Below are 72,089 nucleotides of genomic sequence, written 5' to 3' on the forward strand. Positions count from 1 at the left end.
TTTGTGTGTAAGTGGTGTGTTTTGTGATTTTATTTTATCATTCTGAGCGACCGACATATCACGTAGATGTTACAATTTTGCTTTGGCCAATGTACACTGCTGTATGAAGTGAACTGTATCAAGAATGTATGAGGTGAACTGTATATTAACCAGGCTGTCGGGTTGGGCGTATGGGGTCTTAAAGCTGCGTTGTTTGCAGCTTCTTCCCATGCGTCCTTTCTCTATTGTACCGCAGCAAGAGAGAACTAAAGTTTCATTTCATTTTTCAAATATTGAACTGTATTGAACTACCTTACAAAATCACTTACGATTATATTCTCTTTTTTTTTTTTTGCACCCACAGGCAACCTTTGAGCTTGCTAATGAGCAATGCCACGGACAAGTGGAACGTTCCTACCCAGTGCATGAGGGCATACTCGTCGAAGCGCGGCTCGCCTAGCCACTGGCGCCAGATTTCCCTCTAGTATACATTAGTATGAAACTCTATGCACCCAATAGCCTCGCTGGCCATCCAGTCGTGTAAGGCAGGGCGGGTGCCCATTTTAACAGCGAAGCTGCTCGAAATACCAAGAAATCGCCGAAATCCTGCACATGAGGCGTGGGACTCGCGACGATCGCCCAGTGTCCCCTGCGATAGTTCCTCAAGCCAAACATACCCACGTAGAGAAATTAGCTAAGCGGCGACCGCCCGGCAGTTAACAAAACCAAGAAAATGCCGAGCGCTCGTATGTGCGTGCCTCGCGGCGACCGCCCAATGTCCCCTGCGCGCGTTTGTCAAGACAACGGTACCCATTCAGAGAGATTGGCCAAAAATGGTAAAAAAAAGGAACTCCAAGTACGCCGTTTTTAGCAGCACTTGCTCGGATGAGAAAGACGCCAACGTTCGCCGTAGTCATGGTAACTCTTGTTCGGAACGAGAAAGACACGTCATAGCGAACGCCCCTCGAAGGTGATGTCAAATGGTTATCACTTCCAAAAAAAAAAATGAAAGCTCTCACTACAGCAACACTGATGGAGTAAAGGTCGTTGCGGCAGCGAAAAAGAAGCAAATCCGCCGCAATCGTGGAATTAAATCGTCGGGATGGTCGTGAAGGTTGCGTACAGCTTTGCTACGTTCAAGTCTCACGCGTTAGTGTGAGCTCCCTTCATTTTCTGTTTCCTTGCTCTCCGCGGGCACGCGAGCGGCGGCGTCGCGTTCGCACTCTTAGCGTCCACCTCCTTTCTCCACACGGAGCCCAACGAGAAACCCGCACCAAGGAGAGGCCCACAGCATCGCAGTGAAAAGTGGTGCCCTGTGCACGCTGTGAACGTGGTTGACAGGGAAGCTGCCAAGTGAGGAGAGTGTAGAAAGGCCGGGGTGCAGTCCAAACGGTGTCAAGAAATCAAACATGATTGCTGGTAATTTGCGGTTTGGTATGCTTTGGAGTTTATTAGTTTAATAAATCTTGGAAGAACAACACTTTTATCAAATGCAGGGTGACTTTGCGATGCTGCTGGCTCGGCGTTAGTTGTACGTATCTGCGACTGATAGGTATACACGATGCCGGCTCATAAAACTCCCGACGCTGGTGTAGTCGTCTGAGCAGTCAGACGCCGTTCAATTTGTCTCCAGATGATTTAAGACAAGCACCAGTTACAGCAGTTTTCTTTGCAAAAGAAAACTAGAAAATTAGGATAAGTTTACCGGTGATGTTCCGTACTGGTGAGAAAAATTCCCCTGTCTAGGTTCCGAAATTCCCTATTTTAAATCATTTTCTCAGCATATTTTTAAAGAATTCCCTGCAAAAATCCCTGAATTTTTGTTTTGCAGCTCGTGGATGTTAATGAGGATTCCTGTACGGTTTTGGGCGTTAGCCAGCACCACCTATACCTATTTTACGTAGACTTCTGGACGCAGACGCCGTTCCGAGATTCAAAGTTTCAGCCTGAACTAAATTCCACTGACCTGCCGGTCAGCAGCATTTGACTATGTATTGCACGTTTTGTGCAAAACAGCAAGATTACTTTGCATGCTGAAGCTCTAAGTTAAAACTACCCGAAGGGAAAAGAACAAGACATTGTTGGGCGCCGGGACTGCTGGCGCCATCGTGACAGTAGCGAGGGAGTAGAGCGGGAAGGGGGTTCGGTTTCGGAACACTCCCCGAAATTTATGCATGCAGAAAAACGGCCTGTATTGTTTGGACGTGGCGCAGCCTGCATTTCTTTTTCTTTTGCCCACGCCATCAGCATAGCGAATAATCAAGGACTGGAGCTAGCTTCAGCTTCTAAGGACATCGACACCGCCGACGAAGCAGCTATTGCCCTTGCAGCTACCACTGGCACAGAACATGTCACCATCATATCAGACTCCCAGACAGCGTGGTGTAACTTCCAAATTGGCGCATTTCCTCAACAGCAGCAAAACTTCTGTCGGCCCTACCTGATTTACCCGAAATTTTCATCGTATGGACACCGGCTCATTCATCACTGGAAGGGAATGAGGCGGCTCGTGCCGCAGCCCGAGCTCATACACACCGGGCGCCTCCTTCTTGGATGTCAGCCAGTCCTTCCATAAGCCCAACACGAGAAATAATCCCCGGAATGTACAGTGACATCCTGGCCCACTACCGCTTGGGACGAAGAACCTTTCCGCCTCCACATCCCAACATGTCTCGCGAAGACACGGTCATCTACAGACAGCTACAAACACATTTCCACATGGTACATTACTACACTCAATGCATCCCACATTGTACACATACACTTGTAAATTCTGCATGGAGCCATGCACTCCACCACATAGTATAGGAGTGCCGCCACACACCAGCCCTTACCCCAAACCCAAATCCCTCATTTGACCATTGGGAGGTTCGGTTCACCAGCTCCAACCCGGATCACCAACAACATCTGGTAAACCGGGCGAGACAATCCGCCAAGACCCAGGGCTTCCTGGAATAAGAAGGTCCCCAGCGTGGCGGTCAACCCAACAACACAGACTGCTTAATCAAATGTTTATTCCTCCTCCTTTGTGGCGTGTAACACCGTCGGAAATATATTTCAGGGTACGCAACGGGGCGCCATCTTTTGTTGACAGCACGCGGACTAAAGCGCATTTTAAGTACTTGATTTGTATATTACGCCGGAATACATGCGAACGAGCTTCAGGCCTTCAGCCGCCGCCATTTCGCCCTTTAGTAGCTCTTTCTCGCGAATTTTCTCTCCTCTATGCTCTCTCCTGTCTTATAAACTGGATTGGAATCGGCCTTGGATACTTCTGGCTTACGCGAACATGCCTCCGGATATTTGAACATTGATTGATTCATTGATTGTAGGCTTTAACGCGCCGACGCGACGCAGGCGATGAGGCGCGCCGTAATAGAGGGCTCCGGATTAATTTTGACCACCTGGGGATCTTTAACGTGCGCCGTAATCTCGTACACACGGGCGTTTTTGCTTTTCGCCTCCATCAGAAAAGCGGCCGCCGCGGCCGGGCATCGAACCCGCGACCTCGTGCTCAGCAGCGCAATGCCTTAGCCACTGAGCCACGATATTTGAACATAAATATGACGAAGTGTTAAGAGAACTTATTAAAAGGAAACGAAGTGATAAACGAGGCGAGGTCCGGTTTACTCACATTGTGTTTTCTTTTTACTCCATGAAGCCCAAAATTTTCCGCATCCATTAAAGATTCCCTTTTTCATTTCTGGCCGAAATTGATGCCTTAAGATGAAAAATTACCTGCATGGAACATCACTGAAGTTTACTCCTCTACGGTGATATAACTGATCATGCCAAGTCAAATAAACTCGTAAAAACGATGGAAATCCCTTAGCCGTCAATTGCGCTATGTCCATATTAGATCGATAAGCACAGATCATTCGCGAGAGAGTTGGGTTTTCCGCAATGCGTAATCTTCTGGTAGACACAAAAAAATCCCGGGTACCGAGTTATATGCAGCCTGCCTGTAAAACAAATGCTCCGCATTTTATCCTTTTCTTGCGGAGCGCCTAGGGCCTAATTCTTTACACGGGCCTCTAGTGCCCTCTTTGAATCTGAAGTAAAACACTAAAAGCATCCACCACGCCCATTCAGCTCGCTGGTGACTTAATCGCGCGGCCGGACAGTGTATCCAGTAGGATGGGCATAGCGGAAATTAATGGTGTGCAATAGTAACCACCCCAAAAGCAAGTTAAGTCGCCACAAATGTAGGCCAGGATATCATTAATCAGTTCTTGAACATTGCACAAACATGTTCCTGTGTTACTGTGTCCGCTGACGGTATTCCAGGAATAATTATCGGCCCCATCCAATATAAAATGTGCACTTTCTGTACGTTACACTTTCAGCGGAGTAAATAAATGAAGGAAACTGGTCGGACGTCTTCACATCAAGCGCCTTGACCCCGGAGATTAATTATCTGGGTGACGGGTGAGTAATTGAAAAGGCGAGGTGCGAAAGGGAGCGTATAAATAAGCGCGAGCAAGCAGAAACACCTGCCCGTGCGGCCAACACGTCAGTAGCGTATAATGTTCAAGTTCTGTTTAATTAATATAAATTAAACAAGAACGTAAAGAGCAAGCGATTTTTAAAATAGACGTAAAGTCGATCCCCATTGATGTGATTGGTGCACGAAAGAAACGAATGAAAAGAAGAGAGTTCGAACTTCTGCGCAAGTGCGTTGGAGTGTCAACGGCCATAGTGTGGTAAAAAAGGGGCTGTGCACATCGACCAAAAGATTTAAAAAGAGACTCCCTCGTCCCGGCAACAATGACACCAATTTTACTGCAAACGTTAAAGAGACCCTGCAACACTTTTGATAAATGCTTTCCCTCTTTCCTTCGCTTCTGGAAGCACTGCATTTATCGCCAGCACGGAGCCCCACTGCGTGATTTGCTCGTCGTGCCAGATACGCCTTCCGTTTCTGGTTGGTTTCGTGGCTTCATTTTTAAGAGTTGCTATCGAAAAGAGTTCATTACTGCAACTGAAGGAAAACCGGCCAACAGCCGCTACATGGCCTCAGTGACGTAATTCGGGCCATCGAAGAACGTCAAGAGCGGGAAAGAGAGAAAAATCTTTTGAGCGAGTTTCCAAGTTATTTGATGGGCACCGAGCAGTAGTTTTTGGCTGAGGTACATTGCAACGTAGCCCCTAATGCAAGTACTGGGTTTTTTGGGTGAATATGTTCTGCAAGCATTTAAGATTTCAAAATAAGTTGAAAAAAAGTGTTGCAGGATCCCTTTAAAAAATTAATATTTAAAGAAACCGGTGAAACAGCGGCGACTCCTGTGGATTTTCAATACACAGCCACTTTCGATAACTCTGGCCACTTTCTAGCGATTTTCCTATGAACTCGCAGAATCTTATTTGTGGGATTGGCAGCCGCGGACACTGAGACACACGAACATTGTGGGCCTCTAGTTGAGTCGATCGCATCACTTGAATGCTAAGGTGTAGTTAGCACAAACTGATAACAGTGTTTTTAGAGCTGTCATCTACTGCGTCACTCCCGCGAATATTTCGGCACTGTCACGCGAAATTTGAACGTTTCTCAATATTTCTTGTGTTTGTCTGGTTATAATTAATTCGCCTATCAAATCTGGAATGAAGCTATGTGAGTTGCTAAAGGCTAGTTCTTTCAGAATTAACAAAGCTTCTTTTTTGGGGGGTGGGGGCCTACAAGCCCCAGTTTAAGCCTACACTATTAAAAAAAAGGTCGGGGCATTCACTAATGGAATACTAACAAGTTACTTGTCCCAGTATACACTAGGTACTTAGTAACTGGAGGTAGTAAATTTAGCACTGGTCAGGGTTACTGACTGCAGCAGGAAGTAAGCACCACTACCTCCACTAGTAAAGTCCTAGCGATAGCACTCTTCTGAGCGACATGCGTTTACTAACTGGCCATACACAACCTAGTCATAAGCACGACCTTAATCTAGTGCATACTACTTCCTACACTCAGTTGATTTCCTAACCATGCAGTTGTTAGTGGCAGAGCCTACGTACAAAACCGCGGGGTAGTAAGGTTCGTAAGGAGTTAGTAAACACGGCCGTTACTACTTTTTTACGACCTTTTTTAATAAGAGTGTAACAGCGCCATGCGACAGCAGGGTAAGAATAAGTCCAAGGCCGAATAAACTCGCCCAACATTACAGGGCACCTGCAAACTCCATTAACTGCTTGTACGTGCGGATCAAGATACAGAAGCGCCCTGGGAAATTTCCCAGTGCGAAACCATTGTAAGGCTTCTGAGATTTGGTGACTTGGCCCTTATGATCATCACGACAGCGCACAGCACTGTGGAGGAAACTACAGAACGAGCGCTGAACTTCAACTGAGGTCGTTTATTAGAGCGAAATCGATTTTTGTATACATATATTAGGAAAATAAAACATAAAATAAACTCCAATAGATGGCCGCATAGATATGTACAGGAATATAATAATCTGTATACGTAATGTCTACGTAAAATAAACGGAAAACGGAAAACGTTAAATAAAATCGCCAACTAGCACCATTCTACGTCCGTTTGAAAGAAAGAGTATTGGTCCTGACGCTGTGGTACACCGTACAAAGCTTTTGGGCAGTGGGAACCTACATTGTTTAGTGTAACACACTGATTACGATTTGTCATATCAGCTGCTACACGCACAAATACACTGCTGCGAATAACGGATTCAAGCTCGGCTATTCGTTTAGAATGAGGCACATGATCAAGCGTTTCCGAAAAGTATCTGAATACTGCACCACAGTGACCAATTGTGCGAATAAAGCCATCGCTAAGGCGTGAATAAACACATCTCTATTAAAATATAGAGTTTGTCGTCCGGGCCAAATTCGCATTTCAACCACGTGTCGTCGCAGCACTGAAAATGCGAAAAAAACAGCACGCCACTCAACCGGTGTGCCCTCTCCGCGTTTGCCACCAAAGAATGCTTGAGAGTAGCACAGTAACTTTATATTGAATATTTATGACTGCACTTACTTTTTCTTTCCTGAATAATTTTTCAAAGGAATTTGAAAGTGAGAAATTAGCGTCGTCTCCTTGCACGCGGCGTTTAGCTGTTGTCCGCACGCTGCGGTGAGTAGACAATCAAAGACATGCACAATACTGTGTGCCGTTTTAAAGTTCATAAAAAAACTTACTTACGAAAGGTGATGCAAAAAGATAAGAGTGTCGGGAAAGCTATCAAAGCAACATTTTAGTTTTCAGAAAAATGTCACAGTAACAAGAAGAAAAGGGGAGGGGGGTTCAGTACACTGAGAGGGCGCTGCAGTCGAGCGGTGTGCTTCTATTCCAAAATGACCCTGCTGAGGGCCTCGAACGGCAGATTACCCAAATTTCCAACTGTCAGAAAAGCATTACAGACGCTTTCATTACTGAAATATTGCAACGGAATTACTGACCTGCAATACGAAGGCGGGGGTCCGCTCGTTCCTCCTTGCGTTTTTCAACGTCACACGCGCACAGACGAGGCCAGAGCACGCCAAAGCCGGCTTTCGGAATCCAACCCCGCCACCGTCCGCACGCAACATTTTGCTTCGGCGCTGACAGTGACGGACGGAAAAAGGAGCGAAGCCCGGCTCGTGGAAAGGGTCGACCGAATCGGGCCGGAATTTTCGGCCGCCTATCGCGCGATGTCGTGAAAGCGGCGATTCTTGTCCGCGGCTGGGAAACAGATGCAGGGCGGTGGTTCGACGGAAGTGTACAGGTTGCGTCAGTTGTCCGGCAACTTGCGAGAGTCGCAAAAACAGAGTGTCCGAGTAAAAATCCCCGTCGTGGTTTCTGTTTGCCTTTCCCACAGGGTAACGAACAAGCGCGAGCCTTCGCTTATCTGCCGTGATTCGCGGGTAACACCGCAATCGGCCGCGATAAGCGAGGAGCCGTTCACTCTCGTACATCACTGAGCGGGGCTCGGCATTTATCTTCCGGAGCCGCATATCCCAGGGGGAAGAAGCTCCTCCCGAGCAGGCGGCGTGTGACTTACGTTCATTCACTCCTACTGGCCCCGCCACCCAAACGTCGTCTCCGCCGGGGCTTATGCGATATTGAATGGCAGGCCATGAAACGAGCTGTTATCAGCGGGCCGCATAAAATTCCTGCCGGGTGCGCCGTAAAAGCAGGCGGCTGGAGTCGCGTGCTGGGGTGTCGTATCGAATTCCTCGCTCATGTTCCGGCGCCTGCTCTCGCCGAGGACTTCCCAAGAGCGCCCTGCTCGCCCCTCCTGTTCCCCTCCCCCTCCCTCACCGAGTCCGGCCGCGTGGCTCTTCAAATAAGGCGTAAACGTCGTTATTTATTGACCCGCCAATCTCGATCTGTCGCTCGGAGCCCTGGATCGTAAATCTGCGGCCATTAATCCGGCCAGAGTTTCGCAAAACTTTCCCCTCCGCGGAAGCCGCCTTTTTTCCCACCGGGATCTCCTGAAAGGTTCAGTCCAGTGGCTGCTGCAGCAATCGGGCCGAACAGGGCGGGCGCCCAACCACACCCAGTAAAAACACCGTAGGGTGTCCTACCTAGACCATGCGCCCGGATAGCTCAGGGAAAAAAAATGCGTATTGAAAGACGGGTCCTTTTTTTACTACAAACAATTTACGTCGAGAAGTGCTCAGAAATGTCAGCGATGACAGCATCCAGGTCAGGTTTCAGGTCAGATAAAAAGTTCTGCAAAAAAAAAAAAAAGTTGGGTCAAGTAGCCATCACGAATAAGGTTCGATGTTGGACTATTTCGTCGAGCATATCTGACGGGTGAATAGCACAACCAAAGACGGTGCTCTGTCCTTGTGCGTTCTACCTGCTTTTCCTATTTGACTGCGTTACTCACCCCCTTAACGGCCATGCACAAGAAATCTATGACTACGTGAGTATTAGAAATATCGGTGTACAAGAAAAGAAACAGGGTGCAAAAAAAGTCATATCATAACAAGATGCCGGATATGTTTTTGGGTTCGTCACATCTTTCTTCTATGCCACTCCTTAAGTATGCCATCAAAAAATCATAATCCCGAACAGAAGGGTTGTTTAATACTCCAGTTTAATCGCCCCCTTTCACCGAAGTTGTCCGCTCACTTCAGCTCGGCACAATATACTTCTCACGCACACATGTTTGCGCCGTTGTCATCGAGACTTCACCGCTTCGTCATATCTTCTGCGGTAACCACTTCAGTCTTCACAGTTTACCACACAAATTGGACCGGCCGGGGCACAGCCGGCGTATACGCGACTGACTCCGCGGAGAGTCTAGCAATTCGACAGATGTACGCCGCTGGCCCAGCCCGCACTTGGAGGAAGACATACCTTTTGAGCGAACGGTACTGCTGAAGAGTCCGTGCAAATTTTGCCAATTATAAAGATGTTTATCCTCCCCCTCCTCCTGTGACAGCACAGTCATTGATTACAAAAAAGGATTTCGTAGGAAGCGCTCTTCACTCGACGCAGTGCTTAATGTATTGTGACATTGGTCGATGTTGGTGATGTTGCCGAGGCGCAGCCTCACCAACATCACAATTGCAGTTTGCGTGGATATAAAGAGGGCGTTCGACAATGTCAGTCCCCTTCATAACTTGCAAAAGCTGTTGGAAATGACAATACACGGACGAATGTCGAGATGGATACAGGAATTTCTTTCTAAGCGAAAGGTTTTCACTGACATGTCTGATGCTCGTAGCACTGAGCATGTTTCCTAACAGGGCGTACCACAGGGTGGTATACTCAGTTCTTTCCTTTTTATTTGCGTCGTGGTGAACTTACCGCGCCGTTTGCCACCAGGCTTGCAGTGTTGTATTTACGTCGATGATGTGTGCATACGGGCGTTGGGCCCTAATGCTCTTCTCCAATCCGCGTTACAAGAAGGTTTAAAGAGACAGATAACGGATTTTTATTGAGTATAGTTCCTTTACCTAAAGTGAAAGGGCATCACTTAAAACGCCTTAATCGGAAACGGTTTTGCTAATAGAACCCTAGACCTTTTCAAATCGCCGTTTTTAGCTCTACGAGCTATACACGTGTGCGGCCAAAATAAATGCTGGCAACCATGACCACCAGCCGCGCGGCAACTTGCTTTTAAGAGCAGGGGAGGTTAAAAACTGTTCTACAGCCAAAAGCAACAATAATTTGCAACCTTTCATTTTCCTTCATGCGGTTTCTCAATCACGCGTTTAAATCGACTGAATTGTATCGACACCTAACGTGATGTCACGCTCACACGCCACACGGAGATACCTCCCAGACTACCTTACAGCAATTTTAGTGCAAAATTAAAATTATTTGCGCCTTTTTTTTAATTCCTTGCGGTTACGCAGTAAATAAATCGCTGGTTTTCAAATAAGCTAGACGAGGTGCATTCCACAAGAATCGGTTCTCTGCCTCTTTAAATGTTTAAATAGCGTACAGAACTTTTTAAAAGAGTGTGGGATGACGTTATCTTATGCAAAAACCCATCTGCTGCTTATCACGGGAAAGCACCTGAAAACTTTGGGCATCTTCCTGTTAGTCGACCACCTAGAACTGCAAAACAGCATTGCTTCTTGTGTGTTACGCTGGATCGACAACTTTCGTGGGCTTCACACATCAAGGTTCTTGAAGAACAAGTGGTACAAACTATTAATGTTTTTGGTAGGCTTAGAATTACATCGTTTGGCGCATCTACATCATCACTACCGAAGGATTGCACTGCACTAATCAAATAAAAATTGCTTATTCAGCGCCATTTTTACATGGTGTCTCCGAGACAGCCCAGGAAAGACTTTAAAGACTGTTGGCCATGGGAATCTTCGTGTCTGTTCTATAGAGCCTGAAGGAGTTCTCTCGTAATTGCTAAATTTGGCCAACAACAAGCAACCAGCTTTTTGCCAAATATACCTGATTACACCGGCTTCACTCACGTCTAAAGAGATGGGTCTTGCCAGGTAAATTCTTCTACTTTTGCGTTTCTTATTGCGTCATTGAATTACGAACACAAACGTGTGCTGTCCTAATGCTACTTGGTGCCCGGTGCCCTCTTAGGCACTGTCTGAGAAAAATAAATGAAAAAAAAAATTACACCATCTTCCCGCAGGGGAATCCTGAGTAGTATGCGAAGCAGCCATGTGGTCGACTGAAGTTCCGTTGACGTTCAGCTTCGCGTGCCTTCGTTGTATCAGTAGCTTCTTGACGTAGTTTGAATGAGTAAAGGATATAAGGCGCGTTCGTAGCAGATGCTCCCGTCTCGGTTTGTAGCGCAGTGGGAAGAGCGCCACGTACTTCCCGTTGCGGCCAGAGGGTCGTGGGATCGAAACCGGGCGCCGCCTAAAATATTTCTTTTTATAGTGAACTCTGCTGACATCAGCCCAAATGCTGACGGGGCTGAAGAGACGCGCATGCGCAGTAGAGTGCAGACGGCGGAGAACGACAACGAGGGAGGGAAGGACACAGCCCCGAGCATGAGATGCTTCGCATCTCAAAAACTTCGTCAAATACTTTGGAAGTTTTTGCCGCTTTGTTGGCACTGCGTTTCATTTGCTGCTTGACAGTTTCTCAAAATTCGTTGGTTCTCTCAGGATCCCAAGCCACGCTGGCATCTATAAAGCGCGCAAGCAGCACTTTCAGTGATTAATTGGTATATGAAATGTTAAGCTTTTACTAAAGCCTCCGACATGCACCATATTGTTTTTAACTGGATTCCTGACCATTGTAGAACTCCCGGCAATGCAGGAGCATGCAGATGTGGCAGCCCGCCAAGCACCTAAAATTGCGATTACTGACAACCTGCCCCTCTGCACACCTTAATTGCGACACTTGCAGCTAAAGAGAGCTTCTGCTCGCCTTTTTCACTCTACGTGTTTTGCTGGACAGGCACAAACGAGACTTCTATTTGATGTTGATCCTTTGTTGCGGCTTAAAATTCCGATAGCCATAACCAGAAGCCTACAGGCGCTATACACCATATTTGTATTGACACTGCTTACACAAACCATTTTCTGCACGAAATTGGCGAAGTTCAAAGCGCATGCTGTTTATGTGGTCATACAGATGAAAATATTGTTCACGTTCTCTTAGAACGAGCCCATCATGATGCTGCGCGAAGGGGTTTCAAAAGTGTCCTTATGTCTTTAGGCAATAGGCCGTTCAACCTTTCCAGTAGGCTGGGCCTAGCGTCACTAAATAAGCTACGCTTAAGAGTACCGGCACTTCGCGCACTCGGAGGCGTCTGGAGGCCATTTTGTTTCTGGCTTGCAGTGTTGCCATCTCTCCGAACGAAACCGCCGCCGGTTGTGACGGGCAGAGTGCGACCGGCCGCTCTAGCGCCCGCGCAGCCGAGGAGAAAGAGAGGAGAGGCGCCCAAAAACAAAATGGCTGCGCCCATATGTAAACAAACATCACGTGGTGCCGACCGACCAATTGAAATCCCGGCGGCACATAACAAGGAGAGAAAAGAGTGCCGATACTCTAAAAGCCTTTATTTAGTGACGCTAGCTGGGCCCATGGCCAACACCGAGGCAGAAAAGGAATTCATTTCTTGCCCTTAAAGGAGCACTGACACGAAAATTTTATGTCACACTTTTATTGCTTTTATCGATGCTTAATGGCCTGGCGAACCTGAAACAGCACTTCAAATACTTCAGCGCGCGATAGTTAATTACATTGAACGGCCTGAAAATCGTTTGTTTCGAATTCCCGCGCTTTCATCCTGAACGGCGCATATGACAGAATCCCTGACTGACCTCACGGCTTTGTGCGGACGTCACCGGCGCCCACTTGAGAGGGTGTTGCGCCCGCTCCCCGCTCGTGGGGCCGCGTGCATGAAGTGACGTCACGAGTTTTTGACGAGTGGTGCCGCGTCACTTCTTTTGGCTTTCACTGGATGATGTCACGCTGATGTCCATTTGCTGAGTGCCGCTCCGCGTGCTGCTCCGTCGGCGCGATAAATGAGGTCCAATTAAACTATCTTCTTCGCGTCGCAGGCCGCTCATATTTCAGCCAGGGTATTCTGTTGAGTGAAGGAAGTGAACTGTGCAATAATATTAACGCCGAAAATTGGTGTCAGTGCTCTTTTAAGCTGTTGTTAGAATCCAGCCACACTACGGGCTCTTAGTTTGGAAATCTATTGAAAAACAATATGTCACACATTGGAGGATTTAGTTATGCTTTACTTAGAGTCTAGAATCATTCCCAGTTCCAATTAATTTTGTTCTGTTTTTCATTGTGCAATCTATTTACGTCGTCAACGCCGTATTAATTGTAGGGACTTGTCTCGTGTGCACTCTGCCTCTATTTGGGCCCTGTCGCTGTGACGGTGTCAGAAGCGGCACGGCATGCCGGTTTTGACACTTACTGTTCACTTTTTTATTTACTCACTTGGCATGATGGACAAATTGTTGTATTCTGTGGCTTTCTGTTCTGTTTGCACTTCTGTTCTGTTTGTATTCTGTTTGCATTTGGCCTAGCATGTTATCTTCTCTGAGACTCTTTTTAACTCAGTAACTTTGCAATGACTTCATAGGAACCTTACAAATAACGCCAAAAGAAGTAGCTGGCGCTCACACCCATCAACCTCTTCGATTAGAGGGAGGCGAAGCCCCTCAGGGGCGAGGCCTGTCGGCGTCTCATGTCGTCGTCGCCGTTTTATGTAGTCACGCTACTAAAACCACCGGGACACTCATTTTCGAACGCCTAGCGCTAGAACTCTTCGTGCTTCATAGACACAGGCTTTTACAGACAAAACTGTATACCTGTACCCCCAACGGTTTCATCTCCGTGGACAAACACACCAAGGCGACTAGAATACACTGCATGCTTCGCCCCTCCCCAGGTTTCATGTTAGTGGAGATGGCCTGCGATTTTTTTTTTCATGTAAAAAAGGGCTCGCCACTAAGAAGCGAAGTTCTCAGCACACAAACGGACACTCCCACCACGCGCCTTAAGCAACGCCTCCTAGCTCAGGTTGAATGCTGCTTACGCAGTCATCGTTAGGGGGAGCACATCTTCGATTTGCGCCAAATTTAAAACACGGGAGAAAACGCCACCTTTCTAAGGCCGACGCAAGGCATGCGTACGCAACCTCATGCGGGAGGTAATACGGGGAGAGGTGAGCTGCGCGGCCTTCTCGTCGAGGTGGTGTCCTCTTGGCACGGAAGCAATTTTTCAGCAGGGGCGGTGGGTGCCTCGAAACGCGTGACTTCGCACACGAATAACACTTCGCAAGCAATCGACGTTCGTCCTTGGGAGTTGTTGATAGGTGACGTAACGTCTGAGATGGAACTTGAAACACCAATTCAAGCGAAGACATGTGCTGTACTGCAACGACGCGAGAACTCTCGCTTAATTTCTGCGCGAGCCAATGGGCAACTGCGGAGAAACAATATCCTTGTAGCCTCTCCCCGTTCTCTTTTTTTGGTGTGTTCAAGGGCAGCTATCTCGTACGCCGAATTCGTGCTTAAAAGGGACCCCGAAATGGAACAATTCAGGTGGCGATGGTAACACCAAGCGTGGAGTCCTTGCACAACTAAAACTGGTAGCCTGGTATTCCGACCCTGGTTCGTCATATTTTTTTACAGACGTAAACTCACCAGAAAACCGTCATGAAGGCTTTAACTAAGTTTGCGCCAAGAAATTGCCGTGTATGTGTGTTTAAATGGAGTATAAAGTAATAACGTGTAGAGTAGATAGCAGGTGAACGTATCCGGATCCCACGCAACATGGCGACAACATAAAAAAAACATGTTGACAGCAGTCTCCTTAAGTCTGCGGTACGGCAGAAGTCGGAATTGTAGTTAAGTATAGCCCGCTCTCGCAAAAAAAAAAAAAAAACATTTGTGCGTCGTCATGGACGTTTACACTGGACGTGGACGTTTAACATGGACGTTTACACTGTTTCTTCGTCCGTGTTTTTTGTGGTGCTTCAAATGATGGGAAGGATTCAAAGTACGGCACGTGTATCTTGTGGTCGTAGTGCTTGCGCTGTAAGTAATTGGCAGATTCATTGGTTGCTTTGGGCTTGATGGCCTAGCACCATCTGTAGCAATACTCGCTGTAGCACCATGCATTATTGTTTGGCAGTGCCTATTCTGTGGACCAGTGGATGATGATGATGATCATGGACACAGGATAATGTGCAGAATTATTCTGTGGACCAGACCACAGGGTAATGTTCAGGTTTATTCTGCGGACCGTACCACGGTATAGTTGATTCTTATTCATCTAAAGCAACCTAAAAGATACCAATACACATTTATTTACATAAATAATGCTTACAATTGGCTGAAGAGAACAGGTTAGAACAAAGAACTTTGCTCGAAAGAAAACTAAATGACTCCTGGGAATCGAACCCAGAGCGGTAGCGCCCAAACCCACCACTGCGCCACGGAAGACGAATAGCGCAGTCCTTGTAACAGTAGCTCAAAACAGAACATAACCCTGTGGTCTAGGCCACAGAATAAAGCAGAACATTATTCTGTTAGGTGAGTCTAGTCCATAGAATAGGCAGTGCGTTATTGTTTACAAGGCGTTAGATAACACCCCACTGCAGGTACGGGAGGGCTTCACTTTGAGTAACAGTAGCAAGAATCGGGTATGGGACGGACGCGATATTCCGCTCCGAGATGCGACATTCCGTCTGCAAGTCAGTGTAGGCCTGACACTTCCCAATCGTTCGTTCGTTTGTGAAACGTTTATAAAGTGGAAACGTTTATAAAGTGGTGGGGGAGGGGGGGGGGGGTGTTTGGGTCATAGTCACACGGGGCGGGTGGTTGTGTTGGATGGTTCTCGGAAGTGGTGGCAGAGGTATGGATGTGTTCTGCGGGAGATGCTTTGAGGGTAGGCATAGTTGCAATAGCGCTGCGTTTGAAGCCTTCTCCTACGCGGGCTTCTGAGGTGTTGGACGAGAGTGGGGATGGGCGGGTGTTCAACGGAAAGCTGTGTAATGGTGTAAGTCGGATATAGGGGTGCAGCTTGGGGGGGGGGGGGGGGGGTGTTGATGTCAAGAGGCGTCGTGATCTTCTGCTGGGAAGGCCCGGTTGGTGAGCTCGCGTGCTGCCGCATGTGCCGACATGTTCCCATGCTTGGGTAGGGGTCCACACGATGTGGGAGCGGGGGAGATCGGTTCGTTGGCTTACGATGGTCAGGGCGAGGCGTGAAGTTCGTCGGGAGGCATAGAGATGGCAACAGGATAGTCAATCTACAATGGCAGTTATTTAAGGGGCCGGTGCGTGGACGAGAGCCAGTGTGACGGCGGCCTTTTCGGCCACCATGGTGGAAATGGTGCGTGCGGAGTATGTGGCGATAGTTTGCCGGTTGAGTCAATTACCGCGACGGCATGTGCTTGTGCCTTCGGCACGTGGCGGTATCGATGTAAAATGTCGTGGCGTCAGTTCCGTGTCGCCGGGGGAGGAGCTTGGTGCGGTGGGCTAGGCGTCCGGTTGAGTATAGGGTGCATGTGCTTGGGGATCTGTAAGGCCCTGATTAAGTACCTGTAGTAGGGAGGCAGAATATATGTAGAATCGAGGTGGTAAGGGGTCATGTATCTTAGGCGTTGAAGGAATTATCGTCGTTAGGGTGGGTGGCATGGTGGATCTGACTTCAGTGGTGTGCTTCGAGTAGCTCTGGGTAGGGTATAGGGAATGCCTAATTTGAGCCGATGCTCTGCGGGGGGGAATCATGGGAGTCCCATGGCTTTCTTGGTGTCTTGTCGTAGCATAGCATTTGTTACGATCTTGCATCGTCAGTAACACGTAAGGACTAGCGAATGCTACGCGACTGATGAGCATTGCTTGACTGAAATTACAGGTGTCCCTTTCACCTTTCACGGAGGCCAGTGAGGCGTGTACACATAAACCGGTGAGATGCCGGACCTTAATTAAACCTGGTGATAGGCTACTTAAACTGACCTGAAGTGTACTAAAGCATCCCCATTTGCGAGGGAAATAAGAAGGAAGGAGACTTGCTGGGGCTGGATCCCACGATGTAAGCGGTAGAGAAAGAGAGAGAGAGAGAGAGAGAGAGAGAGAGAGAGAGAGAGAGAGAGAGAGGGAGAGAGAGAGAGAGAGAGAGAGAGAGAGAAACTCAACATTTATTGTTTCCTAGTAAAGAGTCTTTCGGGTGGCGTCCTCATTCCAGGAGTTTATTGGCACGGGCCGCATCTTCTGCCCTCTCTACCAACTTGCGCTGGACGTCGAGGGAAGAGCTGGCCAAGGCGGTCTCCCAAAGCTCATAAGTGTGGAAGGGGTTGGGTGGGTCAAGTGGGCTTTGTGTACAGCCTCCGACCATATGAAATAGTGTTCCGAATTCCCCAGAGAAGCGGCACAAATGGGGATACAAGGTGGGCCTATGTAGTGGTTTCTGCTAGGGTGGGGGTAAGTAATGTATTAGTTTGCAGGGCACGAAGTATTCAATCGTGTCTCTTGGGTAGCTGTTTGTGTGGTGGGGCGTACGTTTGTCTCTGTAGCCTATAGTGCGCGGTAATCTCATGGTACGAGACTAGCGGAAGCGGACGCAGATCTTCGTATTCAGGTGCTCGGCCGGTCAATTCTCGAGCTGTGAGATGGGCAATCTCGTTCCCTGAAACTCCAATGTGCGCCGGCGCCCAGATTATCTTGGCGGGTCTTGCTAGTGGCTTCTGTTGCAGTATTTTAAGTGCAGTGTTGTGTATTCTCCCGCAGGAAAAGTTGCGAAAAGCCTGTCGAGAGTCGGTAATTGCGGTCTCAACTTGAGTTTGGGTGAGCGCCAAGGCAATGACCGCTTCCTCGGCGAGTAGGGGGTTGGCTCGGTCCAGTGATGCGCTGGTGCGATGATCTATGCCTATGATAACTGTCGCTACTGAGTCCCGCCTTCCGGAATAGAGCGCCGCGCTCGTGTATGCCACGGCAGGATGGCTTCCATGCCGCTTTAAGATAGCACGGGCTCTTGCTTCTCTCCGGTCGGCGTTATGCACTGGGTGCATGTTTCGTGGGAGTACAGGTACTTTAATGTGGCGCCTGATATCATGCGGGATGTCTGTGACTTGGGGTATTGGGTTTGTCTGTCGAAGTGCTGACTGTTAGGCTCAGAGCCTGCTCATAGGCTTTTCTTATATTGTGTCCAGTTTCTTCAGTTCCGTTGTTTAGAGTAGAGCATAGGGTATTGCGTAAGTGATCCGCGATATGACGAATGCCTGTACGAGTCGGAGTGTATCAGATTCGCCCATGCCCATTGTCTTAGTTGTTATGCGCTTGAGGATGTGTGTGACTTGCTACGTCGTGGTCTTGATCTTGTTGATTGTTGTACTGTTTTTCTTGTCAGCCTCAAAGGTGACGCCCAGTATCTTGATGCTTTGAGCCGGTTTGATAATGTGCCCATCTATATGTATGCCGATGGGTTGTGTCCCTGAAGGTTTCTGTTTAGTTGGAGACACGAGTAATAGTTCGCATTTTTGAGGGGCGCAGCTCAGTCCGCATGACCTTGCGTAGCCATTTGCTCAGTAGCGGTCCCAGAGGTTGGTTTTAGGGGGGAGCGAATTTTTTGGGGAGGAGGGGGGGGGGTTTGTGGGGCGAATAAGAACCGCTCCTCTCCTTGGGCCAGTTCTGAGGAGGAGGTGATACCCATGCCGGCGTGTGCGTGTATGTTGGGTAACCCGCTTGCGCACAAATCACTTAGCGACACAGTGGTTTTTGACTCCCCGTAGGTGGTGCAACGGCTGACTCGAGCCCGCATTTCTGACGGTCGCAACACGTTTGTGACCTCACACAAGTGGGATTTAACCTCGCGCAAGTGGAATGCTTCGAAAAAAACAAAAAATAAGAAGCTGAGGACCTTTTTTTGGGGGGGAGGGGCGATCGCCCCCTTCGCCCCCTCCCCGCCCCCCCCCCCCCCCCCCCCTGGGGACCGCCACTGCATTTGCTATGTCCGCTGCTTGCTGTAAGCGCTCCTCCATTGCTCCCACTGAACTCGTGATGTACCAGATTGTAATTTCGTCCGCGCAGAAGCCGTGATTTATAGCCTGAATAGAATTACGTAGTGCAGGGAGTCCTATGAGAGCAATGTTAAAGAGGAGGGGAGATGGTACAGCCCCCTGGGGAGTTCCCCGTCCTCCTATTGGAAAGGGGTCCGTGGTGTGGTCCCCTACTTTGAGTATGGCTTTCCGATCTGTGAGGAAAGACTTTACATACTGGTGGCCTTGACTCCGCAGTACAGCGTGTTCAACTTCGCAAGGATGTCCGTGTGTTTCACATTGTCGAAAGTACCCTTTAAATCAAGCCCAATATAGCCGTCGGGGAGTTACGGGTTGCGGGTATCATTGCTGCTTCTTTGAGCTGGAGCAGTATATCCCGCGTTGATAAATGAGGTCGGGAACCCACCAATTCTGGGGGCAGTTTTCAGAAAGGATTGTAGTCTTTTCAGGATGATGTGCTCCAAGAGTTTTCCTACGCACGAAGTAAGAGATATGGGCCGGAGGGTCTCTATACTGGGTGGTTTTCCTGGTTTCGGGGCCAACCGAACTTCCGCGGCCTTCCATTCCTCAGGTATTGTTTCTGCCTTCCAAATATTGTTGAAGTAATTGGCGAGCTCTAAGAGCGACGGGTCGTCAAGGTTGACAAGCATCCTATTAGAGATGTGATCCATTCCTGGAGCTGCGTGTCTTCTCAAAGTCTGTATGGCTGCGGTGACCTCGTGCAGTTGGATGTCTTCGTCAAGCGCCGGGTTTGGTGCTCCTGAATACGATGTTAGGGGTTCTGTTGGGTGTGTCGGAAGATACCTGTTCTTGAGGGCTGTGAGCAGGTCTCCCATGTCTCCATGAAATTCGTGTATGATTTTAGCCATGTTGTGTTGGGACTCTGTTTTCCTAGCTGAGGAGTTGATCAAGTAACGAAGGAGCTTCCATGTTTTTGCAGTGCTGAGGGTGCCGCGTAGGCCATCGCACACAGAGAGCCAGTTTTCCCGACAGAGAGAGTTGGCGTACTTCGCAGCTTCTTGTGTTAGCTGTGCGATCCGTTTTCTTAGTCTTCGATTATGTCTCTGCCGCTTCCATCTCCGCTGCAAACTAGTCCTCGCTTCCCAGATGTGCAGTACATGAGAGTGGATGCACGGTGTGGCTGCGGTTGTCTTTATTATTTTTGTATGTTCTAGGAAATCCTGATGGAGTTGTTTGATCCAGTCCTGTAAATACAGTTCGACTTGGGTTTCTTGGGCAGGTGAGCGGTTGCTCCGTTCCTCTATGAGCTTTGTCCAGTCCGTGAGGCGAGCCCGACCTATTACTGCTTTGTATTCCGATCCAATTACAGTGGTAGATAGAACGGCGGGATCACTGCTTTGATATTCACCCGTGTGGTTCCATTGAACTTGAGGCACGTTTTTAGTAAAAGTCACATAGGGAGCTGTGTCTCGAGTGACGTCTGTGCCAATGCGTGTAGGTCTACTTTGGTCTGTCACAGTCGTGAGGTCTTGAGATTCTATCGGCGAGTGTAGTGTAGTGCCTCTTGGGTTGGTGTATGCGTAGCCCCACAGAGGGTGAGCAGCGTTGAAATCCCCTGTAATGACAAGCGGGTCGTTGGCTGCTTTGAGTGTCGCTTGTTACTTGCTGAAGAATAAGTGGGGAGCTTTTAGGCCTGCAATACACATTCAAAACGTACAGCGAGCGGGCCTTCTTGTGAGCTTGGGGCCAAGCGTTAACGCCCGTTACTCTACCCGTTAGGACACAGCGGCCGAACAGCCTGCTTGTTTTAGGAGTTGATCCATAAGATTGCGGCGCTGTTCAAAGCTAAGCAATAGGTGGCGCTAGGGGTAAGACGGAGTGCTCGGTCTGCACTGACTTGGAAACGAAGGGTTGTTTGCGATATGTACAGCATCTTCCGGTATGATGCAGGACATTAGTCATACGTGTTGGCATGACGCGCACGACCAGAAAACTTACCTGAAAGGTGCCAAAGCACCCTTATTTGAAGAAATAACGCGAATAACAAGGTTGAGAGAACACTTTGTAGAAGGAAAAACTATGGGTCATCAGACGGTAACCAAATCCTTTCTCAATCGTATGCCGTACGATATACTTAGGCCGAACGTCGGATGTTCTTCAGCCATTTGGGAGTTAGCGCCCCAACTGTCCCCCCTCAAGTCCCCCCGCTTGTCTGCGTCAGGGCTACTTTACCGCTGCAATCGGCCTCGTGCGTAGCCTCAGTCGCTGAAACAGCGCGGCGTGTGTGAGCTTGGACCGAATTTCACCGCCATCAGCAGGCCTGCTGGGAGCCGACACTTTGCGGCACGTCGCCGACTCATAAACTTTCGACGTGTACCTCTCACGGGGGTTCGTATCTCGACAAGCTCATTTTTCAATGTCTACACTGGTGCCATAGCGCGCTTAATAAATGACTTCTCTCAAGAGCGCTCTGGTCGTTGAGGCGAAATTTCGAAGCAGTTAAAGTCTCTCGTTGAAACCTCCCCCTGCTCCATCACGTTCTAAACTGCCGAATTTCCGGACATAAATCCCTCCCCACCTTCTCGAAGCTCGTTCTCGCCGACCGCGCGCGCTTCGCTTGGCCCTCACGTCCGGGCGCACGTGACGACCATACCGGGCGGTGCAGCAGCAGCCGCGGCGGTTGCTCGGAAGTAGCAGGCTGACCCCCAGCTCCTCGTAGTGATACCCAAGCCGCAACATTTTATGCGCTTTATCGGCCCCGTCCGCGATACGGGCCTTCCTCCTTGGCGTGTCTTATCTGCTGGCCGCAGTGTAAAGCTGCCTCAAAGAGCAACGCCGACGGCTGCTCTTCGCGGCTGCTCCCCGGCTTCGCATCAGAGAGTGCAACACCGGTGCAGAGAAGAAGATAAACACGTCCACCGGCCGGACAGGCCGCGGACGCAAATAAGCGGGAAATGGCACTCGCGGAATACACGATGTTCTCCCCCGGCGTCTTACTCTTCTTCGCGGGATGCACGCGGACTGCTTCCCGTGGGCTTTAGATTAGCGCGCCGAACAGCATTCGCAGTTCTGGTCACCTTTTCTTTTTCTCCGTTCCTTACCTCGGCGTGAAAAGGGGCCCCTGCCACGGCGTTCCGTGCTGACGCCGCGTTTGCAGGAATTCCCAGCAGTTTATTACTGCCAGCTCCAACCGACGGTTTTATGGAAGCAGAGCCACGGGGCACGTAGAGCGTTCGGCATGCAGAATTGCTGCAGAAAAATGCGGTAAATAAAAGAGCGCCGGTCGGGCTCCCGCCATTTGAGTACGGCATAATGAAATGCTTCGCCGGCCTCTGCACGCTTCAATTTGTAACTGTGCGCAGCGTGTGGAAAAGCCTGTTTCGGCGGCTGTTTAGCCCGCGGGAGCAGATACGCTTGGGCCCCCCTTTCACGTCACTTCTGTAGGGGAGGGGAATCCATCGGCCCCAACCACAAGCGAGGAACGCCGTGGTACTTCGGAACTGCAGGAAGAACTACACAAAGTCATCCTGAAAATGTTTAAAAACGGCGATTCCTCCGCTGTCATTGCCACATGGGATGACCGCGGGGTAACAGAGCCAGCTTTATTGGCGCATGGTGGCGGGCTAGTTGGTTATACACGACAATTGTGAAGGGAAAGGACGACGGGAGGGAAAGAACGTGACATAAGAGGCGATCGATTGTAGGGTTTAACGCGCCGACGCAACGCTGACGATAAGGCGCGCCGTAGTGGAGGGCTCCGGATTAATTTTGACCACCTGGGGATATATAGCGTGCGCCGAAATCTCGTACACACGGGCATTGTTGCTCTTCGCCTCCATCAGAAAAGCGACCTCCGCGGCCGGGAATCGAACCCGCGACCTCGTGCTCAGAAGCGGAACGCCTTAGCCACTGAGCCACCGCAGCGGGTAGACATAAGAGGCGACCTGCTGTCTTGAAGCATGTGCATGGCGTCTCACACCGGTGAAAGAAAATCGGGGAGGAGGGGGGGGGGAGGACATGACGTCTCTGTACTTTCTACGGCACCATTAAAACTTGGTGTCATGTGCAGGGCTATCCAGGCAAAAAAATTACACCCATCTCCCCGAAGGGAACCATGAGTAGGATGCGGAGCGTCATAGGGGTTCCGTTTGCGTTTCCATTATGTTTGTTAGCCAGATTTGGTGGAAATGTAGTGAACCCCGTAATGCTATCCTACTCATGGCTCCCTTCGGGGAGATGGGTGTAATTTTCCTTATTGTATGCGTATATACGCGAGTGAGACGAGATTGAAGTGGTATCTAAAGGTCTTTATTTAGGTTTGCACGTCTTCTTACTTTGAGCATGACTGCCTTATGGTCGCTGAAGTGCACAGTCAGTGGATCTCGTAGCAGCGGTTGTATGTACTCGTCGCCGTTGCAGTTGGTAGAGACGAGATCGATACACGTGCCGTGGATTGTAGTTAGGTGTAATTGCTGTTAGTGTTTGCGCTGATGCTCTCACTTAATTGCGTCAGCACACTCACTGACGGGGCTGTTGCTTCCATCCTACTTCATCTAAAGAATCACGGAGTCAAGCGCAAGCACAACCGGAGTTGTTGTTGTTGTTGTTGTTGTCCCTCTTCTGTAGCACGTACCCACGTGGGGGATTGGCCAAGAAACGGTGGTGTGCAGACGCCGGACCACCGCCGACGCCGTGGTACAACCTCCGAGTATAAGACGTGGGGGATTGGCCAAGAAACGGTGGTGTGCAGACGCCGGACCACCGGCGACGCCGCGGGACATACCCCCGAGTATAAGACGTGGGGGATTGGCCAAGAAACGGTGGTGTGCGGACGCCGGACCACCGCCGACGCCGCGGGACATCCACCGAGCATAAGACGATCCGCATCTAAAAGTGCTGCTGCGAAAGGGCGTAGCACATTCAGAAACGCGTAAGCGTTTGATATTTGGCATCTAACAGTTGTTAGCAGCTGCTTTGCATGTGGCTTGTTAGGTCACTGATACGTAGAGCATGACATCATCGCGATATTTTTAGTGAAATAATTTTTGGCTTTTGCTCTTTATATTTTTGTTTCATTGCTGCTTACTTTACTTTGTAATAGTTTAATGCTTTACCGTTCCTTTTTCCCCTCGACATGAAATCGTGTGTACGCCACTGTCTCCGGGCGACGCAAAGAGACCAAGAACAGGCAGCGTATACGCTGCCTGAGGCACCACGCTCACCTTAAGCGGAGCTCAAAGGCAACAATGAATTAGCTTTTCTTGGTATGAGTCCGAACACAAAAAAAAACATTATTGGAAGGCGTCGCAACAGCAATAACCTTCAGAATGACTTGTTTAGGCTGTTCTGTCGCGCACTGATTATCCGAAAGCGTCACTCGCGAGTTGACCGTACGGTACACAAAAGTATTGAGTAGAAAGCTACATGGAAGTGCGACGGCCGCAGCTAGGATAGCTAGACCCCCCACTTGTAATGTACGCGGCCAGCGACGGTCTGAACCAACGGCACAACGTTCCTTTCGGGCGCAGCGCGGCCAGGCCGGGCCGTCAGCGCAGGCGCATTCTGTCAACCGCCGCTGCATTTTGCGGCCGCCAGCAGGCGCCCCCCGTCGCGCACGTGAGCTTCGTGACGTCACGGTGTTTACGTACAGGGAGATGTCCATTCTTGTTTTATTTTGGCAAAGTGCCGGGTAATCATAGCAGAGCGGTAACCACAGCGCCACCATAGTGGCGCTGTGGTTACTGCTTTGCAGCAGCCAAGAGCAGAAACCATATATCTTGGCTGCTGCTGCGTCGATCGGGGTTCAAATCAAACACGAGACCCATCTGTTTACTTTTTACAGCACTGTCACTTTGGTACTGTTCCTGTTAACACCGACTGCGACTAGGGTCACTTTTCGCGTTTGATGAGACGGATAGGCCTGAGGCTCGAAATAGGGACCTTAAAGGAGAAGCGCTGTTTCTATCCTTTAAGGGAAGGGGAGTTGCTATCGCGTGGACGCTGCGCGCGCACTATGGGGCACGCCATAACAGAGGGCTCTGCGGATTAATTTAGACGTGGCTCTTCACGTGCGTCAAAATTTAGACACACTCGCATATTCGCTTTCCGCCTCCGCGTGAAAAACGGCTGCTGCGGCCGGAATCGAACCCGTGCCCTCGTGCTCAGCTATACTAAGCCGCCGCCACTGAGCCACCCCAGCGATCAGGAAAGATTCGAGAGGCGCTTAATTCTCAACAACGGCGCTGCACGAAAGGCGTTGCTAAATGCATGACGGTTAATTTAGGAGCCGCGATAAGACCGTGATATACTGAGACAGCAGCATAAACGGGAACTGATAACACACGTAACCATGTTCGCGCATTTCGATGCGATCACCTATTTATGGAAACACCGACGCAGCGCGTTCGAGTAAACAGAATAAAGGCAAAACATGCCGGGCATCCCTTCAAGGTACTCGAAATCGGATCAGGCTACTGGCGTTACGGGACCCCCAAAGCAGGTCGTTTTCGCATTTTCACGAATCGCAAAGCACTCGTACAACGTCACTGATGGGGGAAAGGGGGGAATCAGTTGCTGACCTAATTCAGGTCTACCCACTGGTAAGAAGGTCTGTACACTGCTTTAGCCCTAATCACTTTATTCTAAAACGTGTTCTCTTTAGAGAGGTTATGTCCAAAAACCCAGAGGAACGCAAAACGTTGCGTATGTGATGTCGAGTAAGAACAGCGGCTCACGACAGCGCCGTGGGGCCTTGTTAGCCATGTATCGTCGCCCGAGCCACCGCTCATGTAGGTGATGTCGATCCGGCTCGATTCTGTTATTACGATGGTAGGTGCACGGAGAGCGCGTGCCAAGTCGCGTGCCGCTTATAAAGCCCTGAAGATCTCATTATCTCGGTCACCTTTATTGCCTCGTAACACGAGCTGCGTAGAGATGAAACTCGCAGTCCTGGTCGGCGCTTGGCACCTTCCAGCCAATTTAGAACGTAGCTAATCTCCAGCACTGATACCTGGCGCACCCGCTCTCCGCCTCCTCAGACGTAACCGTCGCTTGCTCGCCGCTTCTCCTTCGACTTGCTAGCCGTTTGCTTGTGCTGTGGTATTAAAAAAAAGGCCCCCCGACCTTCCGGTCAGCTCAGACACTACCAAGGTCCCAGAAAACGACTCGGGGGCAGATGTTTCCCGCACAGGTCGCCTTGAAACGCGAGCAGCAATTAAGGCGATACAAGCTGCTGCCACGGGGAGTTCTTGCGATCGCTGTATCCGTACCTTAAACGCAAAAGGCCGATTACCTTTTCTGGCATTTGCGCTCGGATCTTTCTAAAGCAGGCAGCGGCCTTCGACCAAACGCCCAGCCCAATCCTTCCAATTAGAGAAGCCCTGTAGCTACTAGTATGACAAGAACGCTTTGGGCCATTGGGCGACTGTAGTGCGATGTCCAGGAGGGAGAGAGGAAGGGGTCGAAGGTTTTCGTGTGAAGGGCTAACCCGCAACACATGCCGACAATACCACTTCGGCAGATGACGATGCGGACTCAAAATATTATTGTAGCGGGTAGAATTTCAGATCAGCGTTGGCTACGTGAAACTGCGTGCACGCGGCAGATTGCGTGTTTCGCTAACCGAACGTTTAAAAGGCCGCATTGTCTGGCTGCGTGCCCGCTATGACGGCAGACACCTGGTAGGCAACGCTGGCTCGCACTTCTGACCAGTAGACCGGTGTGTCGCGCGAGATATTGCCAAAGATGGAATTGTTTCGCAGCTAGGGTTTACAGTTATTTGCCCAGTAACACGGTATCCAACAACTTGCACACGTCAAACACATCAGCATACACCCATATGGTCATATCGACGAACCGCAACCAAATTGTACAACGCAGATGGCAGGAGTGTGTGACCGCGCAAGATGATGGAAGTGGCGTAACGCCGTAGAACTGTGCTTGCTTGCGGTCTAATACAATAAATATTGAAGTCCAAACTTTCGAGTTAATCGAATATTGAAGACACTATATTCTCCGTTCAATAGTAATACGTTTCAATTCACCCAATCAGCGCAACTTTCAAACCCCCTACAACCCACGCGACACGACCTTGTATCCACCGCTCAGTAGCACCTCCAGATAGCAACCATATTTTGGGGTTAATGAATTGTGCTATTCATTGTGACACCTGTCCTTGCTGCGGAGTAACCTTGTCGGCGAAATGGCATCTGCTTCCTGCGGATGGCATACTCTGTGGCTCCGCCTGTGAAAACGCAGTTCATTAGTCCCTTTACAACGGTCAAGCAGCATGATGTGGAGAAAAAAATAACAGCTTGGTCTTTGCAGGAAATGATTCCGTCAATGTCTTGCCAACACCGCGATGCCCATTCGCATGCTACAGTGGCATGACAATCACCATGATAAGCTTTGGACCATCTGAGATGCTTGACTGAAGCTCACTCACTTGCAGCGGTGGCTCAGTAGCTAAAGAGTTGTGCTGCTGATCCCAACGATGTGCTTTCGATTCCGGCCGTAGCGGCGGCTTTTTTGATGGAGGTAAAGAACAAAAACGCCCGTGTGACGAGATTTCGGCACACGTTAAAGCGCGTGCGAACTCGTTGAAATTAATTTGAGGGCACATGAAATTGAGGGCACACGAAATTAATCGCGTGCCCTCAACTACGGGTCGTCTCAGGGCCCATGTATAGCTTCGGCGCGTCAAACCCTACAGTAAACTGACTGCTTCTGAATCATTCCGAACTGGACCGCAAATACAGCGATAGGAATCGGAAGAAGCGTAAAACAATGAGTGAGTAAAGTTTTCCCGGCAGACCAGGTTTGCAGGCGTTGTATTTTTGGATGCCTTTCCCGGGTGGCCCTCGTTATTTACAACCCTTATTATTATGCATCATTGCAAGTTGAGAAAGGACCATTGCTGGACATCCACCCAGTGGCACTCCAAAGTGTTTGCTAAATGTTTTGCCTATGTAAGTGTTTGGTAAATGTTTTGCCTTTGTAAACGTCTCGTTTCAGAATGGTTATAACTTTTGGCCGGGTGACCGAATCGAGGAACAAACAGTTGACAGAGAGACAGACCGAACCTTTCGGTTCAGGCAGCCCAAGAAAGACAATCCCCTTTAAAAGTTTTCCATTAGCGTATCGCCATCCAGAAAGACAACACCGCGCAGCTGCCCCTACATCGGTAAAGTAACACCGTCAGTGGCGCGTACGCCGACAATTCGCAGGCCACTCTAATCATTTCAGGGGCTACTACAGGCTAAACCAATCACGTCATTGCGAGAAATGTGATCATGCATAAGGCTGGCAACATACGTCTTTGGGATACCCGGCGATCATTTTCCCCCTACGGCTACGGGTGCTTTACCCTGACCAGGTGTCACCTAAGCAAGGCTCGAGGCATTATAGAGGGCTCAAACAAGCGACACGTGCCAGCCCCGGTTGAACTGTAGGGAGGGCAGACTAGGAGATCAATACCTGTATTCTCCGACGATGCAGCAAGGGGGACACGCGTAATTCAATAACAGGTAACTGCGTAATCGCCCATCCGGAACGAGCTGCGTGAGGTCGCTATCAATCTCTCGGGCTGCGACTGCTCGACACGCAATCGCGCCGTCTGCAATTGAAACGGAGTTCGAGAAAGGCAAACGTCGTCACGCAGCACGCGCCGCGGGGAAGACACCGGCGTCGCACCCTTTCACGGCTGCCCGGGCATCAGGCCCCCCGCCGATCGGGCGGCGCGTCTTGACGGGCAAATTACGACGACTGCATTACTACTTTGCGATTCGATTCGCACAGATCCGCCGTCGAGTACAACACGCTTCGCTAATGAATAGCGCTGACCGCTCCCACATTTGGCGTTTCTCGAGGCAGGCGTTCCGTCGCAGTAGCCCGGAGCGAAAGGCTGCTGTAACGCGATACACGTTGCTGCTGGTGCCTTGAAAAGCGCGTTAAAGCGGACGCTGAAGGGTAGAGTGTTTGATCGCGAGCGCCGCGAGCCAGAGATGGGAGGGACAGCTATCTATATAAATGTCCTCACGCCGTGGGCCACGCAGCGTTTCATCCGAGAGTGTCCTCGTCTGCCCGTGTCGTCTCCGCGGAGCTGCATGTATACTAGCACAGCTGCCTTTTAAAAGCACTCTCGCCGGAAAAGGCTTTGCGCGTGTCTGCTTGCTGCAGTGCAGAAGTCGTCGCCACACGATGCTCTCCTCTCGCCCTTTCGGCGCAACCCCCTCTGCTCTCTTACCAACTCCTACGGCTGACGCTCTTCCCTCTCTCCTCCTGTTATGAACGCAGAGAAAGCTTGCTCAATGCAGTTGTCCCACATTGGCACTGCTGGGATGTCGTCGGTTGAGACCAGGGGCGGTATTCTCGAGTTTTGCCCCTTTTGATTCCCTTTCAAAAGTGTCCCTTTTGGCGAGCCCTGACTGGCTGAAAGCAAACAACCGGAAGTGACGTAACGCAAGCGCGGCAAACCTACTGCCAACGCCCACTGCTTAACCGGAAGTACGTCACGATGAAAGGGACGCAAAAGGGGCGTTTTCAGAAGGGACAGTTACGAGAATACCGCCCTGAGCTCTTCGATGTAGGCAGTTGCGAAACTCCGCCTTAAAAAACGGCCCGCATCTGGACCCCCCCCCCCCCCCCTCCTTTGGATCGTGCGTGCGGTGGCGCCACTGCGGCCGCCGCACGCACTATAAAAAAAAAACAGCTAATCATTCAAGCTGAAAATTTAACGTTAAATTTTGTTTTCAAGTGCATAATTCTTTATTTTTGTGCTTTCATAAGGTATTCATTGCTATCTTAGCTCCGATTTTTAGGTTGCGATTGTTCCTGCGTCCGCGCAACTGCCTCGACCAATTAGCGCTTGTGCGGGCACTCCGGCACAATATTGGTCCGACCTGAAGTACTAAATTTGCAGTTATCGTTTGGCCTACAGCGTATTGTATGCTAAAACTAATCCAGTAGCCGTTCAAGCGGCTCCAAATAATCATTTTCAGCTTGCATAAAGCCGTAGAGGCGACTTCTAATTTATTTTTGCCGCCAGAACACCGAAGAGGACGCGCAGCAGACAATAGTGCGCAAGCGACGGTTGACCCCATGATCGCATTTTTTTTAAATGCAGAACATTTCAGTAACTCACGATGTCACCCGCGTTGACGTCCGTCGTAGTCCGCACCGTCGTTGTCCGCATCCCCCTACACTATATAAAAAAATACTATCCGGCGCCTGGTTTTGATCCCTCGACCCTGCAGGCGGAACGCAATGTACATGGTGCTCTACCCACTGCGCCACAAAGCCGACACAGAATGGGAGGTTACGAACGCGCCTTATATCCTTGACTCATTCAAACTACGTCAAGAAGCTGCTGATACAACGCGTTCACTACCACCAACTCCCCAAACACTAAACGTTAACGCAATACACCCACCCCCTATGCGACGCATTTACTCGAGTCCCCCTCGCGGGGAGATGGGACCGCCAAAAACAACGCGTTGTGGACTGCGCAGTAAGGTGCCGGCACGTGCGAGAACCGCTCGCGCTGTTCGTTCCAGGCAGGGGGCGCGCGAGCACTGCGAAGGCGGGAAATTTGAACTGCTTTGGACAAACCTTCGTTCAATTCATCAAGAGAGAAGTGAGACAGGGAGGCGAAGAGCGTGATGGGTAGTAGCAGTAAGCGGATAACGGTGCCACAGGCTGTTATGGCGAATCACTGCTCTGCATTTACGGCAGCTTTCACGTTGAGTGGAACGGCTTTAATTTATTGCTACCCTTGCTTCGTATGTATATAAAACACTTGCGTAGTTGAACACATTGGGATCCTTTGGCATAACAGATTTACGTAAGCACTCAAATACCATTTGTCGCCCAGGTCATCGAGCGGCGAAGCAAGTTGGATAGTTTATTTTATCACCTACAGATGGCGCCACTGTAAAACAAGATCCAAAACAGTGGACCAATCGTTGGGCCACTTTTTGATGCATGAGGCCATGGGGAGTTTCGCCACTCCTATATCGAGCAACTCTGGTTGAGACCTTTTTTTTTTTCTTTCGGGCATGGCGCAGCTTGAGCTTGAGCCCACCGCAGCGTCATGCTCGCTTTCGTTTGCTGGCATCTGCTGACCAGGATAGCGGACTTTCGCCGACATGTCCCAGGCTCCACTCCGCTTCGTTGGCTTTTGGATCTAGCGGGTGTTTCACGGCTGCCCCGGCAGAGTGCTTAGCAGAGGCAGGCGTGGGTTCCAATAAGGGGCTTCCTCTCCACGGGAATTCCCCCATTGAAACAGGCGACACCGAATTAAAGGGGGCGCCGGGTCATGGACGCGTTTCATCAACGAGGGTACCCCGACTAATGAGACGCTAGAGATGTCCCCGCTCGTAAATACTGGTCGTTGCTGACTTGCTGCTCGCGGTGGTGTAATTATTGAGGGCTTCGTGCCGTCGATATTCGCTCCCAGTGTCCTTCGCCGCTTGACGGCAGACTTGACTGCAGCCATTCCTATTAACCACCTCGAGGGCGGTGTCACCTGCTCTATTCGTGTCTATATGGAATTAGACTACATAAATTGCGTGAGAGTAAACGTGTTTATTGTGAAAAGCAATGGGGAGGAGTCCTCAGTCCAAGATCCCTTGAACATTCCCAGCCTCAACAGCCCTCAACACCAGAAGACGCTGATCATTGAAGGCGGAGCTTGTCAGAGCTCTCTCCCGCAGCTCGTACGAAGAAAGCCAGGGATTGCGCGAATAGAAAAGGCAAGAATTATAGACCCATGAGAAAGAACGCAGACAAAATGACAAGTTTAAACTAAATAAAGGGAAAAAAAGGAAATATTGTTATTTCTGTTTGTCCGACGTCGCGCGTCCTTAAAGGGACGGACGACCGATTTTTGTCGCGTATATGTTCTCTAGGTCATATGAAAGCCAGCGTTTTGAATAGCCCTGTAACCACAAGCAATTTCTAAACAAATCGGCGGAAATGATGTTAATTTGGCAGCAAACTTCCTCAAATCCGAAGGCTGGCGGTTCGTAGTGTCGAAACTTGACACTCCAATGTGTCCCTCTCACGTGACCTGCAAAACTAGCAGCTACTGTAGCTGCTAAAACGTTTATTTACGTATTGAAAACCTTTTAACACAAGTATTTGTAAAAGGTTAAATTGTGTATGTTTTTCTGAACATTATTTTGAAATGGTTAAAGACACGCCGCCCACCGTCGCTGGGTGGCTCTCAGTATGCCTAACTGAGCCTCCATGCCCAGAATCAACGACAGCGTTCAGTAAACAGACAAAGCGAAGAAGCTTTGACGATTCTTCCTCAGTCAGGGGCGCTTTTTTCTGCCAAAATATTTTATTTCAGTTTCCAAATACGCCAACGGCAGCTTAAAAAAAAAAAAAAAAAACACGGCGCGCCCGGGGAGAATCGAACTTCCCACCTCCACAACGTGAAGCCAGATTCTACCTATCGTCTACCCAACAGATGGCGCATTCGTGCAAAATAGACCGTCGCATTAAAAAGACACATAAAGGAACAGGAAGGCCTGCGATTCAATCTTTTTTAGCTGGGGAAAAGTTTTTAAATATCGTTGTTCATTTCGCATACCGACAAAAGAATGTTGCCGAGCTCCTCCATGTCATGGTTGCCAGCATCATTTTTGGTAGGGACACAGACGGCTCGTAGATCTAAAAAAATTCTATTTAAAAAGTTCTTGGGCGTTATCAGTACAACCGTTTCTCGTCAAGGCGCTTTAAGTGATGCCCTTTCATTTGGGATAGAGAATATATGCTCGACAGAAATCGGTTGCCTGTCCCCTTAAGTGACAGCCACTCCTACAACAACGTCCTAAATGCTCCCCATAAAAAAAAAAATTTCTGTCTTCTTCTGCGAAAGCTTTTGAAGTTGAGGGTTATCTCTTAGTGCTTGGAAGTCCATTTCCCCTGGCCGAACATTTTCGTTAGAAATTCAATACTGTATGGGTTCGAACAATTTGCTACTCCATGATCAACCATCGTTAACCACGAAAAAAAAAATCCAGACGAAAGACATGGCAAACGAAATGACTAATTGATTTTATATTCCTAAAGCTACACATATACATAGAAACACACACACACACCGACAGTAGTGTGAGATAGCAATCAGGGTGCAAAATACAAAGTAAAATGTACATAAACCAAGCTGTCGGGTTGCGCGTGTTGTTTGCAGCCTTTTCCCATGCATCCTCTCTCTACTGTACCGCAGCAAGAAAGACATAAAGTTTCATTTCATTTCATCAGAAAAAAGACGAGTTGGGTTCGGGTTCTGGTTGCGTCATGTCGTTATAGTTTAGTTTAGGTTCGACGAAACCAACGTTCGCCAACCGGTTTGCGAGCATTGAATCGGTCCCCGATCCTGTCTGTAAGTATACATGGATTTCAGAGCCCTTTCAAATTTAGCTATGGGGTACAACGTCCAAGGCCGAGCGTGTAAGGGTAAGGGATTCCACAGATCTCGGATGACGCCGGAGTGTTCCGAAAAATCTCGCAGGAACCACTACGCTGGCCTTTGGTGGTGATAACGTCGGCCACGACCAAATGAAACATGCGATCGCATGTTCCATTGCAAATGCATAAGTATTTCTGAGTGAATTCCCGGACGAAATCCGTTTTTCCGTATGTAACTCCGAGGTGCTATATTTGATGTACATCAGAAAACGCTACGCAAATAGAAATACTTTCGGGGAATTAAATCAGTTATAAATGAAAATCGAAGGTATTGAAGTTCGGCAGTTTGAATTCCGGATTTAAATGCGGGCATCTTGCTCACTACACTGCTGATTCGTTCTTGTAGGTGGCGCGCAAGAGGTCCATGGTTTGCGGTAAATGTGGTCATGCTGTTCTATCAGCCGGCAGCAGTCCTTAGGAACTACATCTAGGGTGCCTTGATGCCCGCGCCGCCGTACAGGGTGGAGACACCCTTTGAACGGCTCCGTGCCGCCGCTATTGGGCTCAACGCGTTCTTCTTTTCGTTTCCCACAAGACCCAGCAACGCGAAACAGGTAAGGTGATTCAAGCTTGGCCGGTAAACCGTGCTGCGGCGATACGTTTAGCGCGGTTTTGATGCGCCGGCGAGCGAGTGACCCAAAAGGGCCGCGCCAGCGTATACGTGTCTCCTCCACCCTGTACGGCGGACGCGTGAATCGAGGCACCCTAACTACATCGAGTCAAGCCGAAGCACAATCGACCACATTCCCGGTATCCTAACGTTTCCCAGCCGTGCGCAGCTTCGGTGTGCGCGCATACCCTGGGCCATGCCCGCTAACTTTCAAACCTTGGCCACACTTGTCCGCAGCAGGGTGAATGACCGGTACATGGTACCGGTTCATCCACCGGTTCACGGTACGTGGAGCCGTATAGTGAAGCAGTCTTCCGTCCGTCGTACCGCGACTCTCGCACCTTCAAGCGCGGAACACATGAGCGGAACATAACGTATCTTCGAAGTTCGCACGCGTCTCTCCCGCTCCGAGAACCGGTTTGGCTGCCCGAAGACTCCCGGATTGGTCACTCCCGCTCGTGTCCAACATGGTTTGCTGCGCCGTATTAGAAACCGGATTGCTCGGACCAACACGTCTCTGCCGCTCCCCCGTACACTTTTCGCCCTAACAAAACTGTCAGTCCTGTTGCGACATGCCTCCGTAACATACGTTTAGCCGCAACACGACTGTGCCGTAACCTGGAGACGCGAGACGAGGTAGCCAAACACCTGGAGCAGGCGAAGCTTTTGAAGCAAGCACGTGTGAAATGCGAATTGATCCTTTATGGTGTGAGGGTCTAAAGCTGAGCTGGTTTTGATTATTTTGCGTCACCTCATGAATCTCCCTGCCTTTGGGGAATTTCTATTGCCTGATTTCATTTGCGTTGTACAGATTCCCTTCGAAAGTGGCGGAAATAATTGTAATGTTGTACACATCGTGCAACATTTCATTAGAACGCCTCATTGTGATTTTATTTCCAGTGATACATCTTTTCCGTTACGTTCAAGATCCAGCAGAAAGCCTACATTCGAATTCTGCTTTTAACGCTTCATTTCAACGCTTGTTTTTCACTCCATTCCCACTCGCCTTTCGCAGCTGCCATCACAACGGTCAGAAGAGGTCAGCGGCACGTCTCAATCCAAGTCAGGTCCTTCAGTTGCGTAACAACCTAAACTCCAGATCTTACGCCAGCTTTCCCAACACCCACTTCAGAGAGGCCAAGACCAGCTTTGCCAGACAGCCCTCCCCGGAAGTTCGTAATTGCTTCCGGGTTTATAACTTCCTCGCTCGGCTCACGCTATATGGGGCCGCGGAAGCGCGTCCCCACGCACAAGGCGTTCGGGGGCGCATTCGGAGCACCAGCTAGGTGGCAGCTACAATAGTTGCAAAAATAGGGAGCCACAGTGGTCAAACAGAGAGCGTCGGGCTGAGGGAAACCAAAGGATTCGAGGCCTACACGTATTAGAAGCGGAACACAGGACGACCGATCACCGAGTGGACACGCGGGAACACAAAGGGTCCGAATCGGCTGAAAAGCGGGCACCGCGCTTCAAAGGCGGCTTGGCCATGAATGAGAAACGCCGCTCGCTTGCGCACACACACACGCAGTCACAGTCGGGCACGCGTCTTTGGCTGCGCCCCACTCCGGCGGCGTCTCTTGTCCGGTCCGTGCGTCTGGGGGAACGAATGCACGCTTGCGGCGCTTCCGACGCCGCCAGTAAACAACCTTGAATGTGTCCCCTTCCGCCACGTAAAGCCATTGGGAGAAGTTCCCTCCACCGGCGAAAGGCGTCTGGGAAACGGCCCGCCAGGTTCGTTCACCTTTTCAAGGCTCCGAGTCAACAACCGGCTCAGACTCTGTGGGGAGCGACAGACACAAACAGAGTCGGGGTGCAGAAAAAAAGGATTTGCAATCGTTATCCATCCTTGAAACGCTCTGGACAACGTAAAGAAATGTAAAAGGTACGAAAGGCCAGTATTGCGCTTTGCCCTCCTTTTAAAAAATCCCTGCATTCGGTATCCTCCCTTTTTTCTTACACTCACCGCGCTTTCTATCCCGCCGCGATTCCGCAACTGTGGCTGAAAAAAATGAAGTGGCAAACATTCGTCTGCTCCGTCTTACTCTCTGGAGCCTCTGTGAATGAAGCTCTGTGCTGTGCGTACGCTTGCACGCACACGGGGTGTATTCATGCAGTCCCGGATGGAGCAGCGCGGATGTCTTTACGCTACGCCCGACTAGCCCTGCATACGCGACGGGCACCACTTTGCTCCATAAAGCCTACCGTGTCCGAAGGGTCGGCAAAGGTGGACGTTATTCAGTAGAGCTTTCGGAATCGTCGCTCATTCGCTGGTTTGCACTGTGGTCCTGTGGGACTTCGGCTCGAAAAAAACCAGCGCAGGCAACGAAATCGTTCTGCTGTACGGGGCGAACGGAGGAGTGGATACACACACGCACACACGCCTACCTGGACACACACGAACCATGGACGTGTGTATATGTATGTATGTATGTATGTATGTATGTAAGTATGTATGTATGTATGTATGTATGTATGTATGTATGTATGTATGTATGTATGTATGTATGTATGTATGTATGTATGTATGTATGTATGTATGTATTTATTTATTATTTATTTATTTAGTACCCACAGCGCCTTGCGGCATTACAGTAGGGGGGGGGGTGTACAAAAAGGCAGTCACAAGAAGTACTTATCAGCAAGCAAGAAAGCAAGTTATAAGAGAACGCATATATACATTTCAAATAGCTGAAGACATGCCACGAAGAAATACTGCATTATTACAATAATTCAGAAAAAGGCACTCACAAGTACTTTACACAAGCGGGAATGGAAGGTTCAAAAAACGACAAAGCAATGGAAAGGGCATATAACATTTTCGATAGCCCTCAGACACACCACGTGAAAAGACGGCATTGGTACGATAATTGAAAAAACAGTGCGTTCGGCGAGGCTGCAAAAATGCAATTCATGTATTACAAGAAGCAATTACAGAATAGTGAGCGGACAGGTGATTTGAGGAAACAGCAAAACCTGCGCTGTAGCAGACACATGACAATGTTAGTTTAGGCCTTCGAGTGACGTAACTGTGGACAGGAACGTGTTACTAGAATGGTGTACAAACACGGAAGAAGGTAATCTGTTCCACTGACGAATGGTTTTAGGAAAAAATGAGTGAAAGAACGCACTAGATTTGCAATCTATCTCACGAACTTTATAAATATGTTCTATGCGGGCGGATATGTGATGAGGCGGGAAAATATACGATTCTCGCGGCATACCATTCTGTGAAAAATAAACTTCATAAAATAATTTTAAGCGAAATACAGTTCTGCGATGCTCAAGTGATTCCCAATTCAGTACGTTCAAGCGGGTATTTCTACTAAACCTTCTCTCTTTTGCCAATTTTCCTAACACATACCTGGTGGCGAGGCTTTGAAGTTTTTCTAATTTAGCTTTATCAAACAGGGTTGGCGGGTCCCATACCGTGCAAGCATATTCGAGTATAGGCCGTATGTTTGTTTTATACAATATTTCTCTGGCAGTTTGCGGAAATGTGCTTGTGTTGCGGCGCAGAAAACCTAATGTCCTTGAAGCCTTACGGGTAATATAATCGATGTGTCTGTGCCAGCACAGTGTTGATGTAAACTAAACTCCTAAGTATTTAAATTCCCTTACACACTTTAATGAGCAATCTCTTATTCTATAAGTTGGGTAGTGGACTTTTTCTTTTCTGGTAAACCTAATAAAGACAGTTTTTTCCAGGTTTAATGACATGCCCCATTTTTCGCACCAAGTATTAATCTTGTTCAGATCATTTTGAATTATGTGGGTATCACTTTCACAAGAAATTTTCCTGTACAGCACACAATCGTCAGCGAAGAACCTCATGGATGATGTAATGTTATCACTGATATCATTTATATAAAGCAGAAACAACAAAGGCCCCAAGACCGATCCCTGGGGCACCCCTGACGACACAGCTGAGGTATGAGAGGCTGCACCATTGATGATTACATATTGTTGTCTACCGGTAATGTACGCTGAAAGCCATGACAAAGTCTTAGGGGTGATACCATAGAAGGACAGTTTTTTCAATAACAGTTTATGTGGTACTACATCAAATGCTTTTCTAAAATCTAGGAAAATGCAATCAACAGATTCACGACCATCAAGTGTTAGTGCGATATCATGCGTGAACTCTATGAGTTGAGTGACGCAAGATAAACCCTTCCGGAATCCATGATGCGATGGGTTAAACAAAGCGTTATTTTCAATGTGTTTTACTATGTTGCTATACAAAATATGTTCTAGGACCTTGCAGCACACACTAATTAGAGAGATGGGGCGGTAATTTGATACACCAGAACGTGGGCCGGTCTTGTGAATTGGAGTAACACTCGCTATTTTCCATTCATGTGGAAGGACGCCCTCTTGGAAAGATTTTTCAAAAACTATTCTTAAATATGGTGCAACAGAAGACGCGCAAGGCCTTAGTAGTGCATTTGGTAATTGGTCTGGGCCAGCTGCTTTTGAAACATTTACGTTCTCCAGCAGTTTTTCGATTCCGCGTGTGTCAAAAAGTATATCTTCCATTTGTTTTTGAACTACAAGGGTACTTATGCTATGTTGATGAGTTGGCGATAACGCCGATCGAAATACAGAACTAAAATAGCGATTGAAACATTGCGCTTTTTCGAAAGCTTCCTCCGTAACACTGTCACCTTCAACTAGAGGTGGAATCGAGATGCTGTCTTTTTTACTACTTTTCATGTATTTCCAAAGCTCTTTTGGGTTCTGTTTAAGCCTATATTCAAAAGAATCGAAAAATCGGGACTTGGCTTCTGCTATGGCTGATTTGACATGGTTAGATATTCTTTTAAGCTTATCTGCATTTTCTGCGCATGGACTGTGCCTAAAAAGCTTATAAATCCTGTTTTCGTTGTGTGAGCCCGTGTAATTCTTTTGTGAACCAAGGTTTATTTTTACTACGTCTTGGAGTTAGTGACCATGATGGCACGTATTTTATTTATCGCGTAGGTCTACGATTTTATTTTTGAAGATGTGCCAGAGCTGATTAACAGAATGTGATTCTGCCAGCGTTTCAAAAGTAGGGAAATAACTATTTAACGCGGCATTGATTTCTGCTATATTAGCTTTTGAGTAATTAAACATTTTCCGGCAGTTCTTATTGTACGAGTTAGTATTCTTTAGGTTCATTTCACAAAGGACAGCTTGGTGATCACTAATACCAGGCATAATGACAGTTGATAGCACCTGTTCAGGTGCGTTGGTTAAAACGATATCTAGAATGTGGTTGCCTCTGGTGCGCTCTAATACCATTTGTGTTAGTGAAAGCAAGTTTACAAAATTAATCATTATTGTGTTAAGGCTACCAGATATTCCTGGAAAAGCCGGCTGACGATGCCAATCAATTTCTGGCAGGTTGAAGTCGCCACCTAAAACGACATAATCACTCTGAACTGACTCGGCCGCAGTGAAAAATTAGGATAAGTATTCTACGCCGGATGTTGGTGGACGGTAAAAGCTGCATACCGATAGGGACTTCCCATTACACAATCTTAAGCGGCACCATACCGATTCACAATGAGTAGTGACGATATCACTTTCTAAGGATGCAATGTTGCGGTCGACTAAGATAAACACGCCGCCTCCGTGACCATTCCTATCATTTCTGTAACATTCGTAATTTTCAGGGAATACCTCATTGTTTGCAATGTCTTCATACAACCAAGATTCAGTGCCGATAACAACAGACGGCTTTACTGTGCGCACCAGGCTATCAAATTCTTCAACTTTGTTTTTGATGCTACGGCAGTTTAGTACCAAAAACGAAAGCGTAGTAAGTGGTTTGATGCAGGGTCATTTAGGCTTTACAACCTGGTTCGTTTTTTCGTCCACTACGTATTTTACTTTGTCAAGATATAGTACGTCGAGTCTAAGGTTAACACGCGTTTCGGCCTGTTTGTGAGTTTTAGAAAATTCCCAAAGTATTTTTCTTTTCCTTCGTACTTGTTCCGAGAAATCTTCTGACAGGCTGATTCCAGTGTCCTTAAGCATTTTTTCAGAAGTTAGGATAGCTTCTTTTTCCTTGAACGACGCAAAGTTAACAATCAGTGGTCGTTTACGTTCTGGGTTGAATTTTCCGATCCTATGAGCCCTAGCGATAGTTTGAGGGTTAATTTGTAATTTCTCTGCACATACTTTCTGTACAATTTTTTCCGAAGCTGCCCAGCTTTCCGTGGCATCTGTATCATCGATGCCAAAAAAGAGAAGGTTGCAGCGCCTACCCCGGTTTTCCAGGTCGTCCACCTTTGCCCGTAACGTCTCTATGACTTTTGGATTTTCCTCAAAGCCTTTTCTGCACGCAGTTACCATGGGGCCAATTTTTGCTAATTCAGGGAACTTTTCTTCCAAGTCTGAAATCCGTTTCGTCAAATTTTCTAGTGATTGAGCTTGGGCTTTGTGGTTTGTTTCGATAAGATCTAACTGATCTCTGATTTCTTTTTGTTCGTCAGCAACTGACTTCAGTGTAAGCTTTTCCGTAGGTCCTGGGTTTACCTCCACATCACCGCAACATAGCAGCAGCAAGAAATAAAACGCAGCTCTTCGCAAAAGAAGAAATTGGCGCCTCGAACGTGTTCTACATAGTGAATGCTTAACCGCACAATTGAAAAGCACTTGGGGTGGAACCGGCAAAATAAAGATCGCAACATTTCGGGACGGCAAAGTGACAGAACCAACCTGCACGAGAAGCAGAATATGCGTGAGCGGCACGTGCATAGTCGTGCCGGTTCCACGCCCCAGGGCCGCAGTGGTGGATCCGTCCTTTTGAAGTCCAAAGTCAGGCTCGACGGCGGCCCAAGGTTCGAAGACCAAATCCGTGCACTTGCCGTACTCAGCTGCGGTGCATTTTCCGGTTGAGGCGACGTTGCTTGTTTTGTTCCTGGTGACAGTTGCGTCGATTGGATGCGCGCTGGCTGTATGTATGTATGTATGTATGTATGTATGTATGTATGTATGTATGTATGTATGTATGTATGTATGTATGTATGTATGTATGTATGTATGTATGTATGTATGTATGTATGTATGTATGTATGTATGTATGTATGTATGTATGTATGTATGTATGTATGTATGTATGTATGTATGTATGTATGTATGTATGTATGTATGTATGTATGTATGTATGTATGTATGTATGTATGTATGTATGTATGTATGTATGTATGTATGTATGTATGTATGTATGTATGTATGTATGTATGTATGTATGTATGTATGTATGTATGTATGTATGTATGTATGTATGTATGTATGTATGTATGTATGTATGTATGTATGTATGTATGTATGTATGTATGTATGTATGTATGTATGTATGTATGTATGTATGTATGTATGTATGTATGTATGTATGTATGTATGTATGTATGTATGTATGTATGTATGTATGTATGTATGTATGTATGTATGTATGTATGTATGTATGTATGTATGTATGTATGTATGTATGTATGTATGTATGTATGTATGTATGTATGTATGTATGTATGTATGTATGTATGTATGTATGTATGTATGTATGTATGTATGTATGTATGTATGTATGTATGTATGTATGTATGTATGTATGTATGTATGTATGTATGTATGTATGTATGTATGTATGTATGTATGTATGTATGTATGTATGTATGTATGTATGTATGTATGTATGTATGTATGTATGTATGTATGTATGTATGTATGTATGTATGCATGCATGTATGTATGTATGTATGTATGTATGTATGTATGTATGTATGTATGTATGTATGTATGTATGTATGTATGTATGTATGTATGTATGTAGGTATGTATGTATGTATGTATGTATGTATGTATGTATGTATGTATGTATGTATGTATGTATGTATGTATGTATGTATGTATGTATGTATGTATGTATGTATGTATGTATGTATGTATGTATGTATGCATGCATGCATGCATGTATGTATGTATGTATGTATGTATGTATGAATGACTTCAATGGGTAATGACTTCACCACCGCAAACGAATAAAATTTGTAATACCGTTTTCGACTTCTCGGAATTTCTCAATTTTTTTCCGCGAAGGTAATCCAAAAGGACTTACTAGCATCGCCATGCTATAAATGGCAACTTTTCTGGCTACTTTCCAAACCTTTTACTATAAGGTTGCGACTTGTTTGGCTACTTTCGGCAATTTACCGGCGACTTTTTCTTCTGAGGACCTGGCAACCCTAAAGATATGCATTGATGCATGTCCTGTGCCAAGGGGAAAGAAAGAATGTGGCGTTAGAACACCGGAACCAGTGCGTGAATTGTTTGTACAGAGGGTGTCGTCCAGAAGCAGCCTCTTTACTGTGGCTGGCCTTACATTGGCCAGTTCCTAAGCCACCGCCAGCCCGAATACGTGAAACTTGGTCATTCATTAATGACGCGAGTGCACGCCGCTGTTTGAGGCCACGTTGTGTTGCAGGATGCCAATCAGCGCACGCGTGAGATCGTTGAGGCGGCCGAAATGCAGCGCGCGGCCAGCTTCACCTCCCCGCCTCTGACAACGATGGAGCTGGCCTTCCTGGCGGAGTGCATGATGGGATATGTGACTGAGGAAAAAACGTGCACTCGTACGCTCCGCGGTTGAGGTGCACAATATTCGCTCTCTGTGTGTTTTTTGTATGTATATGGATCGCTGAATAAAAAAAATCTGCAGAAATTCAGATAACTATCTGCTAATGCGTAGCATTGTTATGCCAGTTGTCTTGAGTGTGAGTTTTTTCCGGCCAAACTTTTTGGTTTTTCTAAACCCTGTCCGACAAATTATCTCCGTTTACGCTATTATAACGATTAGAAGTGGCACTTTCCCGAAAACTGCATTATTGTAAAAATGCAGGGCGCTACATGGTTCGCCATCTTCCGTAACTTTTTTTTCATATTTTGCCTATTTTTTTAGTTTCAGGATTTATTTCGACCAATTATCTCATTTACGCTAATATATAATATTATAGGTGGAACTCCCGCAAATTCTGAAATATTGTGTAAATGCAGGTCGTTGTACGTTTGCCATTTTCCGTATTTTTTATTTTTGTTATTTATATATCTTTTGAAATTTCGGTAGACCAATTATCTCCATTTACGCTATTATAACGACTACAGCTGATACTTTCCAGAAATCTGCATTATTGTGGAAATCCAGGGGGTTACACGGTCCTGGCTGGTGGGGGGAGGGGGGGGGGGGGGGTACTCGGCAAAGAATGCTATGTACGCATTAATAAAGTCAGCTTGCCGTGCCGCTTGTCATGTTTTTTGTCAGAATTTTTTTTTTTTCACGGTTCACGGTGGTTGATCACGGAGCAGCACCTAGTTCAAACCTACCCATTGCTGAATTTCTAACGAAAGAAATTCGGGCATGGAAAAAGGGTCTTCCACGCGCAACAAGATAACCTTGAACTTCTCAAACAAATTCGCATAAGGAGAAGGACAAAACATGTTTATCAACAGCATTTTGGACGTTGTTGTAAAAGCGGTTTGAAGGCGCGAACATTTGAGCCATAGAAATAACACGTTTCTTTTTCTGCCCTTTATTTCGTTTTAACTTGTCATTTTGTCTGCCTTCTTTCTCACGGGTCTATCATTCTGGACTTTCCCTCCTCGCCTTTCCCCGCGCAGGCCGGCTGGCATCCCTGAGGTAGGAAGGCGAAAGAGGAGCTAGATTTATGCACTGTCCGTGACACGGGGAGGGCCTGCCTCTCTTTGCTGCGGGGCCGAAGGGGGGGTGTCTGGAGGGGGTGCTCTTTGAGAACGTCCAGTTTAACGCATTTCTTCGCGCCGGCTTTGCAGTACTGTGTCAACAATCCCAGTCTGTTAAACCCTCCGCCACTACTCTTTTCCGGAACTGCACCCCGAGTTCAGCGAACGTACGCGGCTCCATGCCCGTTGCCCAGTCCTTGCGTCGCTTTGTCGATGCGGTCGCTTATAAATCATCTGCCGGATTTATGAAGCCTTACTGTTCCTGCGGTCGTGTAGACACGCACTTTTCGCCTATGCTCGCGCGAAGAGATTTACGGGGTCGCGTGCATACGTGCGGTGTGCCGTCGTGTCCGGCGAATTTTGTTTGGAAGGCTCTCGTGAGAGGAGTTCGCGTCGTGGTTCGCAGCCGGACTCACTTCCTGCCGTGCGAGTCCCGAGCGCTTAGCTGTTTTCGGCGAAGGTGTTGAATTATTGCCGCGGGTCAGTGACTCGCGCGACGCGCGCGCATAAATCGTGGTTGCACATCGCGGACATCACGACACTTGGCCGGAACCGGCAGCCGGAACCGACACGGACCAGGTGCTGTGCCCACAGTCTCGTCCCGCTCTCTTCCTTCCGCGCGGGCTTGTACCGACGGCAGAACTCGAAGAGGCGCAGCTCGGATGGTTGCATTTCTACAGTACGAGAAAGATGAGAGACGATGATGCATACGTGTGAACTTGTGTAGCGGGTCCTGATCAAAGAACAGTCGCACTGAAAGGGGCCATGAAAACGAAATACAACGATGGTTCATTAAAAATACTGCGTTATCCCTATTACAACGGCACCAATTTTATCGCAAATTTCAAACAAATCATCGAGATAGTTAGGAAAAAATACGAAACAGCAGCGACTCCCCAGCCACATCATTGCAGTTACCGCGCTAATAACTATGCTTTTCAGTCCCTATTAGGTCACTTCTTTCCGTGTTACGTCGCCGTAGAGCGGAATTGAACATTCTTGCTATGTGCTTGCCTTTTTTTTTTTCAAAAGCGTCTTTCGTGGCCATTACCCAAGGCTAGCTTTTAAAATTGAACCACATTGTATTCCATCGTCATGTATACTACCACCCAGAAGGTGGAAAAAAATTAAAGCCGTTCCACTCAATGCGAAAGCTGTCGGAAGTGCAGAGGAGTGATTCGCCATAATGGGCTCTACCGCCGTTATCCGCTTACTCCTACCACCCCATGTAATCCAAATTTCCCGCCTTCGCAGTGCTCGCGCGCCCCCTGCCTGAAACTGCGCCAGCGGGAGTTCTGTTCTCTTTGTGCTTTTCTATCCGCACGTGCTGGCGTTCCACTGCCAAAATTTGCGTTTACTATCGTAAAAACCAACCCAACGGGCGTCCTTGTCTACAGGAACGCGAGCGCTGCCGGTCAATTACGTATATTTTTCCTCAAATGTACCTAGAGTTTTCTTTGCGCTAAACAACGGGAAGATGTATGACAAGCGCCAGCGTTTCACGAGTTTCGAACGCTTACGACTATAAAACTGCTCGCCTTTCGAAGCCTCTGGGGTACGCCGCGAACAACAGAGTTACCCAGGGAAGAGTCGACACTGCACGAAGAGCGGCGTGCATGCCGGGAACGGGGCGCCCCACTGCGTCCAGCGCGGGAACGACGCTCGCCTGGACGTAGGCCTGGGTGCTGCACCCGTGGGTGTTGCACGTGGGCCGTCTTAATTACAAGCTGCGCATCGAAAACTTGCACTTCCCTTGGAATGCCGCAGCGCCTGTTGCGTGAAGGCCGCCGCCTGTTTGCTTTGCTTCTAATCGCCGAGGCGTCACCTGTGTGTCCACACTTGCCCCCATTGACCACGTGACAAATGATGCCGGCGACATGTGACGCCCCCGTCGTCTGCCTCGGACGGGCCTGTCTTGCGCGCCGTTTTAATTATAACCGAGGGTACACGCGGGACATGGCGACGGTGGTAGCTGCGTATGGACCTTTCAAGGTCAAGATCGTTGGCTCCTTCGGCGGCTACTTCAATGAAAAGTGACGACAAAGGAAAACGAAAGAAAAATGAGCCCGACACCTGAGCTCGCTTTGGGCGAAGTCGGTGTGATGCGATATTACCGGATGGGTAATTTTGTTTTGGTGGCTATTAGTTTAGCACGTTATCATCATACAAGTATCAGCGTTGGTGAACATTGTGACATTACTATTGCTGTTTGAATACTGGGATCAACGTGCCTATAATAAAAATCATTCGATGCCTATGATAAAAATATCAACGTGCGTTCAAAGTTGCAAGTACAGGAATTCGAACTTTTTTGACAACATTTAGCAGTGTTAAACGTTTATAGCTAGGGACAGTTATCATTAGCCGTATTTTCGCGCGTATAACCCGCACCAAAAATGCGAAAATTTCAGTGGCAAAGTAGGGTGCGGATAATACGCGGGGTTTTTTCCTTTAGTGCTGCTGCACGGCAATGTGCTTGTGCCGTGTAGCTCCTACGCAGTTACCACTGACTACGCCTCCCATGACAGCGATTGCGCTAAACATACAAGGACAAGGAAAGGTCGAGCGCACTCTCACAACTGAATTTTATTGGTGAATTGTGATTGCGCGCCTTGCAAGTGGGGGTGCGGATTATATGCAGGGGCGGGTTATACGCGTGAAAATACGGTATATTGACACGCGCGTGCTGCGCAATCTCTTTTCGTCAGTAATTACCCGTTGAAAGGTCAAGCGCATGAAGGAGGGAAAGGAGAAACAATGGCTGACAAGCTACGGGAGGGAACCACGGCCAAAGCAAGGCCAAAGGGCGGCCCTACCCGGAATGTCCGAGTTGGCAACTTGAAACTGCCTTCCAACTGCCGTGCATTCTTTTTGAATCCCCACCTCCTCCCCTAGTCATCCATTCCACCAACTTAGACAACGGGCCCCAAGTTCCTTTTGTGAATTCTGCTGCTGCTATTGTACTCGTTCGTTTTAAGAATGCGTTTCACTTCTATGCCTGTAGGGAATAAACTCTTTAACGCACTTTCGTCGCTAAAAAGAGAGGTCAGTTAGTATTTACGGCGCTGCAAAGATCGGTGATCTAAATTTCCCTGCGAAGAAATTCTTTTGTTCTCGGTTGAGGTGTACAGTTTAGAGGCGCCATAGGGCACGGGTGCGCTGTGATTGGGTGCGGATTAGTTGATACCGCCGGGAAGCCTTACACGTTCATCGGAATTTCGTACAGATGAGAGCTTTGTTCTTTAGCATGAATTAAAAAGCAGCCTCCGCGGCCCGGAACTGAAACTTCTGCTAAGCAGTGCTGCACCACAAGCACTGTGGAATCTACGGACTACGGAGCCTTCAATATACACGCCTCGTTTACCACCTTTTGGATGCGGAAAATTGTAGAAGCCATGTGCCCACCTGCCTTCTTGGGAACAAGTAGGAACAGCACAGGTACAGTGCCTGGAAATTTGGCTATTCTGCCGTCCGACGACTTCAGCGGGGTTCTTTTGGTGATGAAAGCTTCGGGCATAGTGCATACCGGTTTACTACAGCGCCTTCTGACTATGCTGGCCCTATGAAATCTAAATTGTTGTTTTGGTAGCTTTTTGTGATATTATTATTCTTTGTACCCTTTTCCATGTATCGATAAATTTATTTATGAATTTTTAAACTGTTAACAGCTGTTGACGCCTCTGATCGTCTGTTCACCGCAGAGGTAATACAGACGACCCCAGCTAAAGCCAGAGCTCTTCGATGTAGGCAGTTGCGAAACTCCGCCTCAAAAAGCAGCCTGCACCTTGATCTGCTTCGGATCGTGCGTACGGTGGCGCCACCACGGCCCCCGCACGCACTCTCGAGAAGAGAAACCAATTATTAAAACTGACAATTTAATGTTAAATTTTGTTTTAATGGTGCATTTTTTTTTATTTCTGTATTTCCCTGAGTTAGTCAATGCTTTCTTAACTGCGGTTTTTTGTTGCGATTGTTTCTGCGTTCGCGCAACTGCCTCGAACGATTGGCGTTTGTGCAAGCACTCGGGCACCTTAATTAAGCACTAAAGTTGCAGCTGTCGCTTGGCGTACATCACACTGTATGCCAAACCTAACCGACTAGATGCTCACGTGGCTCTAAATTATCCTTTCAAGCTGCGTAAAGCTATCGAAGCGAATTTTTAACTGTTTTTGCCGCCAGAAGACTACAGATGACGCGCAGCAGACAACAATTCGCAGGCGACAAGGCATCTCGCTGACTACCCGGTCGCATTTTTTACTATTCTTGGTTCAAATGCATATTAAACACTTGCGTGGTTGAACGTTGGACTTCCTCGGCACAGCAAAGTTACGTAAGCACCTAAGTAGCATTTTTCGCCCAGGTCGTGGAGTGGCCAACCACGTTGTATATTTTATTTTGTCACCAACAGATGGCGCCACTGTACGAAAAATACAAAAACAGTGGACCAATCGTAGGGCCACTTTTTGATGCATGGGGCCTATGGGAAGTTTCGCAACTCCTACTGGCCTCGAGGACATACCGCACCACCTACGCGTGACGTCACTTGTAGGATGCCGGGTCGTGTTGTCGTCTGTTACCAACACATTTCCTCGGCGTATGCGGAAAGAAGCGTGTTTTTTTTTTATTTTTTTAGTTGTAGCCACCGTCTCCCCCCTCCTTGTGGGCTTGATGTAAATTACCAAAAGAGTTGTCTGCGTACGGAATAATTCGGGCAAGCACTCAGCGACTCGCTTGTTCCCGGCGACGCCGCTGCGTTAAGGTAGTTGCTACCATCGCGACCCACAGCTTGTACGCAGCCAGCTAACGCCAAGGAGGATGCAACTGATGCCGAGAAAAGTACGTTGTAAATTAATTATGAAATACTTGTGACGCGACATGCACGAGACTGTGTCCGCAAGGAGACACCTTGTAACAGCGACGGAAACGCGTCGCTCACTTGTGATCTCACCGCGCGTACTGCTGGCATTGCCTCGTAAATGAATGTCTACGCGAGAACGGTGATCGGATTGCTTCGCCGTACACGCCTAAAAGTGTTGTTATGGCCTGCAGTTTGGCTTAATCAGCGCCTATTTCCCCTACAATGTTTTATAGTTATGCCCGGATTTTACTAACGATCACTGACGTAGTCTGTACGCTGCACGGCTGATATGTTTACTTTTCGCGACTTTGCCCACAATGTATGAACTGTATGAAGGCGAGTTTTCAACGCCTTATGTAGTTTTCATTAGGAGCTCGGCGTGGGAATTTATAAATGCGACGTGGGCTTTTGTCTGTTTACAGTGAGCCGGCCTTTCTCAAGCATCAATTCCGAAACTGACGACTGCTCACAGAAGGCGAGGCTGTGTACGAGGCGAAACACGTCGTTAATGATTTGGGGTAATGGGGAGTTTTAGAATAGGAGAACCGAGCGTTGGGGGCCCAAAGGCAACACGCGCGCGCGTGACGGGAGGGCCTTCTCCAACAATTCGCAGCCGGCTTCGGATGCACGTAATGGAATGTTAGGAACTTTAAGCTTAACGCCGCGGCAGATATTACATCGCCGCTCTCGTCAAAGTTGCGAATGACAGTCCCTAACACAACTTTTTACCGCACTGCCACCCCCCTTCTCGCATGTAGAACTCTGTAACCGCGGTGACTGCCGTTTAAGCGATCGATGATCAAGATGCCTGCCACGGCCTCGGCCGATACTTGCGCGCAGGTATCGCCATCCTTCGGCTGCTCGCCACACCGCGCGAGAACGGGCACGCCCGGGGCCGACCTCCGCGGCCGGTCGGCGTAAATCGCGGCAGATTTTTCAGCATCGCTTTGAAAACCACAGCTACCGAGCAAAATTTTTCATCACACGAACATCCACTTTCACTAATCTGGAACTTCCTTTCTACGACGTTTGTGATTTTAAAAAGCGGTGACAAATTGCTGCTGCGGCGACCTGCGTCGGTTCGAGCCGCACCGTCGGCCGTGCGGGCAGGCACGGCGGGTGCGTGTGCTTCTGCGAGCAGTAAATGCTTCATAATTTCCTGCTTTATACATTTCTTCCAAAAAGAAATCTAGAAACTTAAGTCGGCGACGTCGCAGTCCACATTGTGTATCGGTTAAACAAGCCGCGGCTTATGCTTCGGTCGCATACGTCATACACCACCACGCTCATGTTTGCGGATAATGTACAGTTCATACGGTTTTGAAGTCCCCATGAGGTCCAACTGGGCTTGACGCATTGAGAATTAATTTCAAACGACGGGATTAACACGAAAACACTTAGAACGCGCTTCCTAAGCAAAGTGTCACTCGCTGCAAGCCATCTACGCAGCAAGATAGGAACGGTGATCCTACAAGTGACGTCAAAACGATCGCAGCGCCGGCCTCTCCAGTGGTGGGTCTCGCGGCCAATCATAGAGATCTCCCAATGTCAAGTAACTCTGGCTAAAGCGGCGTGCAAGCAGACGACGCTAAGTTCTCACTTTCAAATTCCTATGAAAAATTATTCAGGCAAGGAAAAGTAAGCTGTACAATAAAGATAAAATAAAAATATTTTACAATAGCAATTTTATTATTTTATTAGGCATACGCGTCGAGTGCGCTGCATAGTTTGCTAGAGGGTGCCGCGGTCGACCGATGTGCTGTTTTTTCCGTGCTTTCATCACTTCAGCGACACGTCGTTGGCCCGGACAGCAGACAAGCTGAATTTGTAGGAGCTATAGTACAGGTTTGCTAGTTTAAAGTAGAGAGGATCTTTTGTGTACAGGTCAGCAGTGCATTGCCGCGTCCACCTGTGTGCCTTTCTCCGCCCTGGGAGTTCACCTGACGCCCCACGTAAATATAACCTCGAAACCTAGGTACAATGCCTTATACGTTCTTCGTAAAGCAGGACAGCTGGACTCCCTGCTGCGCTAAACACAACTGCCCCAGCATTCTCTGGAGCGTTTGCCGGCAAGCAAAAAAAAAATGTGTCAGGAAAATACACCTGATGCACCGTGTATGCGGAAATTCTCAAAAGGCATGATAACTGGCCTTAACATGCGGGGAAAAGGCCGAGAAATGAATGTCACGTTACCTGTACGTTAATCTGCCAGACCAATATGTCAGACTAGTGGCGCACGGCTGTGTCTCAGGTCACTCGTCATCATGCTCACATTTTACGTCTGGGCCTCTACTCACTCATCGTCATACTCATTTTTTTTATTATTTGGGTCTGTACTCTCTCATCATCGTACTCACTAGTGCGTTTCAGTACAAATGAGTCTACTCACGAGTGAGTACGCCGGCCTGTGCTTGTGAATGTGCACATTAGCCTGGGTCGAACTCACCCTTTGAGCCTGCTGCTTTCGCACGAGCTCGGGCACTACACGACGCTCCAAAGAGCCACGGACACTTACGTCCCGCATTGACAAACGCAACTTAAATATTCCTTTGCCGCATGCTGAAAGGGCGCCATTTCGCGAGCTTGATGCTCTTTTACGCGCTCAAAATTGTTCAGAAGGATGCCGTACATTTACCGGTAGGTGACATTCTTCTTTCTCACCGGTGGAGACTGCATTTGAAATTGTGAGATTGTCTCGGACGGGCAGAACGTTTCGTTTTCTGGCAGCAGAACTCCTCACCGACGATAGCAGAGTAGACGCTCGACCATACGTCGACAGACAAGCCTAGCACCTCAAACTTTTCTCGAACCGACACCGCACACAAACGTGGAAATGAACCGTAGTTCGCGGTGCGGGCGAAAAAAAAAAAAAAGACGTGCGGTTACGCTTGCTACCTGGTGCGGTGCCACGCTACACAGTAAAAACCAGAAGTGGCTGCCGTATAAACCGGATTATAGGTCGACCCGGTATATAGGTCGACCCCCTACTTTGAGGTTGGAAAAGTTGACAAAAAAGATAATTAGGCACAGAAGCGCACTCACAATGTCTATATTTATTTTCGACGCCCGTCTGTCACTGCCACTCACTATGCCTGCCAAAGTCACTCGTCCGAGCTGTCAGAGTCGTCCAAGGATGACTGCTTCGCACTGTCATCTTCCATGCCATCAGGCGCGTTGCTGATGGAGCACTTCCTGAACGCTCGTGTAACCATGTCGTCGGGCAGCGACTGCCCAGAGAAGGACACCCAGCTTGACACGGTCGCAACCGGCCCGTATAGGTCTTTTTGTTGTCGCCGGCTATCCACTCATTGTACAGTTCGCGGAGCCCGTCCGCGCATGGCCTCCGGAGCGATCGTGAGCGAAGTTGCCGGACGAAGTCCGCCACTTCGTTCTCCAACTCGGGGTGCACCGCTTGACGTCCACGGAACGATCGGTTTCGGGGGTTGCACGCGTACAGCTAAGCCTTCTGGCTCCGCCAGTACCGCACACTTTTCTCCGATACGCCTAACTGGCGTTGCGCCGCCATATTCCCATTCTGCTCGGTGACTCAATCGCCGTCAGCTTAAACGCCGCGGTGAACTGGCGTCGACTGCCGCCACTCATCTCGGAACAGAGACGTACAGAAATGTACGCACGCACGCACAATAAACGAGTAAAAGACGAAAAACTAGAGAAAAGCGAAATCAAATAAAGGCCTGATAGTGCGAGAGAGCAGTCCGACACGAATGGCGATGGCGACGGACTGCGCTTGCACATTGTTGCCAGACAACGATTTATATTCTGCCAATGACCGCTATATAAGACGAGGGGTGACTTTTGGGCGGATTTTTTTGGAAAAAAACTCGACCTATATTCCGGTTTATACGGTACTTTAACCACGAGATAACACTGCCCGCTCCGTTCATCATCATCATCAAGGCAAATTTAGTTCTTAGGTGAATCCAGACATTTTTGCTGCGGCTGGCTTTATACAGTAGTGTTACTATTCGCTAAATGAGTGCATTTTACCGGCGGATTTTTCAGTGAAAGTGACAAAAACAATGGATGAGCAGCTTAACGACTTCTTTACATCAAGTTTAACCATCGCTCGGCTTCTTTACATAGAAGTTGCAAACACATGGGCTTCTAGGGGGGTGGCAATGGGGAATAAAAAAAAACTTCGTTAAGTCCAGGAATTGGTTACCCGGAGGTTAGTTACATGAAGGTTTAACTGTAGTTCAATTGGCCTATTAGCATACATTGTCTGCTATAATTGCGGGATCGCGAATACCCGCACTGCAAAGGTCTTCTGCCCGTACTACTTCGCTGCTTTGAAGCTATCGAAGCAGCAACACTTGTGCTTAGGAAGTGTGCGCTTCGAGGGGTGTACTCGTTGCTCGATACATAGATGGTCCGAGTCGCAATCGCATACTCGTGCTTTCCAGATCCAATTTTCGCAGCTATCGATACCCACTGCCAATGTCCCGATTCGACACAAAGAGGTACGAATGAAACCTTCCCAATGATTAGAAAATTGCTCGGCTATCTGTTCGCTTCGCTGCAAACGTCGCCGAAAGATGATAGTCTTCTGTCGCTCCCTCCACGTAACTGCCTCTCCCCTCTCCTGCCTACCCTTCCCGCTGTACCCCTTCTGTCTAGGTCCTCCCGTGATAAAAAAAATGAACGTTTGCTATAGTCAATTTAACTCTTCAGAATGAATGAGAGAATGAATGAATGAATGAATTATTAATTAATTAATTAATTGAACTTGAATGACACTTCATTCGAGGAAAAATAGGGGGGGGGTCAGGGTGAGAGAGGAGGTCACAGAGAAAGGGCGAGCCACATGTGGAACGCTAGGTCCAGCGCTCCAGTAGCGATGGCTCCAGCCTTGGCTCTCTACAACAGGTCTGGCTGGCCCTGTAGTGAGGCGCCGAGCAGGGTCGTTGCCCATGACTCTATAGTGGTAGCGTATAGAGAACTCTTTGGGGCCTTGATCTGACTCCCGGATTCTGGGGCACGCCCAAGTTGCGTGGAAAAGCGTTGCAGTTTCTTTCGCATTGCTTGAAGTTCTCTGTCAAATCCGGATGTTTGTGCCGCAGGATGTAGGCCTGCCTGGATTTGTGGATGAATGTATTTGTCTGTATTTCCGTCTCTACCCAGCTCCACACAAACAACTCACGGCACAGGACGTACAACTTTTCACCGTTCGCACTGCTGCCACGCCATCTATTCCGATTTTTTGCTACAGTTGCGAACCACGAGTCCGAGCCCCGAGCTCAAGCCTTTTTTTAATTTTTGTTGAAAGTATTGTTTTTAATACGGCGTTTTTTTTTTTTTTTTCGCGCAAAAATCACGCCCATGCCCACGTCTATACTTATAAGGTCACTGTCAGAATCAGTTATGCAGTAATGTGTTGCCTCGAATATCCCTGATGTGTTCGTTGTGCTGAACAATGTTGAATTAGAAGTTTGAAAATTGTTCGCTCATACCTTTTGGCAAACTTGCGGAATCGAGGGACAGACTGACGTCCAGGCAGACCGACAGACGCCCAGACAGACGCCCAGACAGACAGACAGACAGACAAACAGACAGACAGACATACAGACAGACCAAAATTTTCGCGTTTAATTAGGTAGCCCAAGAACGACTCTTTAACAAAACATCTTTGACGTGACCAACTCGTGTTAGTGGTGCACGTGGTTGCCCCTAGAAGAGTGCTTATGATGCCCCGTAGGTGCCCCGCCGTCGAGTCTTCATAAACGCCTACGATTCTCCTCCAGTGCAGCCCGAGAAATAAATGAGGCTGAAGATACGTTTAACTATTATTGGTTCCTCTTTATTTTGGCGGCCTTCGTTAGATCACGTTCAACGACCAACGTACACCTAATGTCAGTGAACCATGCCTTGACGCACGAAGGTCACGTCGAGGTCGTTCCGTGAATCACGTTTTCGAAAGGACCTTTGAGAATGACAGCTAGGGGGTCCTAGGAGTTCACTCAGGGGGAAAAACCGAAGAGCTATAAATGGAATTTATCTTCTCAAGAGCAAATATTGTGAAAACGGGAGGGGAGGGGGGAGCGCGATAACACGTGGCCTATGACCAGTCGGCAACGACGCCAGCCTTGTCTGTTGTAGAGCAAAAGAAACGTTCCGACCTATTCTCCCTGCATGCTCCTCCGTTTGCCTGTGCGTCTTACGCAAGCCGAAATAACGTACTATTAGGAAGCCAGGGAGCAAAGTCAGCACAGAATGTTGTACCCCGGGGAAAGGACCATAATAAACGTCCAGCATTTATTGGGAAGGCCGTTCCGAGTAAGGCAAGCGATACATATACAGATGTTATCTGGGAGGAATCTCCCCTGGCCCGCACGGTACCGCCCCGGTGATTCGGCCGTAAACGCTTGTCATTGCTGAAGAACATCGACGCGTGCCTTACGTATCACCGCGGCTAGGTGATATATCGTGGAGCCCTCGTGGATACCCCGTGCACACGAAGGCTCCCACGGCTCGCTAAGCGGTTGTCATTACCCCGCGCACACAGCAACGAAGAGGGAACCGTTGGTACTGCCGGTGTAGATGACCTCGTGGATAAGGCGCCCCTGCGCGCATGCTCGCGCTTCGGGGTGTGGGACCACCGAGGAAGAACGGATGTCGGGCCCTAATGGCGGCCGCCTAATTGCAGCCTCTCCCTCGCTTCCTCTCCCGCGTCTTTCCAAGGAGCCGGCGGCGGGATTTTCGATTGTTCCCATGCCTTCCTACGTGATATTACTTACTCTGAGAAACAGCGGCATATATGTGGTGGTGCTCGGTTGCCTGGAGTTAATTTGTCGGGGGTGCGCAGCCGAGGCATTCTGGTCGAGGATGGGAACTATCGCTCTCCATTGCCCCCCCCCCCCAAAGTGACGATTTTTCGGGGAAAACGATATGCCAGATATTTATTTACAGTACCCTCAGGGCCATAAGGCATTGTTGGGGGCAGCGGTTACATACAGTAAAGTGATGATAAAACCAGTAAAATAAAAAAGGGTTACAAAAATAGCTAGCAAACATACTATCGTAGCTGGCAATCGTAAGACAAGTAGATAACAAGTTTGCTTCTAATTATACGATATTAGCTAATGCATAACAACATGACAGGAAATAAAAAATAGCATATAGTTACCAAATGTTATCGTTACACAATGTAGCTATCATATTCATAAATGACTCATGATCAATAACGACAGCGGTTGATGCAGGAAGGCGGTTCCATCTTACTGAAGTCTTTAGTATAAAAGACTGGAAAATTGCATTTGTTCTTGACAATGGTATTCCAGCTTTATTAGCATGATCCAAGCTCGGCGAGGTAAAGTGAGGAGGCAAAATTAGCTAATGACGTAATGTTGGGTGATAAAATATTTTATGGAATAGCAAAGACGGAAAAGTTTTCGGCGACAAGATAATGGAGGTAGTTGAAGGCTACATTTCATCAAAGTTATTAAAATGCGATTAAAGCTAGAAAGAATGAATAGAACAGAGTTAGTTTGTACCACTTGCAGTGATTGAGTTAGGCTATGTTCGGACTACCGACGTAACAGCCATATCGTCAGCTATGGACGTAAAAAAACGACATGTAACGCAGTTCGGTTGGCTGAGACGTGAAATGACGTCATTCTTTAAAGATATTAGGAAAGTTGCGGCAACAGTCTTAACCCGGCCTTAGAGTGTCGTAACATGGGTCCCACACTGATGCCGCATAGTCGAGCCTGGGACGAAATAATGTTTTGTAGATTTGTAATTTATGTGGTGGAGGGGGCTTTCGAAAAGTTGCGCCGGGGGTATCCTGACGTGCGGTTAGCATTCGCAATTACATACTTGGTGTGTATGTGAGATCGGTGTGTATGTGTCCATGTGAGATAGGCTGAAATGTGAACACCAATATATTTATAAGATGACACATGATCTAACTGGGAGTTGTCAATAAAGTAGGTAGGTAACTGGTGAGCTGTTCTGACGACATGTAAATGCATGCTTACATTTGTTAGCGTTCAGTTCCCTGAGTCAAGTTTCGCACCAGGAAAAAACAGCGTTAAGATCGGATTGCAAGGCGGTTATGTCATCGTCACAAGTTATTTGCCGGTACACAACAGAGTCGTCGGCGAAAAAAATTAATGTTAGAAGGAAGGCATGAAGGCAAATCGTTAATGTAAATAAGGAAAAGAAGAGGATTGAGCACTGAGCCTTGAGGCACACCGGAGTGGACGCGTATTAGCTCAGAGTTAAAATTATTAGCGGTCACAAACTCAGAATGGTTACAAACTCAGTGGTCACAAACTCAAGCCAAGACAACAGTTTGGAATCAAGGTTAAGATGATGCAGTTTAAACAACAATAATTTGTGACATACCTTATCAAATGCTTTGGAAAAATCAAGGAAAATACGATCGGAAGTGGAGGACTGGTCAAAAAAAGTAGGCAGTTCGTGAGTGAACAATGCAAGCTTAGTTTCACATGAGTACGTTTTTCTAAAGCCTTGTAGCGATAGAGAAAAGTAAGAGATGGACTCCAAAAATTTAACTAGATTAGAGAATATTACGTGTTAAATTAGTTTGCATGGAATACTAGTTAATGAAATAGGGCGGTAATTAAGGGGTGAGTGCCTGCTAGTGAATTTGTGGGGTGGAACAATTTCCCGATTTTAAATTGAGCTGGTAGGACCACGTGGTCAAGCGACTGCTGAAAAATGTTTGTTAGTATTATGGAAGAAAAGAAACAAGTACTGACGAAAAAATTTTGAGCTGATCAGGTCGCAACCAGGTGCAGTTGATAGTTTTAATGATTTAAGTTTTTCTACACCACAACGATTCATGGTAAGACGCGACACCTGGCTATGAATGTATTTGCAAAGTAAGTGTAGCAAGACGTTATTAGTTTCTGACTTTGTTCAGAATTTCCGCACACCGGTTAGACGGAATAGAGGTATTAGTATCATCAGAAAGCGTTGAAGAGTCGCTATCTTTAAGGGTGTTTACAACGCGCCAAACCTTTTTAGCGTCAGCCGTTAACATCGATGACAATGTATTAATAAAAAGTTTTCTTCGACATTTTTAAGAGCATTGACATAATCTTTAGATACCGCCTTGTAGTCAGCCCACCGAACAGACGTGTGAGGCAGCCTCGCTAACTTGTAAAAACGCTTCTTCCGGTTAGATCCAACACTCCTCAAAGACCAATTTAAGCCGGTTTAAATCAGCTGAAACTGTCAAACACGCCGGCAGGTAAAGCGAAAGCTAAAATCTAATAGAAACTTTTACTAATTTTGGGCCATTTCCGAGCAATGTGAAACTGAAGAGAAACTGCCGCCTGATTCGTCCGCATTACGTAGTCTTCCCAATCGTTTCTCATTGAAGGTTTAATTCAGAGCTAAGTTGTACGCTTGCTGCCGACTACAGAAAGGTTAGCATTTTATTTCCGATACCCGCTTGCAAAGCTTTCTATGCGCCAATATTGGAGCACTAGAGACACAGAGAGAGAAATTGAGAAAAAATGAGGCGTCGCGATTGTTCTAAGGGAGGCGTCGCGATTGTCTTCCTTACAGGACCCCAGACTTCTCCGGTCTTCGCCGGGCTTGAAGAATCAAGTCCTTCTGAACCCCAAAGTCGGAACTAGCCAGAGTTGCTTCCCATAGCGCGAACGTTTTTGCGGTGGTGTTTACTGAAGGCCAGATGATAGGGCAGCCCATGTTTTACGAAATAAGATTGAAGGGTTTCCGCATTTATTGCATACGTTTGTGTGTGTTTTAGGGAACATTATGGAAAGCCGAGATTCGTTTGGGTGAGTATTTGTCTGTATTTGTCTCAGTTTTTGAGCGTCCGCGTCAGAGAGGTTCTTGTCCGGGTTGGGGAAAAGCGCTCGTGCACCTCTTTGGGCAGTGAGGCACTCGCCAAAGCCGCTGGGCAAGGGCTGCTGAGTTCTAGGACTGTTATCCGCGTGGTTTGCAAGATCTCGCGCAGCCTGGGCGGTCCTCTCGTTCCCCTCCAGCTTCTCGTGCCCTGGAGTCCTAATAATGCGATTGGACTGATTCGGTGTTTTTGGCTACAGTTTTTAAATGCAGAGCATTTCAGTAACTCACGATGTCACCCGCGTTGACGTCCGTAGTCGTAGTCCGCACCCCTCCCCCTACACTATATAAAAAAAAATACTATCCGGCACCTGGTTTCGATCCCTCGACCCTGCGGGCGGAACGCAATGTACATGGTGCTCTACCCACTGCGCCACAAAGCCGACACAGAATGGGAGGCTACGAACGCGCCTTATATCCTTGACTCATTCAAACGACGTCAAGAAGCTGCTGATACAACGCATTCACTACCACCAACTTCCCAAACACTAAACGTTAACGCAATACACCCACCCCCTATGTGACGCATTTACTCGAGTCCCCCTCGCGGGGAGATGGGCGCAATTTTCTTTGAAGACGCTTGTAAATTGTGCAATTTATGGTATTCTGCTTAGCCTTTTTTGGAATCAGTGACTAGTTGGAGGCTTTCGGTTTTGCACTGCCCATACGCAGTCGTGTGTGCTAGTGTGAGGTAATCTTTGATGGCTCCTTCGTGATCGAGTACAACCACGGGGGCATTTTTCCTGTTGTAGAAAGCAGAGTCGGTGTAGATTACGGTTTTCTTGTTTTCAAGTTGTTCGGGGGGAGCACTTTCAATCTTGTTCGTACTTGTCTGCTCCGGGCCACTTTTTTCAAAATTGAGTGTACGTCCGCGGGTGTCCCCACTCTTTAGAGGACAGCCCTGTCGGCTTTTGCTTTTAGTAGACATTATTTTTGCAAAATGAGGAGTGCCTCTCTGATTCCTTCGACGGTGTTGTATACACCGAAGCTCATAAGTTTTTCATTTGCCGTATAATTTGGGAAACCGAGGGCCGCACTGGAGTACACTGAGAAGACGAGCAACTACATGCCTGCTCTTCACTTAACTCGTTCGACCCTATTTTCACGACCAGTGTGCTTCCGGGATACGACACTCCGATCAGCGTATGTCTGCGGTTGCGTGTTCGAATTCAATACCAGCCGGCGTATGCAAATGGGTCGTGTTACAGACTACAAAGTTCGGCGCGTACACGTCTCGTTGCCCCGAGGTTTGGCCAAGTGAGAGGATCCAAAAGTTCCAGTAGAAGGCTGAATAGATTACTGAAGGATAGTGGGGATTTTATGGTAACAAAGTTCGGAAAATTGTCCTCAGATTTCATCGGAACTTTGAAGTTGCTCCTCCCTGGATGCATGCCAACATAATCCACAAGAAGGCAGCCCTCAACGAATTAAAGAATTGAAGACCCTTCAGCCTGTTTCCTGTTGTATGCTAGTTGTATACCAGTTACCTGTTTTCTGTTGTATACTAGTTCTGTTGTATAACAGCACCATTTCGGATGTGAAGAGGCCTGCACAATTTCCACAGCTTCACTCGCATCTACGGCAAAACGAAAACATTCAACTTATCAGCGCTTCCTAAGGTCATATCATTTTGGAACGATCTTCTCGACTGCATCGGTTCTATCAACGATCCAGCTTCATTTCGCGAACATGTGTGTAACCATTTTTCCAAGCGCTAATATCGATTTAGTTTTACTGACGTTTGCAGCTGCAGCTATGCCAACTTGCCTAGTTTCCCGGTTCTCGTTGGTTTCTCTTTATATTTTGTTTTACTCACCCCGGTCTCGCATTTTATGTTGGTACGGGCCTTCGAATGTGGCAATATGTGTTCTTAGAGGATGCCTGCGTGCGTTGTACACCTAGGCCTTCCGACTGTTTTGTTTTTGTTTGTTTTTTTACTGTGTTTTCCCTCCGATGTATCTAAGTTATTGTTCGCCCAGTTTTTGCTGCTCAGTCGCACATTAACTTGAATTATATGCTTCGGCCTTCCGAATGTTTTTTTGTGTTTCTCTTATGTAGCCCGATGTTCTTGTTTTCCCAGATTTCTGCATATAGGCAAACCTTCGCGTTATTATATTTGTTTTGAGTGTAAGTTACTACACGTGTTTTGTCACGACGCTGTATTACTTTATGTGTATTCCTTGTTGATGATGACCACCCTATTACTATTTGAAGTTCGTACCCCCTTTACTCAAGGCTCTCATTGAGCTTGTAAAATACCATAAATAAAAAATAATAATAATTTGCCTAATAAGCGACATCCTGCATTTTGGAAAACCCACAGAACAGGCTGGATTTCGGTAACATTGATCCCAATCATGTTGTAAACCAGGTAATTAAGAAATCACCGTAGTTGACAACGTTTTTTACACTTTGCATTTGAGGATTACGAAAAAGCGTTTGATTGTGTAGACACCGACTAGTAGTAGAAAATCAAAGCTCCATTTTTAGGACAAAGATGGTTAAAACGCTGCGCTTTCTTTCACGCAACCTGAGTCAAAGCCAAAGTCCAAAATCCACTCTCGGAAAGTCCAAACCAAAAATCCACTTCAACTCAGCCAAAGGCCAAAACCGGCGCCCAAACCCACACCACGAAAGCCCGAAGCCAAAGTCCAACCCTGCTTAGAGAATTTATTTCTTCATTATCATGGCTAACCGTGCGTGCTGCCAAATTATATTTTTGTATTACGAGAGGTCCGTTAGGGAGGCCGGCCGCTTTTCTGATGGAGGCGAAAAACAAAAACGCCCGTGTGTACGAGATTTCGGCGCACGTTAAAGATCCCCAGGTGGTCAAAATTGATCTGGAGCCCTCCACTACGGCGCGCCTCATCGCCTGCGTTGCGTCGGCGCGTTAAACCCTACAATCAATCCGTTAGGGAGGCAAAGGCTGCGTTATGTGGTGTATGACTAAGTTACACTTTGTGAAACACATTGTTTAGAATGGGATTTCCTGCAGCGTGCTTTACTTTGGCGTCAACATCATCAGTGAGGCATGGATAGTGTCGCTTTAAAAAGCCAATTAACTCCAAGGTGGAATGAAATCAAAAGATCCGGAGGAGAAGAAAGGATGGGGCATCGCAAGATAACAATGGCCGTTCACACAAACATGAGGTTGATGGTGATGGTGGTTATGATGATGACGACGACGACGATGACAGAAACTTGGCAATTGTAAATTTTCTTTGAAAACTGTTACCTCAGCGTTACATCATTGACAACATTGGTATTGAGTATTGGGAGACTTGATAGGCTGCGTGTGCGTCAGAGCGCCGCTCCTTTCACTACTTGACGCAGACTACGGGTTTAGAACACACAAAAAAACAAGCGCAGCACGAGTACAGGACAGGAATAGCGCTTGTCCTATCCTCGCCTCGCCCTTCGGTCGTTACTGCGCTTGTTTTTTGTGTGACTTTGAACCAACACGCCTAAATCTTTTCCCTTTTGGATTGCTGGCTTCCTTTGTTGTGCGTCTGCATAGTTATTTCGGGGGTTGATTTTATGCGTTGTTTCCTTGGAAGCGCGGTCTTTGTGTACAGAACCGATGTCACTCTGATTTTATTTTAGAATAGTGGTACGAGAGGACGATGAAGCGAGCAGCGGTACCTGACACTGCGGTTCCAGCCCCGACTGAGAAGAAGCGATGTGTGGGCGCCCTCTGCGTGGGCTCTCTCGTGGACGCTCTGCAGGTAATGTAAATAGATCGCTCATCACCTCCAACCATGGTTCACGCCGTTTGTTCTGTTGCCACGTAACATGTTTTGGTGAGGTGCGCGGTCACATAACAATATTCTTGAATTTCTGTGAAGGTCCTGTCGTTTCCTCTTCATCCTGTCTGCGCTAGCATACTGAACATAATTTACAACTTGAACTTGGAGAAGCACCCAACGATAGCGGCTCGAATTTTTCCACTTAACCGGAGGTATCTAAAAAATCGGAGCATGAGGACGGGGGCACACATGCCTTTCTTATTTTGGGGAAATCTAAGAAGAAAAACAAGTACGAATCCGCCGCAAGGATACAAGAAATCCTGGCATATGGCGAAGGGAAGGACAGCCTTCAACAAGATTCACCTGGGTTATCAAATAAAGTCGTCTATCTCTTCGAATAAAGTACTCAACCTCGGCGGCGGTTTCTGGCAAGTTGTTTTATTTTAGAAGTAATTGCGTTGCACGAAATTTTCTTCCGTGCACAGAAATTGTCCGAAATCCTCTTCTTGCTCTGTTTTTAAATCGTCGACTAATTGGGTTGGTGAGACACTGTGTAATATTTTGATCTTACGGGTTGCTCTTGCTAGCACTTTATACATAACCCTGTTGCAGTACTAACTTATTTGCGTTCATACATGCCCTGTTAAACAAAAAAGACACGACGAGGAAGAACGATCAATGATGGATGTATTCTGTATGTCACGTGTCGTTCAACTGTGAAATAGTGTTGCCTTTACATTTAACCCCTTCCCCCCCCCCCTATGTAATCCCCATCACGGGCCCTTAGGGTACTAAAATAAATAAAAATAAATAAAATAAATAAAGCTGGAAAGTCAACCGAGCAGTCCGCTTGTTGGAGGTCAGATCTTGGCGGACGAGCTCGCAATGATGCAACTAATTTCAGCGTAAGCAGAAGTAATAGACATTATTGGTTGACTAGAATTCATCGATTAAAATTGTATAATAATGGGACCTACTGATTTGTTTAGCCGCTTCATCGAACCTCGGCCAGTCGCAGCTGTGGTAAAGCGTACTTTGGAGGGATTCTTTCCATATACGCCGAATACACCATGTCCCAACAAAGCCATGCACACTGGAAATATCTCGCTGCAAGCATGAGCGCGCCATAGCAACGTCCATCGCGATTACTTGGTTTGTCTAGCCCCGTGGCTTTTTTTTTTCTCAAAACCAGAATCAACAAAAAAGGGGGTGACATTTTCTTGTTGGTCTTGCATGCGAGAGAGGAAATTTTCAGCTCCATGTTTCTCTCACTAAACAAGTTCGAAATATCATATACAATGATATTATTGTTTTTTGCGCAGCCGCAGGAAACTTTTCAGCCTGTTCGGGAGCCATGCGAAGGGTAGCTGCACCGTTCCTATCCGGTGCATGACGGCATGCTCGCTAAAGTGCGGCTCAGCAAGATACTGGGGCTAGATTTCCCTCTGGAATGAGTATGAAACTCCATGCAATGCACCGGGAGCGATGCGAAATCCCGGCACTTGCAGAAGACGCTGTGATAGCCTCTCCCCCGTCCCCCCAGAGTGTGGGTTGCCGCATGGGGAGCACACCGCGGAGGCTGGAGCCGTGGCTCTGTTCCACGATGACTTCGTCTTCCGCGCGGCTGCAGGGCGGATACGGCAAAGAGGACGCCTCAGAGACTTGCCCTCACTCTTGCAGTCTTCAGCCTCACACAGAGGACGCCTCACGGCCTTACATTGCAGCGGTGACCGGAAGGAAAACGCTGGTTTCTATGCGTAAAGCTGCGTCACGCGTCACGTCATTTTGGCTGCATCACGCAGCCAAAATCAAGAGACAATGTGCGGCGTGACTAAACGTCTGCCCCAGAGGTCGAAGAACCTGCGTGCCTCGAAAGTCATCTGGTGGCACAGCCGTGCTCTTGCGCACGACGAAGCCCTCAGCCGTTTTCAAAGCAGGCTTCTCTCGGGAACTAAACGCTATGTAGCCCACCTAATATCCTGTCACCTCTAATGTCTGTCCCGTAGCTGGCACCCTATACAACGTGGTATGGGAGGGGCGACGGATCCCTAATCTAACTCCAAATCCCAACCTTACCTATGAGCAGTGGCTGGAGCAGCTGACCAGCATCGAGCTCTCGGACCAGTGTGCCGACTGATGGAACAGGCCCGGACGGCCAGCCAGCATCTTGGAATAAGGATGCCTCTGTCTGGTTGGAGGCCCTTAGAGCATCCTCTTGCTCGTCAGCACAACGGATGTTTGTCTCTCTCTCTGTCTATGAGCAGGCTGCAGGACATTGAGGCGGAGGGCGACCAACGAGCAACAGCTGCGCACGGATATCTGATGAACGGCGTTCGAACCGGCCGCCGCTCTTCAGACCGACGCAAGTCCGCGACCGCCCGACCAGTTGAAAACAGTCGCGTTTGCACGTTAGTGACCAGAGATTAAGAAAACAATTCTGCTCGAGATTTTAGTTCTTCAGCACCCGCGGGACAGGTGGCGTCTCTTTCCGAAAACCTGCTACTTGCGACGCGTCCTTGGTGCTTTCCTTAGGCGTCTGTCACCCAAAAGTTCGCTGAATACAAATATTGAAGACTCTGACAAATAATAACAGCTGTCCCCAGGGTTCTGTTGCATGCTTCATTTGATGTCAAGTTGATGCACGAACAAAATCTTGAGGATATCACGAGTTCGCCTGGGTCTCTTCGGGGGAGGAATTACGTGCACACAGCAACACAAAAATGAGGGCTTGGTGCGAAGGCGCTGTGTGCTTCGAGGTGAACAAAGCTAGCATTCGCTGAAATAATGTTAGTATTTTAAGCCATTAGCGCTCCCGCTACCCACTTGTATCATAGACGGTGACCATAGAGGCCGGTGTTGAGCACCGGTTTCTGTTTAAGTTGAGGAATACGAACGGGAAGTCGACACGTTTCTTCACTACTCCGAAATAGTGGCTACCCCCATTTCATTTCAGTTCATTCCATTTCATTGAAGGGTCCGGAGTCCCTTAAGGCCCCTTAAGGGCCAGGAGTCCTTTAAGGGCCCGGAGGCACTACATCAGGGGGGGGGGAAGATAACAGGGTTTGCAGGAGTACTATTGAACAAAACAGGCAAAAACAAGAAGTCAAGCATGAAAGCTGGAAAATACAAAACAAAGAATACATTACACAGAAAAATGTACAAAGGTAACAGTGAAGTCAAGCGAACAGAATTCTAAAATACAAAAAGCAGTTGAAGCATTAACAGGACCATCGAGCCAGAACAGTAGAACTACATCGTTAATACATCCTGTGAATGTCTTTTCACGTTTTATCTCTGAATTGTTTGTTATCGGTGCACGTGGCGATGTCGGCGGGTAGAGCGTTCCGTAGAATAATAGCGTTAGGAAAAAAGGACGAAATCAAGTTAGCTACCATTGGAGAGAAAAGTAATGTTTGCCCGCACGCTTTTCGCCTCGACAAGCTCCCGGCCTCACCGTTGATCCGATAGTTCCACCATCACCAGCACGCGGCTTCTGCTGCCGAAAAAAAGAAAAGGTCCCGACAGAGTGGCAGACCTAAAGCCTTTAAAAAACACGGACGCGTCGTAGAGATAACCCCACGTAAGATAGGCTTCCCGTGGAACCAAAACCCGCAAAAAAAGGAAACACGCTGCAGGAGAGCGAGGGCCCTGCTCCTTCAGTCCTTTTACTTCTTCCTCTGTTTGTTTACCTCTTGCGAGAGGGGTTATTTTCCGCGCGTCTCTTTTTCCGCTTTCGTTTTTTTGCCTCCGTCGACTCTTCCGTCTCACCTGGTCCAGGTGAGGCTGAGGTCAGCCCTGTTACTCCCGAACCTTTTACTTTTGGGCTCTTCGCTTAGCGCGGCCGAGCCAAGTCGTTCGCAGTAAGCGCTCCTCGCTTATCCACTCGGCGCCGCCGGTGCTTGCGTTTCTTTTTTCGCTCCTCATTTCCTTCGGGCTCCGCCGGCACTGCGTGTTTGCGGGCCCCTTTGCAAAGCGACAGCGCGTGTTTACAGCTGCCGCATATTGTGTGTGCCCTTCGCTGTACGTTTCCTCCCTTGCGCAGCGGCGTCGTTGCGTGAGGGCGACAGCCGCATAAGCGGGCTCGCGTGTTGGCTCACAGCGCGTGGCGGTCGCCTGCGGGTCGCGTGCCACTGCCGCTCGCGGTCTCCGGCTACGGTGTAACGTCCACAACTGACAACTGACCGGGAGCTCTGAACCACTCTTCTGGAACGGCGAATAGAGGGCTGTATTAATAGAACCTTATTACAACAGATACAAGCTCAGGAAACGCCTGGTAGCGTTCCTATGACCTTGACTCAGCTAAGCCAGGGTCAAGCACGCGCATCGTGAGGTTTCACAGCGCCGACAAGAGCGCCATTGACCACGCTTCTGTCGCCGGCCGAAGCAACATTAAAGGCAGTGTTTGGAGTTGGCATCTGGACAGCGTGCTGTCCACGTTTGCGACGTTTTGGGAGGTGAGCAGCGTAATGAGCGCTACTACCACAAGCGGCAACAACCCCAGCGAGGTTCTAAGCGAGGTATTTAAGAAGAAACTCGCATTCATTGTCTTGGCCTGAAAAAAAGGTCGGAGGCACGTTATTGCTTACGCTCAAGATATTGTAGAAAAGCTGGCTGTCTTGTAAAAAAATTGTGTTGCCGTTATGTTGAGTGATCTGGTGTTTAGTAGCGCCAGAGGGAATTCCGCGGCCGGGTCCACACCGGTGGCAAAGGCACGCAAGTACTGTTGTGTTACGGTGAGTAGGCGGTGGTTGCCGAGGCGCCGAAACTCGTCCATCATGTTCTTGTCGATGTTGTCGTCTCTGTGGTAGAATCGGTAGTCTCTGTCAGCGTTGGTGAGGTAAAGGTTGCTGACGTTGGTGCACCGGCTGAGAGCAACGTACACGCCCTCCTGTTCGCAGCTTTGTTGTTGTTGTTGTTGTTGAGCCTTTCGATATGGCACATACCCAATCAGGGCATCGGCCAATCAACAGAGGATGGTTAAAATGAATGGAATTCTTATCTAATCACGAGACGCTTAGTCTTCTTCTCCTTCTTCTCCTTCTTCTTCTTCAGCGGTTCCCCTACGGGAAGATGACGACGGTGGTTGAACGCGAAGCTACCTCGTGATGGATTCTTTGGTTAGCCAATCTCTAGAGGCCTCCTGCCGCAATCATCATCAGAGGGGCTGCGGACGGGGCACGGACACGGAACATCCTCCCTAGCAAGAGATGCTTCCCGTCTAAAATGCAGATAACCTAAAGGAGTACTGAAACGAAATTTTATGTTCCACTTTTATTGCTTTTGTTGATGCTTATGGTCTGCCGAACCAGAAACAGCTGTTTAAATACTTGAGCGCGCGATAATTAACTACATTAAACGGCCTGGAAATCGTTTGTTCCAAATTCCAGTCATTTCATTCTTAAAGGCGCATATGACAGAATCCCGGCATGATCTCAGCGCTTTCTGCGGACTTCAAACCACAGCGGAGGCCAATGGGGTCGTTCTTTCGACCGCGCCGTCGCCGGAGTTGAACGGCTGAGCTGCCTGAAGGGGCTAGGCCTACCAATTGCGGCGGAAATTCGATGACCGCTTTCACTAAAAGTCCTGACGGCGACTTCTATTGCGATTCCGGGCTATGTTATCGCTTCCTTTCCCGTGTGTGGAACTTTATTTTCGCCAACAGTGCCTTTCTGGGCAGCGATTATATGCCTGTAGCTCTGGCTACGTGCACGCGTTAGTGAACACGCCAGCGCCCGTTCCCGCTCGCGGGGCCGCACGCGTGAAGTGACGTCACGAGTTTTTGACGAGCGGTGTCCGCGTCACTTCTTACGCAAGCGTAATTTTTGCGATTCAAAAAAAAAAGCCTTTAAACACAATTTTTTAAACACAATATATAAAATTGCTCGTGCTAAGGCCCCAGGCTTGCGACTGCAAGGTCAAGGAGCCGTGAAAAATTAGCAGTGGCTTAGCTCGGCTATGCCAGGATATACGTATAGCGTGAGCTAAGGTTCAGCTGGTTATTCTTACCTTTTCTGGTTGTCTAGGATTAGCTCGACTATCATGCTTACTGCTGCTTCAATGACACACACACGGTATACGCATTATGTGGCACATGTATATTTATAAACCAGCTCCGGCGCGGCGTCACCCGATGTCGCCGATGTCGCCCCACAGCTAAGCTGGTTCCACAGGCGCACGTCGGTGCTGCTGCGACGCACGAGCCATCGGTTCCACACCCGGCCACACCTCGCATGATCATCAAGTGGATCGGGCCCGCCGCCACGTGCGGAACGGAGGTCGGCGAAGAAGCTGGGCGCGCGGGGTGTGTGAGAGACGCCGGGCAGCGAACAATGTTCTGTGCGCCGTGTGACGCCACCGCTCCTCACGCATGCGCAGCACGGCTCTCCAGGAGCCACGCGAAACTGCTCAACCTCGGCCAGTGTAGCTCCCGCTACAAAAAGGTTCTAGAAAAGGGCTCACCAGCAGTGAAACGCGGGAAATTGCATTGAATTCAGCAACATTTATTTCATTTCTCATAGGAGGACCTAGGCAGGAAGGGAGCAGCGTGAGAGGTTGTTGGTGGAGAGGGGAGAGGCAGTACGGGGTAGGAACGGCAGGGGACTGTCATCTCCCGACGATATTTCCACCAAAGCGAGAAGATAGGAGGCCATTTTCTAGCAAATTTGTGGAGGGCGTCAGACAATATTTCGCCCCACGTTTTAAAGCGTTTTAATGCCTCACTGACGGCAACCATACAGTGGCTAAAACGCACTGCACGAAAGCAAGCTTTACACCATAGGTTTCACGAAACGGAGATGATGGTAAGCGAAGGCCCATCACGCTTGTCAAAGAATGAAAACGCTTCCCGTGATCCGAATCGAACACGGGACCCTGGCGTTACGACGCCGACGTCCATCCGATTGCGCCGTTGTTTTTTTGTTGCACTTATTACAGCCTACAAAAGCTATGTGTCAACCAAGAAGATGCGCATCACTGCAGCTAAAATAAGCCGTCCGTCAAAACTCCGGCAAGCAGACGCACGCGTCCAACAGATGCAGCTATTCTGGTGGGTTACTTTGCACCGCATAATTGCTCTACACCAACACCGCGTGCTCCCGCAAAATGGACTTCGTTGGGCGAGGGGGTTCCGCGTGCCTGTCCGTCATGCGGCACTTCCACAATCTACGCAATCCCATCACAACAAACAAATCATAGGCCACTCCAGTAACATCTCGGAAAGGCAAGATCCGGATTTTATAAGGGTAATGTCCATGTCCTTTTAAATGCAGAGCATTTCTTTAACTCACATGTAGCGTCCGCCGTCCGTCCGCAACAGCGCAGCGCGCAGGTGCGCCCTCTCCCCCACTCCTCCTCTCCCGCATCACACTACCCTCCTCGCTTTCAACAACAGGTCCGCACCCCTCCCCCTACACTATATAAAAAAATAATACTTACCGGCGCATGGTTTCGATCCCACGACCCTGCGGGCGGAACGCAAGGTACATGGTGCTCTACCCACTGCGCCACAAAACCGACACAGAATGGAGGGCTACGAACGCGCCTTATATCCTTGACTCATTCAAACTACGTCAAGAAGCTGCTGATACAACGCATTCACTACCACCAACTCCCCAAACACTAAACGTTAACGCAATACACCCACCCCCTATGCGACGCATTTACTCAAGTCCCCCTCGCGGGGAGACGGGCCCAATTTTTAAGAGTTCGTTGCAACACATCCCAGAAAAACACCGCATCCCGGCACAAAACAAAACAATGATCAATGGTTTCAGGTTGATTACATAAGCGGCGATTGTCAGACCAAGGAGTATACATTCCTTTCTCGCGCAACTATGTTTTCACTGGGAGTGTTGATGTATGCAGCTTAATAAAAAACGTTGTTGCATTTAATTGGAGGAAGACACATACGTGTGACACGCCTCAAAACACCGTCTTTATGGTGGCAAATGTAAGGCTGGCGATAAACCAGTACTGGGAACAGACTATCTAATAAAGTGTTCGTCAAAGCCTTCCTGAAAAGGGTAAACAAATCCTGCAGGGAAAGCCTCGCAGTAAGGAAGTTAGAGGTGTCGACCACCTCTGTCAAAAAGCCCCATGGCGGCTTCGTACTAGCTTCGCCCGTGGAGACAAGCAAAAAAAGTTAAATGAAAGCTTATTCCCTGTTGAATAACGTTTAGCAGAGGTGTATGATGCGTCACTGTAAAGACGAAAAACCGAGGCACAAGCTGGTGCACAAAAAAATGCGTCAGCCCAGCACTCAGACACTAATGGAAGAAAGAAATTGTCCCTACGCATAGGTGCCCATTGAGACCACGGTCGAAGTAGTTTGTAATTTGGGCTTTGACTTCGACTTCGGTTGCGTGGGAGAAAACTTCGCCTTTTGACCATTTTTCTCGTCTGAAACGGGCTTTGAGTTTTTCAGCGCCCTCTCTCATTTCGGAATGCAGCCCTAATCGTGTTGCGGTGCTGACACTATCGGGACGCCCCGTTCCTTTTCTCCGCTGATAAAGGGCGCAGTTTCGGGCCTATAACCTGGGGAACAGTAGCCGACGCCGCTAAAGCAAACCGACTCCCGATAAGGGTTAGCCCGTAATTCCAACGGAACTCGACGGTTTCCGCGGAAAGATAAGAAAAAGACGCAAGCTCTTTCCAAGAAAGGAAGAAGAGCAGGGGTAAACAGATGGTCGAGTGGCTCGCCGTCGCCAGAAGGAGTAGCTCCCCGGCAAACAAGCCGTGGCATAAATTACCTCTTAACTGCAGCGCGCGCGCGCGCCACTCGCGACAAAAGAGCGCCCTCTTCAGCGCGTCCTTGCCGTCGAAAAGCGGGAACGCACGCAAGATTGCGTAACGGAAACGCGCCCCACATTCTGCCCTCCAACCTGACTTCCTTAACTTCTCCCAAAAGCGAGGCCGTAACAAAAACATACGGGGAAGCAAGTAGGTCGTCTTACGTCGTTGTAGTCTTTTACTTCGTCGCCTGTCCGCGGGCGAGGCGATATTTTTTCCCTTATTTCGCTTGCCGAAAATGCGGATCTTTCTTTCTTTTTTTTTTTCGCTCTGAGCGAGGAAGCTGGGGCGGCCTCAAGACGTCGAAGCAACGGACACGGGCGGGGGGGAGGGGGAGAGGGGGGGGAGCCCAGGGTCCGGAATAGAAGGGAAGCCCGAAGGAAAAAAACGCCTTGCTGAGCTCGTGAGCCGAAACCGTTGTCGATTACGCGTCATTGTTGGCTTCGGTAACAGGCAGCCGGGAAAAACAAGCATAACTAAAGAAAAAAAGAAATAAAGAAGACGAGAGCGTGACCGAAGAAAAGGGCGGGAGGGTTGTCCTGTACCCCCCACGGCCACGGGGACGGTACGGAACGGAACGCATGGAAGATTGACTAGGTTTTCATTCTTTTTTTCAAGGGGTAGAAGGGGGGGGGGGGGGGCAAAAGGAGAAACGAAAGACGCTCGAGCGTAGGTCTGAAGCTTTAAGCGTAGCCTAAGATTCATTTCCTTTTCTTTTTCATTTTCTTTTTTTTTTTTTCAGTGCCGCCGTCATAAGTTTCCCTCATCGCTACTCCTATTGTTGACTCCAAGCGGGATTTTAGGGAAGAATTAGGGTCAACTCGATCTAAGGGTTCAAGTAAGCTAAAAAACACACTTTGCGAACGGTATTCGCATTCTTCGAAGCTCTTCTTTTTTCTTGCTTTTAGCGGGCCACACGCAGCAGCAGACGGCGGTGGCGAAATATGGGGCACACGACCAGAGCTGGAGTGCGTGTCAAATAAGGGGTCGCATAAATTTCAGGGACGAGTGCCCTTAATGGGTCGTAAAAATGGCTCACGGTGTCAATCCGGGCAAGTTCAGGAAGTGCTCGAGTGTTCCAGCCGCTCGCGGAGAGCTCGCGTCACTTGCGCATCGCCCCCGATTCGCTTCAACCCCGTTTCTTTTTGCGTGTGTGGGTATTTTTCAGGGTA

The 72,089-nt window shown here is 48.3% G+C and overlaps 1 long non-coding RNA gene across 1 annotated transcript; it reads left to right on the plus strand.

The window, feature by feature from the left end:
* Positions 1 to 33,672: 33,672 nt before the first annotated feature.
* LOC144143332 (uncharacterized) lies at positions 33,673 to 43,607 on the plus strand. The gene is made up of 3 exons (XR_013317085.1): positions 33,673 to 33,868; positions 42,395 to 42,542; positions 43,585 to 43,607. It is a non-coding gene; the product is annotated as an uncharacterized LOC144143332 (long non-coding RNA).
* The last annotated feature ends 28,482 nt before the right edge of the window (positions 43,608 to 72,089 follow it).

This window comes from Haemaphysalis longicornis, unplaced genomic scaffold (genome assembly GCF_048455015.1).
Source record: "Haemaphysalis longicornis isolate Haplotype H1 unplaced genomic scaffold, Haemaphysalis longicornis Haplotype H1 scaffold_6, whole genome shotgun sequence".
NCBI classification, from domain to species: Eukaryota; Metazoa; Arthropoda; class Arachnida; order Ixodida; family Ixodidae; genus Haemaphysalis; species Haemaphysalis longicornis.